Source organism: Metopolophium dirhodum, chromosome 1, assembly GCF_019925205.1.
Source record: "Metopolophium dirhodum isolate CAU chromosome 1, ASM1992520v1, whole genome shotgun sequence".
NCBI classification, from domain to species: Eukaryota; Metazoa; Arthropoda; class Insecta; order Hemiptera; family Aphididae; genus Metopolophium; species Metopolophium dirhodum.
Window position 1 is genome coordinate 37,019,900 of NC_083560.1, and position 72,089 is coordinate 37,091,988.

The following is a 72,089-nucleotide window of genomic DNA, read 5'->3' on the forward strand; positions in this document are numbered from 1 at the left end:
TTTAATTATACTAATTATAAAAATTAAACTAAACAAATTACTTTTTTTTTCTATTGATCCTTAAGCCAGGGGTAACATGCGATTTTTACCCCCGGATATTTACCCCCCCCCCCTCTGTAAAAAAAACCTAAGATATTTATACCTCCGGTAAAATTTTAAGGGGGTAAAATATCCTACCATATAAATCTCGATCTGTTTAAAATATACTAGGATATATTATTCACCTTCCCACTGAATTTTTATAGTAGATTATTTTTATTTTTTTTTTTTTTGGGGGGGGGGGGGGGGGTGCATTATTGTATTTTGCCAGTACGAAATTGTATAAAAAAAATGAAATACAAAGTTTACCCATTTGTCGACCTTTTTTAGGCTAGGTTAGGTTATGTTAGTGTTATTTAAGAAGAAAGTTAAGCCTAAAAATTCATTATAGCTTTTAATAAAAGTCGGAAGTTCAAAATTTGACAAATTTCAAAACCACAACATTTTGTAAATTATTTTGAGTTGGAAATTGATGAAATTGCATATTTTATATTTTAGATTTAAAAAAAGCAAGTAAGTGGATTTCGCTGTGCTGTACAGTAGGTTCCAAGTAGGTCACTGTAATGGATGATGTTAAATTTGAATTCAATGATATAATATCATTGTATAAGGAAAACGATTCTGAGCGAAAACGGTCAGTCAGCCTATGATATTACCAAGTATATTTGATGATATTATTGTGAATAAAGTACATTATTGTATTTTGCCAGTACGAAATTGTACAAAAAAAATGAAATACAAAGTTTACCCATTTGTCGACCTTTTTTGCAATCAATGACGGTCGATCGGACTTTAGCCAGCGATCGCGGACACGCACACGATAATCGGCGGCGACAACCGCGATGTCCCCCAACAAGGTAGGTAAACGCACTTGTCGACCTAGACGACGAGGTATGAACGCGTAACGGCTCGACCACGAGGTTTCGACGGCTGAACGTAAAAAAGCACAGAGGCTTCAGACTCCGTCACGTCAGGAGTTCGCAAAAGGACGCCACGCAAACACAACGACCGGCGGACAGGTACGTGCGAACAACTCAAGTCTCTACAGAAAAAATAACAAAAATGATTGTATGTGTTCAGAAAACTGATTTTTTTACAAGGTATTATTAAATAAAATAAATTGTTTTACCTGTTATATAACCATTTGTAAACTGTAAATATTTAACAAATATACTATATTTTGTTTATTAATTGTTTTTTTTTGTTTTATCATACATTTTAATATTTTTAAATAATAAATATACATTACAATAATATTATTAATTATATTGTAAATTTTAATAGATTCCTTTATGTCCAGCGTCCGCAGCACCTAAATATTCCTCACTTTTTTAAAAAAATTTTCACCATTTTAAAACCAAAATAGTTTAAACGATTTTATAATGAATATTTAACTGCTTTTGGTTTTAATAAATTCATGTATTTCTTAAGGGACACCACGACACAACACGGCCATTTGTTGTCTCTGTCTTACAAGTGCGTAACAGAACAAATTTACTCTCAGTAGATTACGTTTAGCACAGCAAGTTTAAAAATTAAAATTCACCGAACTATTATGAAACTTAACGGTAAGAACTAATAACATTATCCGTGTTTGTATGTTGGTTTTTATATGATTGATCAATTGTTTAGCAAGTTATGCATTTTCATTCAATTAACCTAAATTAACCTAACACACTTAAGAATTAAACTATCATAAAAATCCTCATACAAACACAGATAATGTTCTTACCATCAAGAATTATAAACCGATTCGTCTCTACCGGCATAATGCATATTACGTCCACTCGGGACTTATTGTACGAAAAAAATTACTAAAATATTATAACCACCTCCATTTTACAGAAGAATATAATGAAATATTATGATGGTACATTTTTACATTCCTTGTTTTTCATTAGTTTATGTATTTTACTCATGGTGCATGTTTATAATATAAAACATCATAGTTGGTATAAACTAATATTGGCAAAAATGCATTTTCTGAGCTTTTCATCAAAGGCAACCCATCAATTCCAATCACTAATTTAATGGTTTCAATTGAAAATTGTTTATCAATGTACTTTACAGTATTACTATACTGTATCGTAAACCAAAATAGGTTTTTGGTATATTCTTTCTGATATTAAAACAACGTTTTCCTCTGCGCGTTTCAAAAACATTTGAATGTCCATTGTACTACACGAAATAAAATGACTCGTATCTCGATAGCATCACACGTTCTACTAAATAATAAGCATATAGTAACATCCAGCGGTCGTCAATAACGCACACATTTATCTAAAATCACATTATCGTTTAAATCTAATTTAATAGCTGTACGCAAACGAGTTGTCATTTTTCAGGTCAAAATTAGTATTAACCGGGTTTTCACGTTTTTTGATGTACGCAAACGAGTTGTCAGTTGTCAGTCCCACCTACAATTATTGTAAACCAAACGATAAATTCAAAACCCAGGACGTTCTAAAAAAAAATCATAAAAAAAAGAATATATAAATTTAAACAAACAAAAGGTTCAGACGGAACGAAATTGTATTAACATTAATAGAATAGAAAACTATAAAAATTGAAAATTGATATTGTCTATATATAAATAACTTAAAACAAATGAGAATATTTTTAAAATTATATCGTGTATACTTAGATAAACTTATGGATAATCTTGTATTACATTTTCAAATCTTAGATTGAAAAAGAAAAATTTTTATGAATTCTCAACTCAAAATAATTTTTTTCATCTACCTTTGAAACAATCACCTAGGTATTAAATTTTCAACCTTTTTTACCAAACACATAAAATTTTATTGATGTTTGTAGAAAAAAAAACTAAAAAAAATGGAAACTGAATATGTTCGTAAACAGCTCAAAATAAGTCAAAATGTTATGGTGTATATAAAATGCTTGTATAAACATTCAGTCAAAATTTCATGTACCTACGGTCATTTGTTTTAGAGTTACACCGAAAACCAAAATCGATTTTCTCAAAAATAGATTTTGCGTAAAAATCTTTGTTTTTTCTTAATTTTTCTTTATTTTTATGTCGCTTTTGAAAACTACTGGGAAATGTTTACTTTTTACCCCCCAAAGTACCAACTAAATTCACTTTCCTATCAGAAAAGTTACTGTTGAAGAAAATCCAAGCACTTTTACTGTCCTAAAAGGTGATGACAGACACAAAAAAAAATTTTAAAAAAACACTCATCATTGTAAAATCAATACATTATACATTCATCGCTTCGCTCAGAATCTAATAAATTGAACATACCATACATTAACAGTCAATTAGAAACTCAAAAATAAATACTGTACTCACTTCAAAAAATTATGGCAATCATTTATTTATTATTTTAAATTTAATTATTCATATAAATATCGCAACTAAGTTTTCACATACGTTATCAAAATGGATAGCTTATTATTGACTGACTACAAAATACCGACCGCAGAAGACTCACATTTTGAACTTGTATTATAAAAGCGAGCCCGGTCTCGTTTTTCTCGCACAACAAAAATAGGCACCAATAATTGAAACGCCTAGACACGCTCACACTAAACCGGTCAAAATGCGCGTTCCTTCGCATGACGCATTTGAATCAATTACAACCAAACTATTTTTAATTGCGGTTATAAAGGCCGCAAAGAAACGTTGATGTATGATAATGTTGTGAACAAAACGAAACCGATCTATTGCTCAATCTTAATTAATAATTATTATTATAACAAAAAGGTTTTATTTTTTTCTTTCTATATATTTTTAAATTTTTATCATTGGGCCTCCCTTATAGGTTGGGGCCTTGGGCCCGTGTGTTCAACACACGCAACACACCCGGTTATTGCGGCACTGACCAACGGCCAGATGATAGAACCCGAACTGGTAAGAAAGCTGTGGGAACTCCGCGACGCGTAATAGATTCTATGAATTAGATCTTGGCACTGTGAATTTGCATCGAACTACAATTTGTTGATCATTTGACGCTTCTACCACCAACCTATCAACCTTCTCCTATAAGACGGGTGCACGCAACACTAGTTAATTTTTACAGACCTTATATAAGTTCAAATTAGAACAAAATTAGGTATATATTAAAACCAAGAATACCTAACTATACCTAACTATCAATTGTAAATACTTGACATTTTCATCAAATGTTTATTTAACATTTTCTATACATGATAAAATTGTTAGTTAAAATCATCCATATTTCTTAAGTTTAAATTTATATTTTCAACAGGAACTAATAGTATGAAGTTTAAGTAGTTACTTCATAGAAACAAATTGATAATTGATACAAAACAACAAATATGAGCTAGTTAACGGACTAGGTACGTGACACATAAATATCACTGTGAAACAGACAATTAAAAAAGAAAACTATGCGTTACATAATTATGTCTAATACGACTTTAATACCTATATTTCTTAATGTGATATCAAAGTAACCCCATTTTATGAAAAAAATTATATCGTCATGGTACTCTTGTGAATTAAAATATAAGTGTATCAAAGTAACCCCATGAAATCAAAGTAACCCAGGTTATGCCCATTCTACGGTAGTTAAAAGTTTATATAATTTTCAACTTTTATTACTAGTGCTACGTACGGTACCCCTCTACTCCACTCCTTCACATGTTAGAATATACGAATATCTAATGCATGGGTAACCAGGGCTTGCAAACGTTATAATAACGTTATGATTATAACGTTATATTTGATAAAAAACGATTGAAATTTGTAAACGTAATTATAACGAAAAACGATAAACATAAATAAATAAATAACACAAAACAAAACGTAACGTTTAACAAAATATATGATATATCATTAAACAAAACATAACGCAAAACGGTATATATTGTATTCCATTAAACAAAATAATTAATTTCCAATTATTTAATAATACTTAGTATTATTCAATTATTTATTCGATCCAAGAATTAATTTTATCCCGTATCCGACCTATCCGGGAGATCCCGTATTAGATTTATTTTAAAATTTAATAAGAAGGTATTAATAGAATAATTTAATTACCAATAGCTAATGTAGTGATCCCTCACTGCTCGCTTATATTTTGAGTTCGTCGACGTTGATGGTTAATGTAGGAGAGAAGGTTGGAGAGAGACAAGTTGTATAAGTTATTTATAGTACTTTATTGTTAAGACAAAATAATAATAATTAAACATTTATAAAGAAATTAGATAAATTTGAGGACAGAGCGAAAAGCATCTGCCCGAGAAGTTAGTGACTGCGTGGTGCAGACTCTGTACTAAATCCTAATTTGCTATAGACTCTATCTTATATTTATATAAAATCTATATGTATAAAAAAATGTACACGGTAGAGCCCAGGAGGTGGATATCTGAAAGGGAACCGGAGCTGGACGTTGTTATTGCAAAACAACCCGAATGTACGATTGGCACTCTTCTTTATTGGCACTTAAATTATTATAGGTTTATTTTGCAGATATTTGATGTCGCAGTTTTAATTACGTCGTAAAACTCTAGGTACGTACATGTACGCGATTCTTGGAATCGAATAGTTGAAAGTTAATCTCCTTGTTGTTGTTGTCCTACCGCGGAAAGGTACTTAATATATTCGTAGAAACGCAGGTTTACTACATTCCTCCCCTCGAAGATGGAAGTCCCCGACTTCCACTAATTCAAGAATGTTCGCAGTGTTGGGTAGCCGGTAGGGCTGTTTCTTGGCGCGAGTGGAAACTCGACCATGTCGACTCCTCTTAATGACATCACTGGGTTTGCATTAAGTTCCTCTGTTTCTTCCTGTGACTGTGCTACTTCCGTGTGGTTTGTTACTGTTTTTGTTTTAACCATATTTATTATTAATATGATTACTGCCATAAAAATACTACTTGTTATTACATATAGTATATAATCGTTACGTTCTTGTGTGTTTTGTAGCTCGTCGATTTTATTGTCGACTTTTTGTTGTTTTTCTAATTGCTTGTTCGAACCTGACACTTTATGTAGGTCCTCCATGTTATTTGTTTTTACATGGTAGTTTTCCATTAAGTTGTCGTTGTCGGTGAACGGCATATCCCTTATGGGTTCTAAAGCTGATTTTGGGTTGAAATCCATATATTCTGATTTGTAATCGACTTTTCCTGGTAAGAGTACGTCTCTAGCGGCGTACCCTTTACAAGTTTCGTTTAGTTTTAAGATACCTACACCTTTTAGTGTATGGCTGGTGGATTATTTATCTTCGTCGCAGGTGATGAATACTAAATCGTAGTTAGTGACGTAGATCCACTCGTTTTTGAATCGTTTTTTGTGAAAGATGGATGTACCCATTTGTACGTGCATGATTTCGCAGTTTGTTGGAACTTTTATAGGATCTTGGAGTAATTGTACTTCGCATGCTGGTCTACTAGCACGTGGATGTAAAGGATTACCCTCAGGACACAAAAGGAAGTCTCTAGCGTGTTTACAATGTGTGTAATACAATTCGTCATAAAGAGCATAGTGTTCTTTCGTTTTACTTATAGCTAGATACTTATTACTAGGTTTTATATAAAAACAATCGTTTCCGGTGCACACTGGCACAGGTATTAAATTATACAAACTAAAATCATTTGGATAAATTAAAGGTAAAGAAATTATAAACACTAAGTTGTCATTTGCATAGTATATATTAATGTCTGAGAGCTTTATCAATTCGTAAATATTTTGTATGTCTAAATCAGTTGGTAAATCGGTGCCCCCAGGTAATGATACTTTAACGTCTTTAACGTGTTCTAATAACTCTTTTGGAGATATTAAACTTGGATGAATAATTCCCATTTTAGCTTGTTGTATTACCTCTAATAGTGTGTTTGTTTTATTCTAAAACCATGAAATAGAGAAATAGAAATAGAATATAGAAATTAGAGGCAAAGAAATTATAAAGATTTATGATTTATTTATTCATTATTGTCATCGTCGATATAACGTTTAACGTTTTTTTTTTTTTTTTTAATATTACGCCAGTCGTGATTACGTTTTAATCGTTTGAGAGTACGCGATACACCGGAGTGTCCGCCTAGAGGTGAGTTGTGATGCTGATAAACAATTTGTTGTTTTTCCTCGTCGGTAAAACGTTCACCTGTATATATTTTTATTACGATGTCGGTTTGTCGAAATACGTACCGAAACATCGTACGAATTCTCAAGAAATTTGTTAATGAGGTAGGTCCATTTAATTTGACCGTGGAAAAAGATTTAATTCGATTTGTCATACAATAGTCGCGTATATTTTGTAACGCTAGATAAATGGATTCCGCTTCAAGCGGTGTTGTATGTGTTTTGGTGATACCATAGAATATAATTAATTTTGATCCATTGGTGTGCGTATAGAACCGGTTTTCGTCGGTAAAATGTATTTCGTTAAAATCAACTTTTTTTATGATCTCGCGCACGACTGGATGTGTAATTATTTTATCTTCGGGAATCGTTACTATAATAGTTTCGCTTTCCGTGACCTTGTTAACGTCGCCTTCGATTTCGAGAATTTTAGAATTGAATATTGGCTTACTCTCAGCGGCACGGAATTCGTTGAACTCTGTATCGGCGCTAGTCGTATTCGTTTGTACTACTCGGATACGTGATAAACAATCGGCGTTCGAGTGTTCGGGCCCCGCCCTATACGTAATAGTGTAATCGTAATCCGCGAGCTGTAAACGCCAGCGCATAAGTTGCGACGACGCGTCCTTAATACCAAACAGGTATGTAAGAGGTCGATGATCGGTAATAATATTGAAATGACGTCCATATAGATATGGTCTAAAATATTTCACGGCCCATACGATGGCCAATAACTCTTTTTGAACTACGCTATAGTTACATTCGGCTTTATTTAATGTCCTACTTGCGTATGCGATAGGTTGGTCTTTGGGGACTGCCCCCTGTGATAAAACGGCCCCTATTGCATATTGACTCGCGTCGGTCATCAAGTTAAACTCCCCTTTTTCCCAATCCGGATAGACTAGTAATGGAGGGTTCATTAAAGCTTTCTTTAGTTCCTCAAAGCTATGTTCACAGTTATCGGTCCAGTTGAATGGTACGTCTTTTTTAAGTAAGTAAGTTAGCGGTTTCGCCGTTTTTGCAAAGTTATCGACAAAACGTCTGTAATAATTAAGAAGTCCTAGAAATGATTTAATGTCCTTTGCGTTTTTCGGTTTTGGGTATTCCCGAATGCATTTTAATTTACTAGGATCCGGCGATACCCCGTTTTCGTTAATAACATGTCCCAAATATGTGATCTCTTTCAGTAAGAAAGAGCACTTTTGGGGTTGTAATTTTAGTTTATGTACGCGTAACCTATTGAATACCTGTTCTAGTTTTTTCTGATGGTCATTTAAACTGGAACCGTGTACCACTATATCATCTAAATATGCGGTGCACATTTCCTCAAGACCCATAAGAACAGATTTCATAGCGCGTGTAAATGTTGCTGGGGCTGAACTCAGCCCAAATGGCATACGTAAATATTCGTAATGACCGGATTTTGTAGAAAAGGCGGTTTTGTGGGTATCGGCTGGATTCACATGTAACTGATGATATCCATTTGCTAAATCTAGGGTAGTAAAGTATTTGGATGACCCTAGGGATTCTAGTATTTCAAGTATATTTGGAAGTCCATAGGCTTCATTTTCCGTTACTTCATTAAGTTTACGGAAATCTACGCAAACTCGTAATTTCGGTTTCCCTGTCGCGTCTAAATTTTTCTTTTTGACTACTACGAGTGGAAAGTTAAAAGGTGATTTGGAATCGCGTATAATTTTATTTCGTTTCATTTCTTTAATTTGTTTTTCAATTTCTTCCTGGTAAGCCCAAGGTAAACGATATGGTCGTATATTAATTGGTTTAGTGCAACGCGGTGTATTAATTTCGTGTGTCACGACGTCGGTGGCACTCAAATAGTCCCCCGGTAAATAAAATAAGTCCGCGTAACTACAACATAATTCTAGAATGCGTTCGCGCTCTTCGTGATTTAAATTGTCCGTGTTAATTTCGTTTTTTAATATGGTTATGCGATTGTTAATTTTCGTGTCTACAAAAGAAGCTGTTAAAGCTGTTTCAAGGTATGGTTCCCACTCGATATGTTGAGTGGTTAACTCGTCAATGACAAAAGGTTCCTCTGAAATATTTATTATGTTACTTATAATTGTGTCACTATTGACTGGGCTAATGCTGTTAGCTATAATAACGTTTTCGTTCACGTCTTGTTTTTTAATAGTTATATTTTTATGCGTGATGTGCTCATCGTTTTTAATTAATAGTACGCAGTTGCTACGAGGCGGTAATATAATTTCCCTCGAACTGGTTTGTTCGGGTATGGTCAATAAATTTCGACTATAGTCCATAATGACCTTGTTTTGTTTCAAGAAGTTACGTCCTATAATACCTGATTCTGTTATTGGAAAGTCGCCAAAAACGACGTCGAATTTTATGAGAACGTCTACTGCGTTAATTTGCATCGTCGTCACTATAGTTCCTATTGTAAATATAGGTATTTCGTTTATACCTTTAATTGTGCGTTTTTCGTGTTCATTTACGACTACCTGCCCGTTGAGTGCAGAAATCTTAATAAGATTCATTTCTGCCCCGGAGTCAATTAATAATTTAATGTTATGCGGTTCGAAATTGTGAGACCCACATATTATGTGTTCCTCTTGAAAGTCCGCTACCACTCGTACGTGATTCTGATTAATTTCGGCTACGGTACGGCTGGTGCTAGGACCTTCACCGTCCTTACTACTTGTTTTTTTACTTTCGTTATACATGCGCTTCCTACAATCTTTAATGTTGTGGTTAGTTTTTTTACAGTACGCGCAAAATCGAACTTGACCCTGATATTCGCGTTTGACTATACTAGTTTTGTCATCGCGGTTATTTATGGGATTTCTAAAAAATGTGTTGGACGAAGTACCGGTGTTACTGCGGCATTCATTTGCGTAATGTCCTAATTTACTACATTTATTGCATTTAATGTTTTTTTTATGGTTTGCATTGTTTTTTACATAATTTTTATCTGCGTTAAAACGACGGTTAATGTGTTGGAGGTCTTGTTCCTCCTCAATCGCGATAGTAATTGCTTTTTCGAGAGAATCTACGTCACGCGCCCTTAAAAATGACCTGATTGCTGGTTTTGCTCCGTTAACGAACGCAGTAAGTGCTCCTGTTTTATGGGATGTGGCTACCGCGGCGGCTGAGGCTGGCTCTAGTCCTAATGTTAACGCTCCTACCAATTCGTGATAGCATTTTTCGGTTCGTCCGGCGAAGCTACGTACGTCTTCGTCGGTACGTTGCCTAATGTTACTAAGTTGGGACTGTAAATAATTAATTGAATGTGGTGCCCCAAAAACGTTACGAAGGTGGTTTTTAAGCTCTGTCCAGTCTGTGAAGTTGCGGTAACGTGTAGCCTGATATGCGTCTCCCTTTAATTTAGCTAAAATATTTTGGAATACTACCGGTTTAATATTGTCATGGATATTGTCCATTACATAGTTACATTCTGTTATATATGAGGACAAATCTGCCTCAGTTCCCCCGTTAAAATTAGGTATGCCGCGCAAGGCGGTGTCTATTCCTAATGTTACACTCATTATGGTAGTATGTAAAGTTCGCGGGTTATATTTAACTACTTCCCAACACCTATTTGGACTCTCAGACATATACTAAATAATCTGCTTAAATAACAACTTACAATGTAGAATTCATTGCGATTTGTGTCTGGTCCTGTCTGCTCTGCGTGCTGGCGGCTCTGCTGGCTCGTCGTTGATGCTCCGCTTGGCTATGTTGAGTGTAGTTGGTGGCTTGGCTCGGTCGTTCCTTCCTTCCTAGGTTTCAGCAACGTAGTTGAACTCGAGGTCCGCTGATGTACTCGATTGTGGGTTGGATACTGATGTGTCGTGTATTGTAATAATTAGGTACTCGCCTACAGATATAGGTTATTAATAATAATAAATAATTAACAACTTCGGAGAGTTTTCAATCTAAAAAAATGGACTGTATTAAAATGATATACACCACACAACATAAAATAAATATAAATGATAATTAGCATCCGTATAATACATATGTGAGGGATGTAGGCGCCCACCTACTATATAATATAATATTGAACCGATTGCTCGATATTCGAGACAATATATTATAATAATAATACAAAACGCCGCGAAGGCAATATAAGAAAAATAAACAAAACAAATTACAAAACAATGATATGGTATCATAAACAATAATTTGTTGATATACAATCAATGATAATAAAAGCGCGTATCACTGTCGTGATACCGCGTTACCGGTTGTTGCCGCCGACCACTCGACTGTCCTTATGACCCTCCATGACGCCTGCTTGCCCGTTCTGATCCCGCGATCCACGTTGCTGGTCGATGGCTGAACCACACTAATTATGCATGTGATACGACGTCTCCTCGCCCAGATGACACATCGTACACACAGGCCCGAATGTCCGACGCACGTTCGGCGTCCGGTTAGATTGCACCCGCGCGCGATCACTAACTACCGATTATTAATCGGCCATCTTGCCCGTTACTGCTTTACGTACCCGCGTACTTCAAACAGTTATATTGACAATTTAATAATAACCGAGTCGCCCGTTCGCACTCACGACGTTACACAAAATTATATGCCACCGATGGCAAATGCACTGCACCGTATTGATTCCGTAATCAAATATGTCGAAAGGCGACGCGACGTGTAAATATGTTACGGACCGCGACTACGACAACGGCGGTGGGCACGGAACGACGACTGACTTAATTGCTACAAAGTCCGTGCACCGCGGCGGTAGGCCTCTGTTGGCGGCGGCCGGACGGGAAGCCGGTTTGCACTATACGGCGGCGGGGGGGGGTGGGGTCTTCTAGAAGATTCTACGCCTTATCGTCGTAGACCCACGACAAAAATAAATATTGTCGCCGCCGGAGTCGGCACCGAACATCCTCCCGCCTTTGAAAGCAGTGGGCTTTCAAACTTACTTTGTCCTGGTTTTCATATATTTGGCGCAGTCAACGGCATTACAATTATAAACAATACTAAGATAATTACTAATTATGTAAAATTTTAAACTATAACATTTTATACACGAACATTAAAGAAATCAGAATACAAAATAACATACATGGTGGTGGATAATAGACAAGGATATGGGACGTCCATACGCACCAGTACAAAGTGAACATCGTATTATACAGGCAGCTTGGTAACCTTGACAACCGGTCGCTTGAAAATACCGTCAGTTGTTCGAATGGTTACGACGCGGATGACATTGTCTGGACCTGGATGAACTTCCATGATGCGTCCGAGTTGCCACGACATCGGTGGATGATTGGGTGTATGAATTGCTACTAAATCCCCTACAGCCAGGTTCTCCATTTGTTGGAACCACTTTTTTCGTCCCTGCAGAGTTTGTAAATACTCATGGCTCCAACGACGCCAAAATGACTGAAGCGCCTGACGAATCAGTTCCCATCGTCTTAGCCGGTTGGTGACGACATCTATGACATTTTCCTCGGGAATAGCTAAGAGTGGTTGACCAATTAGAAAATGTCCCGGAGTGAGGGCTTCTAAATCATTTGGGTCACTCGACAGAGGTTGTAGTGGCCGAGAATTTAGAACACCCTCAATTCTTACCACTAGTGTTGTCAATTCTTCCAATGTGTATACCTGTGCTCCAATGACCTTCTTCAAGTGGATCTTAGTGCTCTTGATTGCGGCCTCCCATAGGCCACCAAAGTGGGGCGCGGCCGGTGGGTTAAAGTGCCATTCGCACCGAATCCGAGAAGAGATGGCTTGTCGAGCGTTGTTCGTTTCAAGCAAGTAATCTGCTTTGCGGCACCTACATAATTTGTGCCACAATCCGAGTAAATATTAGCTGGAATTCCACGACGCGAGGTAAATCGGTCCAAAGCCGCGAGGAATGATTCCGTTGATAGGTCAGTTACGATCTCTAAGTGTACCGCCTTCACTGCCATGCATATGAACAATGCCAAGTACGCCTTTTGGGTCCGCGCTCCACGCCGGCGGCTCTCCTTCACGATGAATGGACCTCCATAGTCCATACCCACGTTATAAAATGTCCGATTTGCGGTGACTCGGGAGGCAGGTAAGTCTGCCATAAAAGGTTTAGGAGTGCTGGCCCGATATTTTGAACATGGAACACATGAGTAAACTGTTCGACGTACAGCAGCCCGACCAGACATTATCCAATATCGTCGGGTTATCATTGAAAGTACTACTCTCGCTCCACCGTGTAACAATAGCTGATGATAATGCCGAATTATCAACTCTGTGAGATGGCACCGTTGTGGTAGCAGTATAGGGTGTTTCGCGCCGTCGTCCAGTGTCGAATGTTTCAAACGTCCTCCGACTCGAATTAATCCTGCTTGATCTACATAGGGAGCCAACTGAGCTAGAGTGACTGGTGCAATGTTTCTATGGGCTGCGATTTGCTTGTATAAATCGAAGTAATAGATTTGTTGAGTGTATTTTATGGCTCTATATAGAGCCTGGTATTGTTCTGCAAGTGATATAGGTCCCGTCAACGCAGGGCGCCTTCGAGTCCTATTGGCAAATCGAAGGCAATATCCTACCACACGTTGCATCCGAGATAAGAAAGAAAAGCGCTCCATCCAGTGGCCCTCTTCTTGGTGAATGTGCATTATACATTTTTCCGAATTTTTGAGTTCCGGTAAGTTTTCCAATGAAGCCGTGACCTCTGTAGCTGATACCACTGGCCATCGGGTGGCATCCTGACGCAGAAAGTCCGGTCCTGATAGGTGTTTGAAACACGACAACAATTCCCTAGGAAGCATACCTCTGGAGGCCGGGTCGGCCGGATTTTCAACCGTGCTCACGTGAGCCCACTCACAATTGGGCACCAGCGCGTGTATCTTGGCCACGCGGTTGGTCACGAATATTTTAAATTGCTTCTGCTCTCGCGTAAGCCATGCTAAAACAACTGTGGAGTCTGTCCACGCTCTAATTTTGTCAATGGGAATTATGTTTTTTAATGATCCATAATGGTGAGACAAAAGTTTGGCCAAAAGTAGAGCCGCACACAGCTCGAGCCTTGGAATTGTCAGAGTGATATCCGTTTGTGATGTCTTCAATGGCGCTATCTTGGTTTTGCAAGTAATAAAATAAACATGGGAGTGACCCAAGTTGTCAGTTATCCGCAAGAAAACTATTGCTGCGTAGCCGCGTTGTGATGCATCGGCAAACCCTACCATCTGAACTTCCTTGACTTGGCGGGTATCAATGTGACGAGGTAAAGATACGCGTGACAGCAACGGTAGCTCGTCTAGGAACTGACGCCACTTCACCATTAACGATGTAGGTAACGGAGAGTCCCATCCGATTTTCTCGAGCCATAGCTCTTGCATTAAACCTTTGGCCCACAGCAAGACCGGACCTAGAGCGCCAATTGGGTCGTACAGCCGTGCAATGGTAGATAACACAGTTCTTTTGGTTATCGACCCTTCGTCAGTGTTTAAGTGATATCCAAAAGCATCGGTTGTGGGATCCCAATGCACTCCTAAACACTTTCAACGCAATGTCTTTAGTTGGTGTGAAAGTCGGTTCTATTGCATGATCCTCGGCCGGTACGCACCTCAGCACGGCATCGCAATTACTTGCCCATTTTTTAAGCTCGAATTCGCCCCGCTGTAACAAATTAACGAGGTCCTTCTGTACGGCCAACAGTTCCTCTACGCTGTTGGCACCGGCGACTATGTCGTCAACATAGGTATTACTAATTAACAGACCCTTTGCCTGGGGAAATCCTGCACCATCCTCCAGGTCGAGTTGACGCAGACACCGCAACGCAAGATATGGAGCTGAATTTACACCATAAGTGACGGTTAGCAGTTGATACTCCTGTACTTCTACCTCCGGCGACCTACGCCACAGAATATGTTGATAGGCACAATCCTCTTCACGTACCCTGATTTGCCGATACATCTTCGCAATATCGGCGACGAACATGTACCTGTAAAATCTGCTGCGAAGTAGTACATCACTAATTTCAGTCTGTAACTTTGGACCAATGCATAGACAATCATTCAAGGATCTTCCTGATGTGGACTTCGCCGAGGCGTCGAAGACAACCCGAATCTTCAGTCCCTTTTCTTCATGCTTAACCACAGCATGGTGTGGTATAAAATATTTCCCCGGCACCGATGCCGGTTTCATATGACCTAAAGTTAGGTAATCATCCATGAACTTACGATAGGCGGTGTATAACTCCGAATCTTTAGCTAGTCGTCGTTCGAGATTGTATAGACGGTTCAACGCTAAACGGCGTGATGAGCCTAAATCTTCCGGGCTCCCCCCCTGAGCTCCCGCCGTTGGAATAGTCAATGGTTCCGCTAGAGCACGCACAGTCGATCGGAACGGCAGTGACACCACAAACCGTCCAGACGCGTCTCTGGTTGTTGACTTCTGGAACCATACCTCACATTGTTCATCCTCTGTTGTTAGGATATCTGGCATATTTGGTTCTTCCACAGTCCAAAATTTCTGTATTAAACGTTCGATTTCTGGAGTCGATGTAGCTGATAGTGCAACCATAGGTGGCGTTGGTAATTCATCCAATGCTCCCACCACAATCCATCCGAGCTGAGTGTTCATAGCGGACGGCAGACCCGTACTGCGAATAATATCTGCCCTGGATTGTAACATGTGTGGGTATAAGTCACTTCCTATCAACATGTCGATCGGCCCAGGTATGTCAAATTCCGGATCCGCTAACACCAAGTGGTGATATCGCTCACGTACCGCAGCAGGTAGTCTATCACTAGGTAGTTGCATTGTTATACGCGTAAGAATAATGACGCTCGAAGCACAGAATTGCGGACCTTCTGCATGAAGTGGAATGAACTGACATTGAGTGACCCCTTTGACTTTAGTCACTGGTTGTTGCGACAGTCCTGACACTTCTATTCTGCTTTTAATACACTTTAATCCTAATCGAGTGGCACATTCTGACGTGATCGCAGAAACTTGAGAACCACTGTCTAACAGAACTCGTGCGGTCTGTAATTTTCCCAAGCTATCGCGAACGCGCACAATAGCTGTGCCTAAAATCACCGTGGTTTCTGCACGCGCAGTACCCGAGAACTTAACTATGCTGTCGGTAGCATTAGCCTTGGTTTCTCCTGACTCCGTACTCTCCGTCGAGCCTTCAGCGTCACCGGACGCTGCCGGCTTCACCATGTCCAGATGTAATAGCGTACTATGCTTGCCGCTACAGCTTCGACATTTGAACGTAGATGTGCACGACTTAGCTGGGTGTCCTGACTTCAAACAAATAAAACACACACTGTTATTGCTTACAAACTTTCTTCTTGCCGCAACTGATTTTTGTTTAAATGCAAAACAACGATATAGTGGGTGATCTTGTTCACAAAAAATACACTTTATGCCATTCGAAGTCGCGGCGAATGAATGCTTCACCGGTGCACCACCCTTGCCTTTCTTAGCCGTACTCTTGACATTTTGCTCTACCCTTTCCGCAATAGTCCCGATGTTTTCCAATATCTTACATCGTTGTGAAACAAAATCCAACAGGTTGTCCAATGATGGTATTTCTGACTGCGGTATACTGGCTTCGTATAGTCTTCTGGTTTCGGTATCGAGCACCCGCGCACCGATATAAAATAGTAGAAATCCAGAAATATCGTCTATGCCTAACGCCTTGATAGCGGCGACGTTTTCGCGGAACGTATTGACAAAAGTAGCGAGCGCCGCCGTAGACTCCTTTTTGAGAGGGGAGAACGCAAATAATCGATCAATATGCGCCGTCGCTAATAATCGATTATTTTCAAACGATTTATGAAGAGCATTCCACGCGATGTTGTAATTGGTAGCCGTTAATGGAATAGATTTGATAACTGCCAAAGCCGGACCCACTAATAATGATTTCAACACATGAAATCGCTCAATGTCCGAATAGTGCTGGTTGTTGTGCACAAGTGAACAAAATATATCACGAAAAGAGCACCATTGGACTACGTCACCATCAAATTTTGGCAACTCAATTTTGGGCAAACCTATGTTGGTACCTGAAAAGGCTCCGCTCTCTTGACGCGGAATTCGATTTGTTATATCCGACGTTGGTCGAATTATTTCAGAAATCATTCGAATACGTCCAACTACTTCCTCCACCTCGTCCGTAATTAACAAGTCTGTATCATTAAAGTCGTCCTGTAATCCCGAATCCAACATAATATTCAAAACTTCTTGTTGCTGTACCTCGAACTGATTGACGTATTTGTCGAGTGATAAGTAACGTGCCATAAACGAAGAATGTTTTTCAACCTCCGTTCGCGCCTCTTGTGCTAACGTATCCAAAATCCGAATTTTTCGTATCGTCATATCACGAGCAGCACGCGAACGTAATAACATGCTCGGCTCCGAAGTTACCGAAACTGATTTGCGTTTTGGACGACCCATAATAAAGGTACCTATTAGGAGGATGTCGGGAATAATCTAAATAATAATAATAATCAAACAACAATACCTGCCTACGTGTTATCTAATTACAATAAGTACGTAATAATATTAAATATAAGTATTTAGATATATAAGTTTTACTAATTCTATCCGGTTCGAAGGACCAAATGATGTGTCGTGTATTGTAATAATTAGGTACTCGCCTACAGATATAGGTTATTAATAATAATAAATAATTAACAACTTCGGAGAGTTTTCAATCTAAAAAAATGGACTGTATTAAAATGATATACACCACACAACATAAAATAAATATAAATGATAATTAGCATCCGTATAATACATATGTGAGGGATGTAGGCGCCCACCTACTATATAATATAATATTGAACCGATTGCTCGATATTCGAGACAATATATTATAATAATAATACAAAACGCCGCGAAGGCAATATAAGAAAAATAAACAAAACAAATTACAAAACAATGATATGGTATCATAAACAATAATTTGTTGATATACAATCAATGATAATAAAAGCGCGTATCACTGTCGTGATACCGCGTTACCGGTTGTTGCCGCCGACCACTCGACTGTCCTTATGACCCTCCATGACGCCTGCTTGCCCGTTCTGATCCCGCGATCCACGTTGCTGGTCGATGGCTGAACCACACTAATTATGCATGTGATACGACGTCTCCTCGCCCAGATGACACATCGTACACACAGGCCCGAATGTCCGACGCACGTTCGGCGTCCGGTTAGATTGCACCCGCGCGCGATCACTAACTACCGATTATTAATCGGCCATCTTGCCCGTTACTGCTTTACGTACCCGCGTACTTCAAACAGTTATATTGACAATTTAATAATAACCGAGTCGCCCGTTCGCACTCACGACGTTACACAAAATTATATGCCACCGATGGCAAATGCACTGCACCGTATTGATTCCGTAATCAAATATGTCGAAAGGCGACGCGACGTGTAAATATGTTACGGACCGCGACTACGACAACGGCGGTGGGCACGGAACGACGACTGACTTAATTGCTACAAAGTCCGTGCACCGCGGCGGTAGGCCTCTGTTGGCGGCGGCCGGACGGGAAGCCGGTTTACACTATACGGCGGCGGGGGGGTGGGGTCTTCTAGAAGATTCTACGCCTTATCGTCGTAGACCCACGACAAAAATAAATATTGTCGCCGCCGGAGTCGGCACCGAACAGATACCAAAATTCTTCCTTCAGGTGACCCCACACCTGACACCAAAAGACGTGTAGTGATCCCTCACTGCTCGCTTATATTTTGAGTTCGTCGACGTTGATGGTTAATGTAGGAGAGAAGGTTGGAGAGAGACAAGTTGTATAAGTTATTTATAGTACTTTATTGTTAAGACAAAATAATAATAATTAAACATTTATAAAGAAATTAGATAAATTTGAGGACAGAGCGAAAAGCATCTGCCCGAGAAGTTAGTGACTGCGTGGTGCAGACTCTGTACTAAATCCTAATTTGCTATAGACTCTATCTTATATTTATATAAAATCTATATGTATAAAAAAATGTACACGGTAGAGCCCAGGAGGTGGATATCTGAAAGGGAACCGGAGCTGGACGTTGTTATTGCAAAACAACCCGAATTTACGATTGGCACTCTTCTTTATTGGCACTTAAATTATTATAGGTTTATTTTGCAGATATTTGATGTCGCAGTTTTAATTACGTCGTAAAACTCTAGGTACGTACATGTACGCGATTCTTGGAATCGAATAGTTGAAAGTTAATCTCCTTGTTGTTGTTGTCCTACCGCGGAAAGGTACTTAATATATTCGTAGAAACGCAGGTTTACTACACTAATAATAGTGATACTCTGATAATATTGTACTGTACTATCTGTACTACGGTCGGAATTTATACCATTCAAGTTATTCAACTATTGTGTTCGGTGATCAGTTTGCTCAGATTTGTTCAGTCGTCAGTGTTTGTGTAATTGTATATTTTATATTTATTATTTTATAATAAAGTCCTTAGAGCCTAGGCAATTTATTAAATTCAATAATACATTATCACTTATAACTTAAGATGAATTATCATCATACTGTTTTATCATTTATTTTGTTTCCATTTCTTTACGAACTATGTATATTGTAATTTAATCTGTATCACTGTACTCTATATTTTGTAAATAATATGTAATTGGGTTATCTAACCCATTAATTTAATTAAATAAAATTACACAATACCTACTTAAAACTCAGAATAGGGAAATTATGTCCCCAAAAAAGGTCATAGTCATATACTTTTTAATTGCGGCCTGTGTACTTTTAAAACGGGTATCTAAATGCTTTTAAATATTAAATAACGATAGACGCAAAAATTGTATAACGTTTTAATCATGAATAACGTTAAACGCAAAAATTGTATAACGTTTTAATTCTGAATAACGATAATGTAATGTTCTCGACAGCTTGGTACCTACTATCGTAGTTCTAATAGCAGATAAGTGGCTGCCGAGATATTATAGTTGCGGGTCGCAGACAATTTGTTTGATATTGTAGTCGTGGTTGATAATAAATAAAAGACAGTTGTTGTTTTATTGTGAATTTTATTATATTGTTGATAATTTTTCTAAGTCCAAAATATGCTCGTACAGAGTGGCGTGAAGGTGCTTGCACTAATGGGTGGTAGTACACGTCTGAAAACAGGCCGATTCGGGCTCCCTTTTATATGCAGTTCCCCGTACCCCTTGCCTATAGATACTGTATCTCGGCTCACGGATGTGGTTTGTGTGAACATCGTTCCAGCCCACGCCTTTCATGACTTCCAGTATAATTCTGTGTATTCGGTTTGAGATAATCACTAATATTTTTTATATTGGATATCGTCACGTACAGCGTATAGCGTTGTAATCAAAATAATCATATAGTATATATTTTTATATTTGAACATCTTCCGTACCCTTACCATAATTATGGTTCAGTGAGTTCCTAATATCTACCGTCTCTTCCCCAAGACATTAAAATGTAATATACAGAAAGAACCCTTACCTCCGTTTCTATTATCCGATGTATGCCGAATTACAGTATCTAAATTATAGTATAGTATAGTTATGTACCTGTGGGATTTGTTTTATTGTTAAGTAGTAACTTGCTTACTACATCTCCCCCTTTAAAAGTTGATTTTTATCGTCTAAATGAGAAAAATTAACTCAAACTTCCTCCATTAGTTCAAGCACTTTCCTATGATTACAAATTTTACATATATCAATTATTACATTACATTCAATTATTACATGTTTACATTTTATGTTTTACATCAATTACATCATTATATTTATATGGTACATTTCACCATATTAATTATTATCGACAGAATACAGGTTATGATTCACAATATTACAGTATATATTTTGCTTATTATCTAGGTTAGTATCTTATGTGATTAACAATATATTCTTTTTTTTTTTTTTTGTGTTTTTGTTTACATCAATAATCTTATCTTAGTGTTAATATAATATGTGTAATAATATTTTAATATAACATGAATTCTTAAAATCTATTACAATATATATTTTTTTTTCCGTGCAATATATATATATGATAAAATAGTGGTGTTTACTATATTTTATTTTTCCATTACCATGTTAATTATATTTTAAATAAGTTAGATTAATATATTTCTTATTCCATCACCATGTTAACTACGCCAATATATGCTAATATGTTCCTAACTTTCTTTTTTTTTTTCTTTTTTTTTTTTCTACGTTTACGTTTGCTTCTATATATATATTTTCCATTAATCACTATATCATTATATTTTATGCCTAGTTAATATTACTATCCCTATACTGTAATTAGATTGTATCTTTTTACTACAGGTCCAGACCAACAATAAACTATTGTATTCAAGTTTTATTACATGATCAAGACTAGTATTAAATCGATTCTATTCTATTCTATTTTCGTAATGATCTCATCTTGCTAATTGAACCCGTGTCGCCAGAGTGTGCTGCAAATCAAAGCATCCTCCCGCGACACTGGCTAAACTAATAAGATTTTGTAATTTCTTATTGTGAGTTATTATGGCCATTTGGTCCCTTGGTGATCCCGTTAAAAAAATCTGCTATTCACACGATTTTCCCAACCAATCACCAAACGATCAAATTCCAACATTTTTCTTAAGTGGTCAAACCGTTCGGTGCATAATAGTGCACCATTTGTCAGTCTCCAATAAAATAGACAAAATATGCCCCTATTATTTACCGCCCGATTCCTAATGTTATTTCTTTCTCTTTTGTTTTTCTGAAATTAATGAAATTAAAATTACTATTTGTGGTATTCTGTTAGTTAATTATTAATATCTAGCGTTACTTTTTTTTTTTTTTTTCTATATATATTTACTTTAGTGTGTTAATTAAGCTACTTTGTTATTTGCTATAATAAAATTTATAAATTCGTAAAAAATTATATTTTTACAACGTGGTGCTAGGTGCGTGGTATTGTCTATATAGGTTGGAATTGTTTCACCAAATTTTGGTACCCATATTCCTTAACCATTCTGTTAAATATGCATTTTGTAAATCTCACATCAGTCTTTGGGTCGTGAGCGTATGTTATTTTATGTTTTTGTGTACATACGCCGCTATGCGCTTCCGTTAAGTTCAATAGCCTACCCCTTTTCTGGATTCTACCTACATTGAATTCGAAAATTCTTTCAGTTATTTTTCCCCTCAATTTTTCTAGTATCATGTAGAAGTCCCCATCGAAATTCAAATCATAGCATCTGATATTTAGAACTTCTATGTGTCCTAACCCTAGCCTACTTAAAATATTCCTATCGTATGATCCCCCGAACAATACCACTACATTTATTTTATCTCCACGCAAAATATAATTTTTTATGAATTCTGGTGTTAGGTTATTTAATTTCGAATTCAGACTTTTGTTAAGTTGCGCTAAACAGGTCGTCTCCACTTCCTTTTTGTTGTGAAAAATCCGCCTTATCGATTTCTCTGCCAACTGTGTTTCACGAACAGTCATAATTCTCATCTGTTCGTGGAGTGGCAGGAGAAGCGGTTTCCCCTCGAGCTTACGAATTTTACATTTGTTTAGGCTGTTTGAGATTGCTCCTGATATTAGTACAATGTCTGTTCTCCTCATATTGGTAAATTCGAAATCCATGACAACGAACTTGACTTCCCTTCTAATTCAAAGTCGATAATATATTTAATGTCATTATTAACTTATAATTAGTGTATTTTATTCTAATTTACTATTTCTAACTACTTGTGTAATTATTTTCTATAAAGTTTCTAATACTTTCTACATATATATTCTAATCATATAATAACCTAACCTAACCTAATCATATATATTCTATCAAAATATTACTTCTTAGGTTATTTTATTTGAGGTGGTACATCCTCCCCTCCGAGTGTATTTTGCTCGTCTACCTTATTAAACTTTTGTTCAACCTTGACATCATCCGTACAGAGTTTACTTCTACCTAATCGTACCATTTCATATTGCGGACGTCGCAACGAAGTAAGCCTACATTTATACGTTATGTATATAAAAATGATTAACATGACCGAGAATACTATCAAGCCCAATGTTAAATAAAATAAATAGTTACGCGTATCGCTTACTTCTAACTGTCCTGATTGTGTTAATATTTCATTGTCGATTTGTTGTTGCACCTTATCTAACGATTGTGCTGTTTCGTGTATTTTTTCGAGTTTATGTGAATCTTGGTTAACCATTATCTTAGGTAGGTTCATACTCTTTATTCTATCGGATACCTTAAATGATATTTTTCCCTGTCCTACTTCGGGTATAAAGTTAACATAGTGTTTTGATTTTATTTCTTGTGTCGGATTTAAAATGATATCGTTTCCGTACGCTCTGCATTTTGAGCTTAACCAAATTAATCCTTGCTTCCGTATTTTTGTAATATATGGTTCCGAGTTTTCCCTACACGCAATAGTCAATGTTTCACCCTTTGTTGTGTATATCCAGGTGTTTGCATGTTTTAATTTATAAAATATGTCTTTCGATAATACTAGGACTCCCGTCTCGCATGTTTCTGGCAAGACATCCGGATTTTTGAATAAAGCTATCTAACATGGATTTTTGTTGTTCGAGTGTACGACTGGTGAAAACTCTGGACATATTGTAAATATTTCTGTTTCCGTACAATGTAAAAGCTGAGTTTCTGTGAACGTGGTATATTGTTCCCTATTCTTTGTAATCGCTACATATTGGAATTCTGGTTTTAAAACAATACTATGATTTTTATTTTTCATTCCGTTTATCATTGTTTCGACCGGCTGTGGTATTGGAAGTATTCTGAACAACGTGAGCTCCAATTCGGTAACCAGCGGAAGTTTTATTACGAATACTATTTGACTATCCTTATAGAACACTGCCATTTTTGTAATTTTACTTAACTCGTAAATTTCATTCGGATTTGTGCCCATAGGCAAATTTAAATTAATAGGTAAAGTTAACTTAATTTGCGTTAAATGATCTGCCATTTCTCGCGGTGTCATTAAACTTGGGTGTATTACCCCTGTCCTAGCCGCAGTTATAATAGCACCTATCGATTGCGTTTCCATTGAATATTGCGATAATAGTGCTGTGAATATACCATGTATTTTATTTGATAAAACTAATGCTTCTAACGTGTTTGTTTTGTTAATTACTTCGTTTATTATATCTTTTTTATTAACTAACTCATTGTATAATTTATTTATTTCATCCGATGTGGTACTAATCCCCTTTACAGTAGATTTAACTACCGTAGTTTGGTCTTTAAGTATGTGTAACATGCGTTCGTTAGTTCGTTCTATTTTACCTATTTCCTCCACCGATTCTTTTGCACATTCTTCATCACATACCCCGAATAATGTTTTCATGGCCGATCCTACGAAATTTATTAGACCCCGCCTTTTCCTACTTGTATACGTGGTTGTTTCCGATTGTTCGGTGTACCTACCTATCGATTCGTACATTTTTTCTCGTTGTAAGGAAATTTCTTGAAACATTACTTTAAAGATATTGTCTAGCCTAGAACACATTTCAAGTGTTGTTGCGCTGTTTTTACAAAGATTAGTTATTATACCTATTTCCAATTGTAATTTGTCATGCCTAAGGTCATAATTTTTTAATGGTAAATACGTGATCAGTTGCCAGGTCGCTCCTGTCAACCGAACTGTACCGTAATTTTCATAATACATCAGTGTTTGATTTCTAAATTCTTCCACCTTATATGGAATTTGACCATGTCCTGCCGTAATCAGAGATAACCTAAAACAATATATATATACACATTAGTTTCAAACTTGTTTTATCTTGTTGAAATAATCTCTAATATATATATTATTTCCGTTTCATCTCATCGGCCTGGACAAAATACGCGTACTTATTGTGTCTGAAATTGAACTAATTAATTTATAACCTGTTGTTAGTGAGTTCCGGTGGTTGCTTGTTCGTTCAGAATATGGTGGCAACTCCCACCGTTCCTATACCGCCAACCGTCAAAATTAATTAGCTCCATCCCATTTTTTTCTATCTTTTTTTTTTTTTTTATTAATTTTTTTTTCATTACTGACTATCATTATTATTCCTAACTATGTACCTATCTTCTACTTCATTAAAAATACTTTCTATAGCTATATTACTAACATTAAGTAAATTCGTAACATTGTTTTCATAATCACTACTATTTATGTTCCTATAATTGTCAATATTACTGTCGCTATCGCTAAATCCGTCTAACTCGTCCATATTACTAATTGTATTATTCGGTGTTATATTTTCTAAACTATCGTTATCACTATCACTATCCGACCACCACAGTCCAGCTGCTTCAGTCATATTAATATTTCTAATGACAGGCTCCCGTATCCTATTGTTAGCCATTTCCCTACTAATACTACTATTAATGCTTATATTGTTATTACTAACATTATTTTCAATATTGTCGCTATTTTTTAGTATATACAACCTATGATTGTTAATATTCAAATACTGTGCCCATGTTACCCTGTTTATTCCCTTATTCAATTCCCAAAATTCATTGATGACCCTTCTTGCCAGTGCTATATTGTCATTTAATTGTTGTTCATCTTCATTGCCCGTGGTTACAGGTGGTTCCGTGCGGTTATATATTATGCTCGCTACGCCTATTGGTTTAGCTCCACCTCGGTCAGTCATTCGATTGATGTTCAGGTGGTAACAAAATGGTATTGTTGATACGTTACACGCGTATGGGTTCCGGAACCAATCCCATAACGTTTGACATAATTCTACGATCTCCGCTTCCGGAAACCTGCCAGGAGGGATGTTATTCCTATTTCCGTAGTAATTGTCAATTAACGTCCTAAGATTATGTGTAGTTTGTCTCATAGGCTCCTCCCCCGCATATCGGTATATCTCCATTTCACCCACGTACATATCATTTTTTTTTTAATACTATTACCACCAGGCGACCTCCCGCCTGAACGCTCAAAATCATTTCGAATTCCGGTTCTTCATTTGTACTGTTACTGAGTTGCACTAGTAGCTTAGTCCCATCTGAATCAATGATCACCAGTGCTGTTATCTCCTCTTCCCTACAAGTTTCCTTTTATTATTTTTTTTTTCTATTTAATGTTAATCTAACTACTATTGTGTTTACTATTTCTACTTCCATATTAAAAATAATTTCTATCTACGTAATTTTCTTAAAATGAAGCTTGTGTCATGCTTGCATGTACTAATTTACTAGGAATCCGTTACCATGTATACTTATCCTATAATAATTCTATTTTTTTTCATACATTAATTATACATGTTCCAATAATAATTCTGGTTCCGGTATACACTCCAGGTGTTCGATTAATTCCCGACAATATCTATTTCTGATTCTGCTTCTTGACATGTCGTAAAGATATGTTGCGATGCTTTGTTCCATTCTTCTTATTTTGTCCTCTGAGAAAGGGTTAGTCAATTGGCTGTTTGCTTTCTGTATATGTTTCGTAAAACATGGTGGCATATTACTTCCGTCACCTATCGTATTTTTGTCATGTTCCCCGTTCATAATGGCGAGTTCCAGTTTGGTACAGAATAATTTGTATGTTTCCCTATAATTAGATTTTCTATTAGTTAATTATATACTACCTAACTTTGTTTGAATTTGATTAATCCTAATTTAATTTAATCTCTATATTATATATATATATTTTTTTTTTTAAAGTTGCGAATTTACTATATCGTCGCGGGCTCGTATTGTATCCATTCCCGTACATTCTAACGTTCGTACTAGGTATCGATATCTCTCCTTCCTGACTAATCTATAGTGCCTCACTATAGTTGTCATTATCAACAGCATTATTATTACTATTATTCCTAGTATTCCGCATAATATGTATAGGTAATTAATTACACGTTCCTCTGGAATGCACACAACTGCTTTCTCATTATTTTCCATATAATAACTGTCCTTCGTTGTTTCGTAATTTATATTTTCACTTTCTGTGGTCCTCCAGTGTTGCATTGATGTTTCGTCCGTAATATTATTTAATTCGTCATTCGATATTGTACGTCCGGCTCTTGCTGCCCGTGTAGTGTGACCTACTGTGCTAGTTACGCTCTTATAATCATTGTTTACTTCCGTGGCGTTGAACTCGATTGACCCAGTTGTCATTGCTGTTATGTTTATTTGCATTGCACTGTTTTTGTCTACTTCTTCCATATCTCTTATCTTAATAAAATTTAAAAAATAGTCTGATTCCATTTTGAATTGTTCATAATATGTTCCATTTTTATTTTTTATTTGTACTACACATGATTTTTCCATGAGGTACTCATTTTCAAAGGGATATGGTTGAGGTACACTTCCGTGATATGGCGTGCTACATATAATTTGTAACGATTCCATATTACATTCATTGTATTGAAATTGTGGCATGATTATTGTGTCAGATTGATAGTAGTCTATTCCTACCAGATTTCTTCTATAATTATCTTCGTTTTTATAATAGATCTTGATTTCTGACCCCTTGCCGGAATTTGCATTTTCCTGGCTTTTTACTGTTCCAATTGCTATCGTTATTAATGAAATCCACCTATAATATCCATATATTTTATTCTTCATATTAAAATGCTATCGTGAGCACATCCCACGCCGACTTATCGTTTAATGTATACCTAATTTGTGTACTATAAATATTCCGTATCCTACGCTATATCTATACTATATATATGTATATATTTTACTGTGTTGTATGACTACATTTTATCTTATCCTATTATTACTTAATTATTTATAATTAAAATTTTGTTATGTGTTTATTCGATTTCTTCGTTATTCACATTATTGTCTTCGTAATATAGTTTCACATCGTTTTTGTGTACTGTCACTTTTTTGCGATTTCGCGATATAACTACATTTTCTGAATCTAATACGTCCAGTACTTCGTATGGTCCCTTCCAAAGTGGACTTAACTTATTTCTTTGAGTATGATCTTTAAGTAAAACCATATCATTGATTTTTAATTCTTCCGTATTTGTTTTCCTATCATAATATCGTTTATTTACTTCTTTATTCTTTATTAACCTGTTCCGTGCAATTTGATGAGCTTCCTGGAACTTTTGTTTAAGATCGTATACGTAATCGTCATAATTGTACCTAGGTTCCGGGTTTGCTTTTAGTTTAACTGGTATGTTAATATTCTTGCCATATAATAACGCGTATGGCTGGTACCTTGTGGACGTATGTTCCGTAGAATTGTATACAAACATTGCGTAAGGTAAAAGCTCATCCCAATTGTCTAAACTTTTACTTACATAGTGTCTTAGATACTCTGCCATCGTTTTATGAGAACGTTCCAACGCGCCGTTGCTAGCCGGGTGATAGCCGGAAGTCTTAATCTTATTTATTTTTAACAATCTACATACGTCTTTGAAACAATTTGACATAAATTCGGTGCCCTGGTCGCTTAAAATTTCATCCGGTATTCCATGTATACAGACAAAATTTATTACGAACGCTTTTGCCACCACGTTAGCGGTGTGACAAGGTATTGCTACCCCTAGGCTGAACTTTGTTAAGTCGCATTGCATCGTGAGTATATAATTGTTACCTAAACCGGTTGTAACCAACGGTCCCACAATGTCTAAAAATACTTTTTCAAATGGTTTCGTACTAGTGGTAGTAATTACCATTGGATATTGAATATGTTTGTTAGTATTTTTATTCATCTGACATGCTGTACAATTCTTTATATATTCTTTTACGTCCTGCTTCAAATTCGGCCAGTTAAATTGTTTCTTTATTTTCTTCACGGTTTTGTTGATCCCTAGGTGTCCACCCAATACTGAATTATGTAATTGTTTGAAAATTACTAATTTTTCTTCCCCGCTAAACTCTAATTTGGTACAAATTATTATCTCTATGTTTGTATTACGAAAAATGTATCTTATCATTGATCTAACTTTTGCCCAATCTAGTCCGTCTTGTCGTCCTAATTGGTTCATTGCTAATTTGGTTAATTTATGTTTTTCGCAAAAGTACTTAAGATTTAGTAAAGCAACGTGTAAATTTTGGTACGTGGCTAATTGTTTCTTTTTCGTTTTTGTTATTAAAAATATTATGTACCTATCTCCGCTTTTGAATTTTACGACGTCGCCTAAATCTTTATGAGATTTTAATTGCTTGTCTCTACCAAATCTCATTTTTAATTCGTAATTAATACCTGATCGAAAATTATAATATTTTTCAATTTCAGATACTATGTGGTACTCCGACGGACTATTTATTAGTTCGCCGTGTACTTCTTTAACGTCTTTATTAGATATTACTGTTGTTTCGAATTTTTGCATAAAATTATCATAACTTTCGTCCTTAATTTCTGTAATATTATACATACGCGATAACGCGTCGACATTGGTGTTTAACTTGCCCATTTTGTATACTATCTCATATTCGTACTCCTCCAATTGTAGTCTCCACCTTGCCAATCGGGATAATGGGTCTTTCAAATTAAATAGCCATGACAAAGGCCTATGGTCCGTAAGAATTGTAAATTTTCTACCATATAAATACGGTCGAAATGTTTTTACGCCGAATATAATCGCCAAACATTCTAGTTCCGTTGCCGAATAATTACATTCCGCCCTGTTTAAAGTTCTAGAACTGTAAGCTATTGGTAAATCCGATCCTATTTTACCTTGAGATAATATTGCACCTAGCGCCCTACCGCTAGCGTCTGTCGTTAGTATAAATTGTTTTGTAAAATCCGGATATTGTAGAATTGGTTCTGAACATAATATTTCTTTTAATTTATCGAAAGCTTTTTGACAGTCTTCGTCCCAATTGAACTTTACGTCTTTTCTTAATAATTTCACTATTGGATTAGCAATAGCACTATAGTTTTCTATGAATTTTCTATAATACCCACTAAGTCCTAAAAAACTTTTTATTTGTTTAACGTTTTTAGGAACCGGAAAATCTTTTACAGATTTAACTTTTGCTTGGTCCGGTTTGATCCCTTCGTCACTAATTACATGACCTAAAAATAAACATTCCCGTTGTAAAAAACTACATTTGTCCGGTTCTATTTTTAGATTGTGTATACGTAATCTCTCGAATACATTTATTAATTTTTCATTGTGGTCTTGTAAATTTTTAGCATACACTATTATGTCATCCAGGTATACTAAACACTTCATTCCTATCAACCCTGATAACACGTTTGTCATCATTTTTTGAAATGTCGCCGGAGCTGAACTTAGACCCATAACTAATCGTTTAAATTGATAATGCCCTTGTCCCGTCGAAAATGCCGTAAGTTCTTTTGATTCTTTAGCCAAAGGTACCTGAAAATACCCCGATTTTAAGTCTATCAAACTGAACAGTTGACATTGTCCTAATTGGTCTAATATTTCCGTTATATTTGGTAATGGGTGAAATTCATTTAAAGTTACTTCATTAAGTGCCCTAAAATCGATAACTATTCTGAATTTTTGTTTCCCCGAGGCGTCCTCCTTCTTTTTGACTAATATTAATGGTGCGTTAAACGGACTCATTGATCTTTCTATGATTTCATCTTTCATCATTTGACCTATTTGTTTTTCTATCTCCGGTTGTTGTGAAAACGGTAAACGATATGGTTTTTTATAAATCGGTTTCAAATCCTTAGGAACCTTTATTACGTGTTCTGCTGCCGTAGTACACGTAAGATTATCCCCTTCTAAATAGAAAATGTCCGCGTAATGTTCACATATTTTTATTATCGAATTATATTCGTGAACTTGAAGATGATCAGTACGTATCAACGCCCTGACCCGACGCGAGCGTTCAGTGTCAATTGTGTTTATACACCGTACGCTATCTGTCAAAACATCCGTGTCGTATGAAATATTACGCACTTGACCTACATTTATTTCCTGTGTCATTTCAGATATATTTAATATGCTTATTGTAGTTTTGTTGTTTTTGACTGTATTGTAAATATTCGCGCAATATACGCCCGGTATTAATTCTTGTTTATTAATTAAAATATTTTTATTATTCATTTCTGTATCGGGTATATCGATTTGTACTATTGTCTCTGAGCGCGGGTTTAATGTAAAACAGATGTCACTATCGCTTCCGGTTTTATTATTATTTATTGTTAGCGTGTTATTAGCAACGTCTATTACTGCATGATTATCTATTAGAAATTTATTACCAATAATTCCGTCTGCCAGAATCGGAAAAATATTGTTTACAACATAAAATTGTGTTTCGAATGCTTCATTATTAATTATTAATTCTATTTCTGTTTTTCCTATTGTAGAAACTATTTTTTCATTGATGCCTTTCAAATAAATTTTTTCGTTTTCGTTAATTTCAGTGTTTCCTTTTAATGCATTAATTTTAATTATATTTAGATCCGCCCCAGTATCGACTAATAATTTAATTTGATTCTTATTAAAACTGGGTGATTCTAAAGTAATGTGGTTGTCTATTAATTTTGCTGTGATGTGGAAAATCCTGTGTGTGGGTCTTGAACTATTTCTTGGACCAATCTGACTCCCACTGGTGATGGTCCGTTGGCGTTTCCCGACGTGCTTCTTTCGTTTTTCTGTTTTGTATAACAGGTTGAAATTTCATGACCTATCTTATTGCAGTAACTGCAAAGTACGCCCTGAGTATTGTTATTATCCCTACGAACATTATTGTTGTTGTTCGCATGGCGCGTGCCGTTTACACGATTATTGTTGTACGTATTTTGTTGCGCATTAGGTCGATTGCTCCAGCAATCTCGTGCTATGTGATTAGATCTACCACAAGTGTAGCATCCGGTGCTTCGGTTAATATTATTTTGTTGTACATTATTGCCATTGAAATTCCGTCCATAGCCGTTTCCGCCTCGTTGACCGCCGCGATTAACCATGTGTGAGCCATATCCGCTCTGATTATTATTCCCATAGTTATTGCGGTTGTTGTGATTAACATATCGGTTGTTATACCCGTTGAAATTATTATTTCTATTGCTTTGATTTGAATTACCGTTTCCTCCGCGATTAACTGCGTTATTTGTATTACCACTATTTTGTCGTTTTTCCTCGTTATTGACGTCCGCCTGTTTTCCATTACCGATTTGTCTCTGCAATTTATCCATTTCTACTTTTGACTCATATTCGAGCATCTCATCGATCGCCGTTTTGAAACATTGTTCCAATGTACTGGGATTTCGACTTTTCAATACTGTATATAAGTGATGAGGTAACCCTGTCATAAATATGATCATTGCCTGTTTCTTTGTTTGTTTTTTCACTATATCTGCCTCGGCCTGAGCTAGACCTATCGTACTTGCCGCGCAGAGTTTATAATATAACTCTTCGATTCTACTAGCGAATTTTGCCACACTTTCTCCCTCGGCCATACGTGCCGTGTTTAAAGCTATTGATAAGGCCCTCTCCGATACTTTTTGTTCGAATGCCCCTTCTAATATTGTTTTTATTGCTCCCCATGTTTCTAAATTTCGATATTTTGTTACTTCTAACGCATTTCCCGTTAACTTAGAAGTAATTATTTTTAATAATATCGGTGTATCTGCTTCCGTTGTTTCTTTAATTGCGATTTCACAAATATTTATAAATTCGGCTACGTCCTTTTTGCCCGTGCAAATAGGTATCATAGAAATTGCTTTATCTAAATCCATTTTACTCATTTTTTTCTTAACCACTGACTCTAACTGCACGTGAATTACGCTTGAGTCTGACCTAGTACCTAAACGACCTACGGTTTGTTTTCGTGGCGCGGTACCTATCTGTTCTGTTAAACTATGTGTTCTTACTAAATTTTTCCTAACAGTTTTAACTATGTTTTTCCTAGTTTGTTCTAAAAATTCTTTCTTTACAGCGTCTTTTAAAACTGCCTCTTTTAATTCTTTCCTAGATTTATAATTTTCGACTTTTATTGAACTGTCCGCAGAACTAGTATCAATATCTGAACTATCGGATTCTGACATATATTTACCTAAACATTACATATATATAATTTTTAATAAATTATATCTACTAGGTACTTATAATTTATATCTACTAAATTTATTAATATCCTATCCGCGTGAGTAATTACCAAAAGTATTTACTCTACATGTATATACTATTATTGATTTATAAACTAATAATTCGTAACTACCGTCACCAAAATTAATAATACGTAAAAATTATTACTTATAAAATAAATATCATGCACAAATAATAAAAACAAATTACGTAAACGCACGTCGTACGTTGGATATGGATGAGTACCTATCTAATAACACGTAAAACGTTCGACCGCCTATGTTACGCGTGTTAAATTTCGATACGGTATTCCCTCACCCGTTTCCCTCGCCTTGTTCCGCGATGTTTTTTTTATGCGTACGCGCTCGTACTACGCTCGAATATTATAACGAAAAATTCCCCGGTTAGCTACTCCGTAAATCCCTCTAATAATATTCGACTTCCTATCCCCTATTTCTATAGACTATAGACTATAAAAGTATTATTACTAATTTTTCCTAAATGATTTAATTTCCTAATTTACGCGCTTTACCATTTAATCTTCTAAACACTAACAATTTTTTTTTTTGATTTCTAATAATTATTCTATCAACTTATTCTTAGTAATGTTATACTATTTCTTATCCTAGGGCCCCTATAATTAATCTCTCTCTTTTTTTTTCAAAACTTTTCAAAATTTGACGTCAATTACTTTAATAAGGTCATCTACTGCCTTTTAATTCAAAATCTCTTTTTTTTTTTTTTCAATATATATCACTTAAATTCTCTCAACAATTATATTTCAATTCAATATTCAATATTTCACTTTAATCAATTATTCTCATATATAATTCAAAAATGCTACGCGCGTGCATCAATTTCCTAGATCAGCCTATCGCTGTCTACTTTAATTTATTAGATCAGTCTCCGCTGTCTATCACAAAATATCATAAAACACTTAGGTCAGTCCCTGCTGCCTATCACAAAATACCATAAAATTCTTAGGTCAGTCCCTGCTGCCTACCATAAAATACCATAAATACTTAGGTCAGTCACTGCTGCCTACCATAAAATACCATAAAATTCTTAGGTCAGTCCCTGCTGCCTACCACAAAAATCTCAGATCGGTCCTTGCCGTCTATAAAAATCCTAGATCAGTCTACAGCTGTCTATCATAAAATACGTATATAGTTCTTCCCAAGCTTGTTTCCTATTTTTTTTTTCTTTATTTAATTTTATTCGAATATTTTTCCCTAATATTTTACACCACCACCAAGTATAAAATAAACGCTGATATATATGTATCAACGTGAGACGTGCACTTCAAGCTATACAATTTTAATTTTAATTATCTATCTTCACTTAATTAATATACTCACAACAACGTTGTTGCCACTGCTGTGTTCATTTTCTTGATTGACTGCTGGCCCGTCTTGAATTTGTTCGTTGATCCCGGAGTCGCCTTGGTTGATCAGACCTCAACTGTTACCTCCGTGGAGCTGCTTGACGTGGTGTAGCCGCTGCGCCGGTACTGGATCTCCGAAGTTGAATTTAGCCGCCTTGACTGCTAGACTCGCCTTTGGAAATTTAAATCCGCCGCTTTGACTGCTCGCCTCGTCTTGAAACTCCTTGAACCTCCTTTTTCGACTGCGCCAGTGTAATGTTCTCGACAGCTTGGTACCTACTATCGTAGTTCTAATAGCAGATAAGTGGCTGCCGAGATATTATAGTTGCGGGTCGCAGACAATTTGTTTGATATTGTAGTCGTGGTTGATAATAAATAAAAGACAGTTGTTGTTTTATTGTGAATTTTATTATATTGTTGATAATTTTTCTAAGTCCAAAATATGCTCGTACAGAGTGGCGTGAAGGTGCTTGCACTAATGGGTGGTAGTACACGTCTGAAAACAGGCCGATTCGGGCTCCCTTTTATATGCAGTTCCCCGTACCCCTTGCCTATAGATACTGTATCTCGGCTCACGGATGTGGTTTGTGTGAACATCGTTCCAGCCCACGCCTTTCATGACTTCCAGTATAATTCTGTGTATTCGGTTTGAGATAATCACTAATATTTTTTATATTGGATATCGTCACGTACAGCGTATAGCGTTGTAATCAAAATAATCATATAGTATATATTTTTATATTTGAACATCTTCCGTACCCTTACCATAATTATGGTTCAGTGAGTTCCTAATATCTACCGTCTCTTCCCCAAGACATTAAAATGTAATATACAGAAAGAACCCTTACCTCCGTTTCTATTATCCGATGTATGCCGAATTACAGTATCTAAATTATAGTATAGTATAGTTATGTACCTGTGGGATTTGTTTTATTGTTAAGTAGTAACTTGCTTACTACAATAAACACAAAAGTTGTATAACGTTTTGATTGCAAATAACGTAAAACAATATTTTTTTTTCAAATGCAAGCCCTGTGGGTAACACATAGATGGTTGGGATGATGTTAGCGTAGTGCACAAAACCCTGGGAGAGCATCATTATAATTTATTGTTAGCAACAGATTCAGCATCCGCCCACGATCAGATGATAGAACCCGAGCTGGTAAGAAAGCTGTGGGAACTCCGCGACGCGCAATAGATTCTATGAATTAGATCTTGGCACTGTGAATTTACATCGAACTACAATTTGTTGATCATTTGACGCTTCTACCACCAACCTATCAACCTTCTCCTATAAGACGGGTGCACACAACACTAGTTAATTTTTACAGACCTTATATAAGTTCAAATTAGAACAAAATTAGGTATATATTAAAACCAAGAATACCTATAACTGTTATAGTAAAGTTATTTTGTTTTCAGTGAAAAATATTATTCGTGGGTATATGAAAATGTTAGAGTATATTATTATATTTTATACATACAATTACAATTTCAAATGTAATTGTTATACTACCTACTTTTGTACTTATGCTTAAAAGTAAAATAAATTACATTAACCACAAAAATTTCATCAAATAAGGACTCGTATACAATTTATTATTTTAGATAATTTTATTTAAATTTAACGCCATCCATTTCAATGACACACTGTACAGCAGAATGACTTTCACTTTACACAGTTTTCGATTTTGAAATTTTAAGATTTTTTTTTCCATTATAAGTCAGTTTTACATTCTTTAAATCACTTTTTTCGATAATTTTTAAAAACTTAAAATTTTTTAGGATATATGTAGGTTGCATTATAAAGTAAAATTGTTTAGGTTCAAAATGCATTAAACAAGATTTTTTACTTCATTATATTCACAGCCATAATTATAATAATTTAAAAATCAAATTGAAACATCCATATTATAAAGTCTCGTGGACTCATATGAGCAACAAAAAAAAATTTTATCATGAAGAATTTCGTAAAATAGAAGTAAATATCTACATTTGGATCTCTAAAATATTAAGTTAAACAGAACATTTTGTTATTTGGAAGTTCATTGTAGGGAAGTTTCCCTGTAGTTATACTATAAATATATAATTACAGTGGATACTTTTTTTTTAACATATTTGTTTTAAATAGTTTCACTTTGAGGACTCCCTAGTGTCTACGAATATATCTTTCTATGTGGACAATAATTGAAATGTCCGATAGTCTATATTTTTACCTATGATAGTGGTAGGTACGTGTCCAATATTTTAAATTATTATTTAAGATAATCACGAGATTCGGGGTATTGGCATTTAAATTCAGAGCACTAAGCACCCTTAGAACGCCTGTGATTTACGCCGATGCGCATAGGTCAACATTTTCAAATTACCACTGGAGTCCTGGTGCTGTTATAGGGAACATAACGATATATTTTGGTATAAGCTCACATTTGTGTAAAAATAAAAGAACGGTCATAACAGGTATCGGTGATAAATTTAAATTTTTTCGATGGCTGAAAATTAAACAACATTCAAACATGAAACATGTAAAATGAAAAAACATAAAATTTCTTATAATATTCAGATTACGTTTTTTGAAATTCCAAAAACTTTGTTGAACTATACGTCTATACCTTCGTCAATTTATTATTAAATACAATTATAGTAAACTTTGAAATACTACTTTTCCTACTGAAATTATGGGTTGTAAGCGTAAATTCAAAATCAATGATGATGGTGACTAATTATAATGACCACGTAAGAATATCGAAAAAAAATGCCGTAATTCATTGACCGCGATCAATTGGCTGACTGGATAAGCTTATCGCGTTATCTGTTGTCCTAGAAATATAAAAATAAATATCAAAAACATTTATTTTTTTATTTTTTGATAAATTTAGCCAAACTTATGAGAGTTATTAAATTACAATTTAGATTCTGAGCGGAGCGAGGAGCATAGTGGTTTTACTATGGTGTTTATTTTTTTTTTATATTCTGTATACATAATTTAAACCAGAAGGAGTGCTTTGATTTCAACATATAGTACCTTATCTTTTAGCAAATTGGATTTGAAGATGGTACACAGGGATGGCACGAGAAAAATCTGTTAGAGGGGGAGGGGGGGGCTGTCATACAAAAATTAAAAAATAAACTACAAAAATAACTAGTTACTTATTATTTTTAACGTGTCAGATTAGATTATTTTACACATTATTTCAACCATAATTTAGGGTTGACGGTATTTTAAAATTATTTTGGTAAATGATATACCGTAAAAAACTGAATGAACGGTTTTAGTGCTGTTTTCTAGTATCAATGGTAATATTATGAATCATATTATGAATATTATTATCTGTATATATAAAAAGACTTGTCCTGGGTGATTCATCATCGCCTAGCCGGAACTGCTGAAGCTATGGATATGAAATTTTCAGTAAATGTACTTATTACTATGTATAGGCGCACTAAGAAAGGATTTTTCGAAATTCGCATTTTAAAGGGTAAAAAGAGCATAAAATAGTTAATTTTTAACGGTGGGTGAGAGGTTCGCGGTGCGGCAGCCGTCGACGCGCGGTGGCTAGACGTGGCCGCCCAAATTTCCCCTTCCATGTCACCGCCGCCGACACCGCCAACCACCGCGCCGCCAACGAGCAGACGATAGAGCAATAGACCGACGAGCAGATATATAGATATGTCTCGGATATTCAAAACTTTATCGATAACACATTATAATATTATTAATTTTGATTTTAAATTAACATGGTGGCATGACGTGTCATTTATGATTCTATTATAACGCTTGCCGCAATAATCGACGACGCACACAGGCTTTCCCAACAGGAGTAGAAGTGGGGGTAGGCATGCTGTACTCTATGGCATGTTGTCCTACGCTCGCACCACTGACCAACATACGCGTAGCGTTTATATTTCATTTGTATAACGACACTCACGGCTTGCGAACTGTTTTACTTATTATTGTAGTATTCGGCACATGCTGTGAAGCTGTGATACGTCTTTAGCGTTTTTTTATTTTCAGGTGTTTTACTTATTATTTTTGAATAATAACGCGTCTTCGTATACGCACACTTACCTACATACTTCATTAACTGTGTATAGGCGCACTAAGAAAGGATTTTTCAAAATTCGCATTTTAAAGAGTAAAAAGAGCATAAAATAGTTAATTTTTAATTAACGGTGAGTGAGATTCGCGGTACGGCAGCCGTTGACGCGCGGTGGCTAGACGTGGCCGCCCAAATTTCCCCTTCCGTGTCACCGCCACCGACACCGACCGGCTTAATACCGAACCGAAAATAAACCGAACGACGAGCAGATATATAGATATGTCTCGGATACTCAACACTTTATCGATAACACATTATATTATTAATTTCGATTTTAAAATAATACGGTGGCATGTGGCGTTTATGATTCTATTATAACGCTTGCCATAATCGACGACGCGCGAAGCACACAGGCTTTTCCAACAGGAGTAGTAGTGTGGGTAGGCATGCTGAGAGTTGTTAGTATAGATAAAAATGAATGGTCGTGTGTAGATTAGACCTCTGTGAAGAAGATAGGCTAATTTAAAAAGTGTTAAATTTGTTTTTTTTTTTATTCATCGGATTTGTATTAATTGATTATATTAATCCTCCGTGGGTGGAATTAAGTAAAAATGACAAACTTGGTACAATTTTTATACTTTAGAGTTAAATCTTACACTTACGTACAAACAGCACGGGGTCCGCGATCTACCGCAGGTAGATTGCCTACCTGATAAAATACTGCTGCGAATCAGAATTTTTATTCCTGGCAACAGAAAAGTTAGGATAAATTGTGAACACCATACACCATACACCGAATATTAAATAACGAATTGAACAAAGTTTGAGTCTTATACAATTGGTACATTTAACGGGCAACGAAGTGCCAGCGGGATCAGCTAGTATATCATATTATAAATCAATTTATGATACATACACAAAAATCCCGTGTCATGTCTTTTTCCGGAATAAACTCCTACAACAAAGTTTGAGTCATATAGAGTTGATACATTTAACAGGCAACGAAGTGCATGGGATCAGCTAGTATATTATAGATTCTAATATTATATATTATAGTATATAATAAAGTATATAATGTGAAACAATAAAAGTAAAAAATATCGATACTAGTTAGATTTTATTTATTATTTCGGTATACCGTACCATATCGGTATTTAGGTATACCGAAACATTTCGGTTTTTCGGTATACCGTTTCAAACCGGTACCTATTGAAATCAATACCGTAATACCGAAGATTATTTTCAGTACCGTCAGCCCTACCGTAATTATAATTATATGCCACTGGACAAAATATTATTAGTTTTAAATAATTACAAAAGTGGGTGTTAATTGGAGATGTCCATTTAGTACCTACCTACAATAGCTACAACCTACTTCAAAACAGTATATAGGTATCAGTAAAGATGTAAAAGTTCTTTTAAAATCGGTTATCAAACATGAACATTCACTGCGTAAAAATTTAACGAAAAACCGACATCTAATATTATGAACGCTCGTTAAAATTAATGTGCAAAGTAGTTCAATGAAATGTCGCAGATGTAACATTGAATGATGTAAATTTCATTCGTTTGAGAAAAAAACGCATTCGCAACTATCAAAATCTATTGATTTTTATAAAATGATATAAAATTACAAACATTTATAAATTATAAGGATAGAGGTACCTATTATAATATGTATATCAACTATTATTTTTATAAAATGCCACTGATCGTTACGTATTGGTAAGTCCACATTATACATTTTTGAGGACAGAGTATAAATCTTAGTTAGTGGAAAATATATTACGCCGTGAAAATGCACCATACCTACCATACCTACCTAGATTTTTTTCAAATATATTTTGCAATAGTATATAGGTTAGGTATATCTACCCCTAATTTGATTTTTCACTGTTAAAAAATATATATATTTTATTATTCTTAAAAAATTTAAACAGTAGACTTTTATAAAAATTAAATATATTTAATTATAAAAATTTTAACCATCTCATCATAAGTTCACTTAAGTTTTTATTAAATTTTAACGGATCTCCCCCACATCTTTGCTTTTAGTCTTACAATCTAAATGATCTATGATTCACCAATTGGCACAGTGCACAATGCAATTTATTGTATTTAGTACAATATGCCTCAATGTATTTCTGTAAAGTAAATAATTAAAAAACTGAATTATGTGACAATATTACAATAAAGTTCGATTCATTATAGGATTTATTTTTAAAATATTTAAAAATAAACATAAATTATTGTACAAAAAAGATAAAAAAAGATATTTAACGAGAATTATTTTCAATATTTACCTATAATTGGTATTTTTTCCATAATAATTTTGGGAATTTAATTAATTCTTAAAACAATTAATTCATTTTTATAAAAAGAAAAATATACCGTAATGAATATTTATTAATTAGAATTGATAATTTTTTTATGTTTGAATACCTAAATATAAAATACGATTATTGGTTTTCAGTAAATTGAAGACATTCCGATAATTGAATTTTTCTATAATTGATGACAATCTAGTGGAAAAGGTGGAATATAATTGCCTCAATCTAGAGAAAAAAAAATAAATTGCGTACAAATAATTTTAGGGAATCGTGTTCTAGCCAAGTAAGTAAGGGGTTAGGTGTAAAATGTTAGGTTTGGTGGAGATAAATTATTATCAAATTAATTTAGTTAATAATGCAAGATAATATTATTTGTACGATCATACAGGATGCTCGAATAACTCAATATACACACACATGTATGGCTCGTCGTTTTTAGTTATCCATTGTTTTTATTTTAAGTATAGAAGTATTAAATATTACAATAGTATTATTTTATTACAACACGGGCTTGAAAACGAAAATATTTTTTCTGATTTCAATTTCGGTGTCGGATATCAGTGTTTATTTTTTCTAATTTCGGTTTCGGTTTCAGATGTCAGTATTGATTTTTTCCGATTTCGCTTTCGGTTTCAGATATCGGTATTTATTTTTTCCGATTTCGGACACCGGTATTGATTTTTAATAAAGGTCGTCGGAACTTTTCAATAGTGCACGTCGATTCTTCCTTTTGAATATAATATGTAAAGTATAACTTACTTACAGGATTGGTCGATTGTCTTCCCATTTTAATAAGTAACAAAGACACAAAGTACAAACAATGTATTCATAATGTTAAGAAGAGTAAAGACCACGAGAAACTACGATAAAATATGTCTGAATGCCTACAAAATAGGTAATAACTTAAATGATCACAGTTAGATCTTAGATGGTATTATCCAAATGTCAATCACAATATGATCACAATTGTTGACTGACAATGACAGAGACCACTGACCAGTGTGATTGGTGGTGGGTTGGGAAGTTAAACATTTTTCAGTCGATGGCTTTTAGGGAAACCCAGACAATTATGTTATAACTTTATAAGTATTTATAAGTTTATAACATAAATATTAATACCTAATTTATAAGTATACTATACAGTACTATATAATATACTCAGCATCACATTATTTATTGTTTGCGTCGCGGCAATTGTGTTAATTTAAGGGTCAGAACCCTAGAACCCTACCCCTGCGTACGCCACTGTTTACTGATGAAAATCGTGAATGTTCAATTTGTAAAAGAAAAGGCCAATCCAGACTAATTTTCCTGTAACTCCAAAAATCTCTCAAAGTGGTTAATTTGACCATACCTACTTATTTCGGTGAGTATTGATATGAAGTGAACGATATGTTCCAGTGTTTATATTGAGGTATGCGGAAAGAAACATGTTATACAAAATATGGTACCAATGACCGCGTTTGTACACGCAGTAATCGATAAACCTAGCGCGGATAGGTCGATTTGTGTAGAGGTGGGCGTGCTTTTAGAACAACTATATACTATCGATATTATCGACGGATCATTTCTTCGAAGAATAAAACAAAATAACAACAATACAGGAAAATGATATATAGTAGTAATATGTAATTATAGTAATAATAATATGTATAAATATTATATTTTATATTCTAGCTTTCAAATCCGTTTTTTCATAGTGGATTTCGAATTCGCTATGATCAATAAGACCGAGATATTATTGGTATCCGGCGCCATCTCTAACAGTTTAGAAAAATATAAACCGATGAAACTGGAGGACAATCGAAGGGGTCCGTGCAAGAACGAGATAACTCCATTTTTTAAAACTTTTCAGGAAACGATAATGTTATTTTAAAAATATTTAAATATTTAATTTCCAAATAATATAATAAAATTTGGAAATGAATTTAGATACATTATGACCACGATGAAAAATATGCCGTAGTAATTGATTTGATTTTCTTAATTTCTTTGAGATGATAGTTAATATTAACCTACATTTTTGGAGTTATCTTGTTTTTTGACCAGATCCATGTATTTATTATTTATTCATAATTTGTTTTAATACAAAAAAAATATTATTATTCAGACTATGTTTTATAAATTTGTAAAAAATATAAAAAAAATAATAAATAAAATATAATAATAATAATAAAAAAAAATATATATATATATATAATTATGTACCACTCCGGAGTTATCTGGTTTTTCAACGGAAAAAAAACCAGACAACTCCATTTACTTTATATCTCCTATACGAATGATCGGAATTGTCTCGTTCTTGCACAGATATACTCGTAATTTTTTTCTTGATAATACACAGCCAAAATCCCATTTTTCGAAAAAAAATTAAGTTATCTCGTTCTTGCACGGACCCCTTTTATTATCTTCTTGTACTTATGCAAGACGATAAGTTAAGGAGGTTCCGGCGCTGTGACTTGGGAAAAGTTGTGCAAACAATCAAAAGGGTATTTCGGAATAAACCAAACTTGACCACATCATTGTTGGAACAATTATACACAAGTGTAAGCCATCAGGGGGAGTCGACTTTGTCAACGGTATACCTACAGAAATATTTGCGCATCGATAACAGGGAGCCAATAATAGTTTTTTGGAATGGGACGATATATTGTTTTTTGTAAGGCGCTAATCGCCAGAACTTTATATATTATTTTATGTAAGGCGCTAATCGCCAGTATTTTATATATTGTTTATTTACTTATTGTAGCGACGCATAGTGTGTGCCGTTTATTATTATTATTATTATTATTATTGTTATAAACATTATAGGAAGGGTTTGCTCGGCGAACCTGTCCACTTCCTGTTGAGTACTAAACCATATACACACATACCACATAGGTCGGTCGGGGAGTAGTGGTGTAACGGCGCACGAAGTATTTTGGTGACCGGGCGGCACGGTCTATTATTGTTCGTACCCGGCCCGTAAAAGGGGTATTTTAGTATTTTTAAATATAACAGCATATAGCGATAGGAATAATGATGAATTCAATTTAAAACTAACTAATATAGAAACAAAGGAAACCTTATATTCAGGGTACATAGGAAAAATTAATAAAAACGTCAAAATGTTAAACTTATTGGAAGCACATGGATTGGTGTGCAATACGAATCATCATATCACGCATTGTCACGATCCAATTGCTGCCGTAGTTTTAACAAAATGCGATTTGACTATGTAGTCGCGAAAATAAGGCAGATATATTGATATAGACTAGGTAAGAAATATAGGAAAAAAAACGGTCATCCAGCCTATGATATTACCAAGTATATTTGATGATATTATTGTGAAAAAAGTAATTTATATATAATAACCTATTTACGTGGAGCCTAAGTGCCTTGTTTTCAATTTTCAATCCTTAGCTATAAAAGTTGAACATTTTATAAATATTTAACTACAAAATAATTATTAAATTATAAATTTGATAAATTTTGTCAAAATTTGAACTTTGAATACTTATTAAAAAAAATTGTGCATATGTATTTTTAATATTTTTCAACTGCTATTAGAACGATATATCAGGAGCTTTATATTAAATTTTCACGCTTTTTTTTTTACCCAACAAATAAAATTTTATTGATATTTATAGAAAAAAAAACTAAAAAAATTGAATACTGACAATGTCCGTAAACAGCTCAAAAAGAGTCAAATTATTTTCAAAATTTGATCGTGTATAGAAAATGCTAATACAAACATTCAGTGAATTTTTCAAGTACCTACAGTAATTTGTTTTTTAATTACAATAAAATAGGAAAATTGTTACATGAGAAATTTTCAAGTATCTACAGTCATGTATCAATGTTATAAACATATGAATTTCAAACGCTCATAGAAATTTAATTTGAATTCTTGTAAACATTTTTTTTTTTTGATTAAGGTAGACAAATTTATGTATAATCTTGTATTACATTTTCAAATCTTAGATTTAAAAAGAAAAATTTTTATGAATTCTCAACTCAAAATAGTTTGCTAATTTTCGTGATTTTTCCGTATTTTGTCAAGATTTGAACTTTAAATGCTTATAAATAAAAACTGTGACTAAGGATTTTTAATTTTTTTTATCTGCTTTGAAACAATACCCTAGGAGCCTTCTTTTAAATTTTCAAGCTTTTTTACCCAATCAATTTTATTGATATTTATAGAAAAAAAAAACTAAAAAAAATGGAAACTGAAAATGTCCGTAAACCGCTCAAAATATTTGGAAAATGTTATGGTGTATAAAAAATGCTAATATAAACGTTCAGTCAAATTTCATGTAACTACGGTCATTTGTTTTAGAGTTACACCAAAAACCAAAATCGATTTTTTCGTAAACAGATTTTGCATATACAAATTCCCGTTTTTCCTTAATTTTTCTTTTGTTTTTCACGGAGCTTTTGAAAACTACTGAGAATTTTTTGCTTTTGACCAACTAGATTCACTTTTCTATCAGAAAAGTTACTGTTGAAGAAAATCCAAGCACTTTTACTGTCCTAAAAGGTGATGACAGACACAAAAAAAAAACACACATTGTAAAATCAATACATTTAACTCAATAATATTGTATTCAAAAGGGGAAATATAAACTTATATTATATAATTAACTAACATTTTCACACTTCTAATATTATAATGTCAGGTAATCAAAATAATCTCTTATTATATTAATTAAAAAAAAACAACAGAATGTAATTGAATAAGTACTGTAAATTACATTATAATTGTAAAACGTCATAAAATATGTATAACAAAATAGTTACCTGTTATAACAAGATTGTAAATGTAAAACATATATATCAATTGTAACTTGTAATAACAAGATTGTAATGAAATGTAAAATATATATTACAAAATTGTAATCAATGTAAATGTATATCAAAATTGTAAAATCAACTACTGTTGACTATTGAACTTAACTATCATTGTTAAAGATTCTTAGCCTTTATAGGCTAATAACCTTTTTTTTTTGGCAGGAAGGTGTAAAGGAATAGCTTTACGTACTAATATATAATATATGTGGGTAATTGATTCACGTATTAGTGTATAAGTATTGCTCTACTCGCAGAGGCAGTTCTCCTTGAGTTGTTATGGTCTCCTGGACGTAATCTCATAGTTAGAAGCCATATTCTATTTAGGCAAACTAATCAAGAAGAGCGTACAACATCAAATTAACATTACGAGGCGGCAGTTTCACTAAATTGCGAGTATAACAACTTTGTGCACAGCTACATCCACCTCAAGGACACCCTGTGCACGCGCCAATACTATCAAAGGAACCGACATTGTATATATGAGGGCTTGGAGCACAGCATAAGCAGATGTACCTGGACCAGTAACACAGAAGCGCCTTCACGCCACTAGCCATATACAGGACGACTACTACTACCACGACGATATTATACATTTTATTCTGTTATAATAAAAACATTGCATTTACTATTCTAATTTGACTATACTATTATTTTCAAAATCATCTACATAATGAATCCCTGAAGGGGCAGCACGTAACAGTATAATGGATGGTATTAAATTTGAATTCAATGATATATAATATCATTATATACGAAAAACGATTCTGAGCGGTGACGGTTTGCCTGTGTGGATATTTTATATTATATTTATATAGTTTTACTTATTAATAATACGGCAGCCGGTAAGTTGAATTAATATTATAAAATTACAACAAAATAACTAAAATCGTTATTCTTGGTTATTTAATTTCGTCCAAATTTGAACATAAAATAACTATAAAAGAAACTGCATGTATTTTTGGTGATAGTATATGAAAGAAGTATGTTATTTAACTTACAATTTTAGCTTTATAGTTACAATATTGTAATAACGTAGAAATAAGATAAATAGAATAAATACGACTCCTGTCGATAGTTATATTAAAATAGTAAAAGTTAGAGTAGTAAAATTACGCTATTACCTTCCTCCAGGTGTTCGGAGGGCTCTCGAGATCGTGTATTCGAGAATTAGATCAAATACACCGTACAATATAATTTTATGAAAAAAAGCACATGGAATTTATTAACTGCTATCAACATAAAATATTATATTATATGCCTTACCTAATTCGCAGTTGTTTGTAGATAATATTGTAGGAGTTTTAGGTTTTAGATAAAACAAAGTAATACTTCAAATACACAAATTGAATTAACGAACGCACTGATTATTGCTCGCATAAGGAGTCCAGTTGTCGCTCGTTGAAATCGGTTTCTTTTGGACTTGAGAGGTTGTTACTCTGGTGGTTGGTGCTCATGCACTGATTTAAGGGACGGACGCGAGGATGCTGACCAGAGAGTGGTGGGTGGCTTTGTCACTAAATTATCGTGGGCCTGGAAACTAGATTATTCTTTGGCGTCAGCATAAAATAAGGTCACACACATCCTACGTAATTTTGTTATGATTGCGTGTCGATATCTTAGTTGTCGTTGTCAATGGTTTTATTTGATACGACCGATTTCTACAAGCGACAGTCTGGCCGTTGTTTATTATTCTGTAAAATTTTAGTTTATTATAAGGGTGTGTGAGCATATCATTACATCCACCCTGCACTTTTTTGTGTTGTGCCCTCACAACGCCACTCGTGGGCGAGAGTGAGAGCAATACAAATATTTAAGTAGAGGAGAGATAAAGTGAGAATAAGTTGAAAGATGAAAGTTGAAAGTTGAAAGTTGAAAAAGTTATACAATTTAAACTAGACATTTATATATTATATATATAAAGAAAACAAATTTTACTATACAATCTAATAGGGGCAATGTAAATAATATTAAAGTTTACATAAAAAAATTAGGAAGATAGAACTGAAGCTGACAGTTCGTACTCCCCGCATCCCATTGATATGTTTCTATTCTTATATATTTTATATTTTAGTTCCCTATATGGTGTTGTAATGATAGCTATACAATTTTTATTTTTTTTTTAATTTAATATTTGTGTACAATATATTGTCATGTTCACATTTTATGAATTTTTACATATTTTGGTTTTTATTCTATATATTCTACATAGTTTTAACTTTTAACTAATCTAACTATACATTTGTCATATAAACTTTGCTTACAATGTATTTAGTTCATAGACACATTTTTTTTTTTTGTGTTTATGTTAACCTAAAAGTTAAACAAAGTTAATTTTTTTTATATATTTTTTTTTTTTTTTGGTATTTCTTATGCTTAACATTTATTTTCTTATTAGTACTAGCTGAAAATTAGGTTTATTTTTTGTATTCACTGCTTTAAATTTATCTTATACCTTATACTAGCTTCAATTAGGTTAATCATTTTACATTTTTTTTTTCTTACATTTTTTTACATTTGTTTTCAAGCTTATGCTGACTTAAATAAGTTAGAAAAAATTGTACACATTGTTTGTACTTGACTTGCTTCAACATTTTTTTTTATATCTTATACTAACTTAAATTAGGTTAATCATTTTACATTTTTTTTTTTAAATTTCGTTTTTTTTTACATTTGTTTTCAAGCTTATGTTATATAAGCTTATGCTATATTTTTTTTTCATACAATATATAATGTCGTTTTCTGCTGTTTTTTTTATATTTTTACCCGAATGTATCGAAAATTACTAGAAATTATACATTTTATACATTTCAAAATCATGCTTAAAATCTAAGCAGTTTTACTGTCCTAAAAGATGATGACAGACACAAAAATAAAAAAATCGTCCACTCAGAATCTAAAATAAACAAATTACAAAGGTTAATTTTAAATTTAAAGTCTCACAGTTAAATCTGGCTGTTGGCCATGCCACGTACACTGCAGCACCGATTGTTCGATGATGACTTAATAATATGTAAATGGTTTCAAAATAATCATATCGTACAAAGCGAGAATACACAATTGCAAACCACTAAGTACAAAACAATAGCCAATAGGTACATTGGAACCATCGACGACAGCTCCGCTGTACGCGGATCGAATGTATTGTGTGAGCCGCTGACGATCCGACCGTTTCAGCTGTCCGTGGTCCGTGCATTTGATTAAACACTTAATGTTTTACATTTTATGTTCGAGGAAATACGACATTGGGCTTACGGAAAGACTTCTAATCGAAACAAAAAACACATATTATGGACATGGTGCACAGTCACGTGCTCTCCGACGGTTACGGTCTTGTTTTGTTTAAAAGCGTACCACATTTATCGGGAAAACATACGTCGGCACCTTCGATCGACACAGCTATGGCTGAATTAAAAGGACCGTATCGTACGGATTCAAAATCGACAACGACCGCCGTTATCGGTTTATCGGAGAGATAATAAAATACAGTAGGTAGAATCTCAATAATCCGGATTAATTGGGGCTCTAGATTGTCCGAATAAATGAAAGTCCGGATTAAACAAAATACCCTACGTGATTGTATTATTGATTTAAGAATATGTATTATATAATATTAACAATTGGATAAAGTAAATGACAATTTGTTATTGGTATTTTGTAAAAATAATCGGGATCACATGTATATTATTATATGGAAAATGAATTGAATTTCTTTTCATGTTTATTTTAATCTGCGGCTCAAACTACACTGCTCTCTATTTCCCAGAAAAGATCTAAAATGTGCGTGTGGCGTCCTCTTAAGTTGAACAAGCAAACCTAAGACATTTTTAAAACTGAGCCTTAGTGATATAAACTCCAGATGGTTTTTATGGATTAGTGGCTGTTTTTGAGAAATAACAGTAAAAACATGGATAAAGTTTGAGTACATGCATAAAATAAACTTAATTGAAAGTATTATTTTATATAACCCAAAGAGAAGGGCTGACACGTGTTGTGCCATAATTATTAGGTACAGCTGTAGTGGACTGTTAAATGAATATAATTATTGTGTACCTACCTATTCCTATGTGTTTAAATATTTAATTCATGTAAGTTATATTATCACCAACGTCATGTATTCATCTTTACATATATCTATATATTATATTAATATTATAAAGAAGAACAATTTTTCGTTTGTCTGGTGTAATCTCTGCATAGGTTTTAAAGAAGTTCAATATCAGTTTGGAGGCAATACTTACCCCCAGTGGCCCAGTGCCAAACCAATATCCATTGTAACTATAAAAAGTATATAATATACAAGCAGTATTTTTGGATTACTCGTTGCTATATAACTATATTACCTATCTATTCTGTGATATTACTCGTACCAATACATCAGCGATGGGTAACTGGTGGTACCATTTTTACCATTCGCGTACCATTTTTAACTGGCCCGTGATCAGGGACGATCCCAAAAAAACCATAGGGGGGTGTATTCTTAAAAATTGTTATTATTTTTAACTTATTATTTTTAATTTATATCAGAATGAAATAACATCAACAAACATAATATGAAATAGGTAATAATTATAATTCATCACTTATTATTATTGTTGTATCTATATTATAAGAATCGTCTTCTCCTATCATAACCTATATAAATATAAAATAATCTCAATATTTGTATTTTCATAAAATGTCCTACCTAATTATTTACCAATGGTTTTAATTTAATTATTAAAAAAATTCATTAAATTTAATAAAAAATATTAGATTCTGAGTGAAACGAGATATGTATAATATTTTTAAAATCTATATTTTTTATATCTATATTAATTAAGGACCCTGCAAACCCTATTAATTTTTCATCAAAACGACCTTAGCGACTGACAAAAATTAAAGTACTTATAGTGGTTCAATTTAATAAATGTAAAGATGTTTTAAATAGTTTTAATTGGTCAACAAGTCTACTTTGCATCGGTCGGAGCATATTTTTTATATTTTAGATATTTTTGAATGTATTCAATACTAAAAATTTATAAATTTATAAAATGTAAAATATTTATCCTCGTCAAGAATTTGATAAAATTGAAAAAGTGCTCAGACCGATGCAAAGTAAACTTGTTTACCAACAAAAACATCTTTACATTTTTTAAATCAAACCACTAGAAGTAACTTAATTTTTGTCAGTGCGACGGCTATTTCACGTCCACAAATTGGTTTTGAATATTTTGATCTAGACATTTAATGACTTGAGCATGTGCGTGCGTGTGACCATAAACCAGATAAAAAATAACAATGTATTGTAAATTGATTTGGGTCGCGGGTGATAGTAGGAGACTAGTAGAGTAGACACACACTAATGATCAACACACACGAAGACTATCAGTAATCGCAGGAACAAAATAATTGCCTAAACACAACTCCTTAAAAATGACACATTTTCAGGGGCCTCAAAACAATATTAACATTTAAACAATTTATTTAATTTTCCTTTCCTTGTCTTAAAAAAATTGGTTTAATTCAAGTGAAAATAAATTCTATTTTGCTGACTGAAAATCAAATATTGCTGAGTGTGGGGGGGGGGGGGGTGGGTGTAACACACCCCCCCCACACCATGACCCACCTTCGGTTCGTCCCTGCCCGTGATACATTTCAATTTACTTTATAAAAATATAAAATGTTAGGATTTTTCTCTATTTTATTTTTTAATATTTATAAAATTATTAAAATCGATGTAATGTTTATCGTAAAACGAAGATATGAATTCTTATCTAATACTGAACTATTAAATGTCTTATTATTATATTATTTATAGGAGCATAGTTAACATAGCTTCTTTTTTTGTATTTTTCTTTCGATGTTCTCTGGCTCACTAGATTTTTTAACTCAAAAAATTGACTCTCTAGTAACATTGAGTTGCCCATTCCTGCTATACATAAATACTAAATATGGTCAAATAGATATATGCTTATGGCTTAGGGATAATTTTGATTTATCTCGTAGTTAGTACAATATACATTTATTATAATTAGCTTAACCTGACAAGGACTGTAGCTACCTACCTACCCATTATAAGAACATATTAGTTTATTATTTATTAGTTCTAAGTTTCTACTTTCTTAACATAATAAGTTTAGAACACCTTAAATCGTTGGATCGTCCGTCCGTTAGTTACCAGTACTTAGTTACGATTGTTATTGATATACATTGTTGGTTTTTATTCATTCATTGTCCATAGTTACCGTAAATACATTTTATAATATGGAATTAAAATGTATTGCGTATTTGCGTTGTATTAAAATAAGTTTAGAAACCGAGAATTTAGCACACTCGCAGAGTGAGCTTTCCCAACTTGTTTATATTAAATACTAGCTGACCCCGTGCCCTTCGTTTCCCGTTAAAAATGCCAACTCTATATGCTATTCAAACTTTGTTCAATTCGTTATTTAATATTCGGTGTAACAGTGTTCAAAAATAAATTTTCATCGGCCATCTTAAATCTCAAAATACTTGTGCAAGCACTACCTACTTTAAAATGCGAATTTTGAAAAATGCTAACTTAATCCTTAAATTCTTAAATTTGCATTAAAAAAAAGGTGGGCAAGTGAGTGTCTCTCTGTTGTAAAGTATGTCTCAAGTGGCCAGTGGATCACTATAATGGATGGTGTTAAGTTTGAATAATGAATTCAATGATATATTATACAAAAAACGATTTTGAGTGTAAGTTGAATATTCAGGTTTTTGCATGGAAATAATGAGACACATTAAATCAGACTCATTAATTATAGGTATATAATACTATATACCTGTTAAGATTAAAAATGATAGGTAATGGTTGATCGAAGATTTTATATCGAATACAAAAGTAAAGAAGGAAGTTATCTCCAACGTTAAACAACAATAAGTACCGTTCTACATTAATTTTTGATTAGAATTGTATGTTTATGTTGGTCACAAAGTAGAAAATAAATAATTCTGGAGTTAAATAATGAGTTGCTGTAATTTTATTTTTTATTCTAAACTTTGTAAATATTAATCTATGAGGTTTTATTCGTGTATCTTAGACTAATGTGTTTATTTTATATATCTTTCTTTATCATGTACAATTTCTTAATAATATTTCTAAACTATATTTGTTTATTTAGCTTTATATGTACTTAGAACCTATACTCTGTATTTTGTAAATTTTATAATTATAATAATTGTATCATATATAATATAATAACTCTCTTTCTCCTACACAAGCTTTGCTTAAAGGAGAAAGATAATCGAAAATATTACTTTCAATAATAATGTAAAAAAATTAAAAAAAAAAAATTAATATAAATAAAAACAGAAATGTATAATAACATTGAAAGGACGTCACACCCGCCACTTCGACGTTCGTATGTTGGTTTTTTACGATTGTTCACTTTTTAAGTGAGTTATGAACATTTTTAATTCACGCTATATTACATAGGAATAACTTGCTAAAAAACTGATCCATCGTCCAAAAACATTATAAGAACACAGATTATGTTCCTACCATCAAATTTCATAGTAGGTCGATTCACTCTCATTTTTAAACTAACTAAACTAAACATGATCTTCTGAGCGTAAATTTACTATGTTACGCACTTGTAAGACGGAGACAACACTTCGAGCGTGGAGTATTCATAATACCTAAAACCTTTTTTAATAAAAACAAAAAATAGCTATCTTTATTTTGGAACAATTTTTTTTAACGAAAATAATAAAATACATTTTTAATGAAGACAGGTTATGAGTTGTAGTTCTGACTGATGACCAGATCAACATAATATTTATGCGTATGATTTACCTGATTAAATTAACTCTAGAGAAAATTAATTTAACTATATTATTAGTTATAAAATACTTATATAATTTTGTATTTTAATGAATTTTACCACGTTTAAATAATTGATGTGACGTATTTTCATTTATACAACATTTGATCTTAAGAGAGTTGAAACGACTGTATTTATTGCTAATAATACTAAGTTGGAAAATAAATTAAAAATTAAAGTGTTATACATTCGATAAAAAATAGACCTGACGTTAGCGTTATATTTCGCATAATTAAGGGATACAATTATTTAGACAACAATATTTTCGTAACCTACTGAATTTCACTCGTTTTTTAAATATTTTTGTAATAAATATAATATTGATGTTTCAATAATAAGTTTGTCAAAACTATGAAAATTGTATTCTTTGTTTTACCAGAAAAAATAAAAATAATATCTTAGTACGTTCATAACCTGTATGTGCGCATGGTTGAACCTAAATTTCGTCTAAACTAAACTACACCCAGTAAAATTAATATATTAAACTTTTCAATAGGTTGTATTAAAAGTAGATACCAGTATATAAGAATCGCTCATCTAATGTCAGAAATGTCAAAGTTTTATCGAAGTAAAGAAAAATTCACATTCACAATACACATCTTTTATAGAGAAAACGATCATTCTTATCAGAACTGTCGGGACGCAAAGAATCATAATTTAATATTCTCGATTCTTTTGAAAATTAAAAGTATTCTTATATTGAACGCATCACGGTCCAATTAAAAGGTAATCTAGGAAATAAATGGTACAAACATAATATTATCTTATGTAGAAGTTTTGAAACTTTTAAATAATTAAATGTGGCTGCCACACTCTTTTACGTTGCCTTATACTACTACTAACTATATGTTGACCTGCCCACCCTCGTCTTACGCCTCCATTATATACCTTGATTTCCTACATCTCGTACACTATTACAGTCACACCAGCTATTTTCATGTCACTCCCTATTCCATCTCTTTTAAGGCCTTCAATACATTAGTTCCATTCATAAGTCTCACTGACCCCGTTCTTCTGATATGTATAATCATACCTCATGTATATTAATAGGATTAACCTAATTTATTTAACTAATTAACTTAGTATAATATATCTTAATATTATTAAAAAAAAACCATGATTTAATTCACAGGTACCTAGTTGTTACAAATACTTTGTGATATATCGAGAAGAGCTGTATTGTAATTTCTAATCATATTATATAATTACTACCTATTATATTTTGTACTCTATAGCAGGAATCTCTAAACGACAGCCCACGTAAAAATGACATGAGTTTATGCACTTTTGGCTCGCTAAAAGCTTTTGATATTTTATGTGGCCCTCGAATAAAACAGTTTGGAGACCCCTGCTCTATAGTATCCGCTATCCGTTAAATATATCTATATATAATAACGATCGAGAATTATGTCATGCTATATACATATTTATGCTTTCAGCTTTGCGAAATTGTAATCGAACATCGACTGCACATCGTTAGTGGATAATTGCTTAATCGCTTCCCAGGATCTTAGGTAAATCAGAAATTAATAATACGTAATAAATAATAACTTATAATAAGGTAATTATTTTAATTGATGCATTTTTTACAGTAGGTACTTAACCTATAGTAATTTAGTATTTTATCACTATTATGATACCTATAACTGATACAAGACAAATTTGAAATTTCTATACATATTATATAATTGAATTTTCAGCTGTATACATTTTTTAAAAATATACATGTGTATATTATATAGGTATTGATTGACATTTTATTCGTCATTCTGATTTTAGATTTCATATTATTTCCCAAATAGAAGTTTTAATTTTAAACTTTTTTTATAAGTTACTTGTTGTACCAGTTTACAGCAAATCTCACGGTTTATTCAGTATCTATTATTTTAAAGTTTCATATTCCCCGTATTTCCTACAGTTAATGCCTGTAGGTATTTAAAAACTGCAATCAGAAGAAATATCATCATCATCATCATCATCATCATTATTCATTCATCACCAAACTACTGCAGAAAATCTACAATGCAATAAAAACCTAGTTTTACCTATTCTATTCTTTTGGTTGTTCAAATGTGTGCGGCAATGAAGAGTGACTGTTGAAACAAAAAAGACACGAATATATTAGTAATTACTAGTTCATACATATATACTTGTAATAAATATGCATTATTCACTCATTTACAACTATATAATTTAAAATTAATGCTGCGGTTATGTTAACGTATGTAGTTATCTTTATGTAGCCACCGTGAACTCTATAGTCTCTAACATATTATACAGGGCGCAGTTTGTTGCACAGTTCAAATCATATCTTTTGTATGGGTTTACACGAATGTTGGTTTATAATATATTATTGGCATATAAATATATAATTTAGTCGTTTCTACCTATACTGAAATAAAAAAATTAAGGAAATCAAACACGTCGTAATTTGCTTAGACGCGCGTGTATTATTTTATTGTCAATGTGTAATGTGTATTCATATCATTCACAAAACAATATACACTCACGATGGAGTGTCCGTTCATATACCTATTCCCGCGGATTTAGAACTAAAGATAATCTAATAGCCAAACGGAGTGACATAGCGTGGAACGATTTGATTTTGTTTGTTAATACTATAGTTGTGCTTTGTGATGTTATTGATATTATTACATTATTACAACTATGTATATACATATAACTCATGTAGGCAGTGGTGTACATACGTATTATAGGTATAATATACAAATTATTAAAATTAAAAAAATATGTTGATATGTATAATTTTGTAATATAACCCCTCTCATTAAAAATATCAGTGTACGCCACTGCATGCTGTAGACGTATAATAACTCGAATTTGACCAAGCAAATACATGTGACGACAAAGTTAAGTATCAATAACCTATAAGAAAAAAGTTGTTCATTATAAATGCAATAACGCATCCTAACTTTCCGGCTTCCGGTATGTTTACATTTGTACATACTAGTGAGGGCAATTCGAGATCTAGGATTTTAACTTTTGGAGCGGCTTTGTTATATCAAATATAATACTAATATAATTGTTACTAACTCTACTCAGAGACGTTTTCAGGGGGAAAGACTTCGGATTTCTACTCCAAAAAGATCGATGCATAAAACCACATTCTTTATCGGCCCAATATATGGAAAAATACTGCACACTATTTTTAATCTACAGACCAGATGCATTCCGAACGTCAAAACTTTTACCAAATTTACCAAAAGGTTTGATAGAAGCACTAAAATTTGCTTTAAATACCTACCCACATTCATACCACTGAAAATGAAAAATTGACTTATGTTTATACGTTTACGCAAATGAGATGAAATTGATATTGTATGATGCATGAACAAAATATAGAATTCTTAGGTTTTACATTTAAAAGTATATACATTTTTAAGGAAGCACCTTCCTATACAATTTTTTTTTTTGGATACAACAACCTTAAAAAAGTGTGCGGGTTTTAGTCTTGGGGAAACACTATACATATTATTTAATAATATATACGGACGTGTCGGCTAAAAGTTTACTGACGGTTAATTATTATAAAAAAGAATCGTTTTACCGACAGGCAAAAATTGGGATGTAGGTAATTTAACCGCACAATAGTTATACATATAATGATTGGTGGTATGGGATGAGGTATATCTACCTCGCCTACCACTACAATAAGTCCGACTACGGATGTGCCGCAGTTTAAGTCTACGCGTCATGCTGAGTATATAGAAGTATTACGCCGCAACTCCGCAAATCAATTAATTCTCGCAGTTGTAACCGCGAATTATTATACAATACATATATAGGTACATTATTTACTTCCTCTTCCTGAGCTCCGGTCATATAATATATATATATATTGTCGTCCCTGTTTATTGCTGCAGCAGTCGTCGCACAGTCATTTGTTCGCGCGCGGCTGATATTCGCGGCTGATATTTGTCGTACATTATTGATCGGTCCAGGCCGACCATTGCGGCGGCGGAAGAGCGCGGTAATCCGCGGGACCGTATAGCGCGCGCGATCCGGGTGGGTTCTCCGCCGGTGAGTGTGGTTGGTGTTCGGAGGGGTGGTGGTGGCGGCGGCGGCGTCGTCGGTTACCGAGCGCGGAGCGCACGCCGCGGCGGAGCTCGCGGGCGAAAGTTCCCCGCCGTGCCGATTTCAGTGTTGACGGAGCGTCCGACGCACCATCACCAACACGACGTCGGCTGCGGTGGCAGTGACGGTGACGGGCCATCTCTGTAGCGATAGTGTGCACACGGTCGTGAACTCGTGACCGGGGCGACATCACCACCATCATGACCAGCCAAGGCGTACATTACATTAGGTATTCGAGCTGTAACAAAAAAATCTAAAATAACGTACTCCTGGATTTTTTTATGTATTTTAAGTTTAGACGAAATTGCACATTTACACGAAGAATAACGATTTTGTTGTAAGTGAATAATATTTTTTATTTGTATTTGAAACTCTCGAGGTTCCTACTAAAATTATTATTTATTTTTTATACAAATTTATATTTAAAAACCCAACATTTTGTCAAAAATTAATTCAACTTACTTTCTTCCTAATATTAAATTGTATATTAAATAATCCATATAAGTGACCCACACACCATTACAGCAGAGCGGTACCCACAAGAAAATATTTTTTTTAGATCCTGAGTGGAACGATGAATTTATTGATTTTACAATGTGTATTTTATTATTATTTTTGTGTCTGTCATCACTTTTTAGTACAGTAAAAACGCTTAGACTTTTATAGCTAAGAATTGAAAATTTAAAACAAGGTTCTACGTAAATAGGTTATAATAATATATAAATTACTTTATTCACAATAATATTATCAATTATACTTAGTAATATCATAGGCTGACTGACCGTTTTCGCTCAGAATCGTTTTTCTTATACAATGATATTATATTATCATTGAATTCAAATTTAACACCATCCACCCACTTGTAACTTTCTGCAGAGTGACATCCACTTACCTACTTTTTTTTCAATGAATGTCAATAAAACTTTTTATAAGCATTTAAAGTTCAAATCTTGACAAAATACCGAACAATCACGAAAATTAACAAATTATCTCAATCATTTATATAAGTTTTTCTAGGAAAAATGCAGGCATTCCCTTTCTTTCAATGACAATAAATTACTAAATAACTTCAATTCTATTTTCAGAACGTATCCCTTTCCGCATACCTCAATAAAACTGCGGAACATGTCTTTCATTTCATATCAATACTCACCGAATTAAGTATGGTCAAATTAACCTCTTTGAAAGATTCTTGAAGTTACAGGGAAAATAGTCTGTTTTGGACTTTTTCCATTACATATTAAACATTCACGGTTTTCATCAGTTAACAAATTATTCTTTATTTAAAAATGTAATGTAATTTTGGTATTTTTTTTTTAGTATTCATAAGCATATACACATTAAAAATCTAAATTTTAACTTAAGTAACGTCATAATAAATTTACTTACCTACGCCACATATAAATAATATTGTAACGAGACAAAACGGAGTGCCCATTTATGTGGCGCACTCTCGTAGTGCATTGCACCAACCAGTCAAAAAATAACACGCTGCCGCCGCGCGCTCACGCATCAGAGACCCGTCAACGACCGACCGTCAGGAACCCAGTCTAGATAGCACCCGTGCGCCACCCGTCGGGATATCGAGTTTTCTCAACGAATTTGTGGAAATAAAACCTCGAAGTTAAGTTATTCTGAATCAGCACCCTTCAAACTATATGATTACAATCATCAAACATTTCAAATCAATAATTAGAAAACCAAACACGAAGAAATAACAACTATCAATTCAATCGTGATCCAACAGCTGCGAACCAAATAAATACAAGCCGCCAGCCGCTGTTCTAAGGGCGGATGACTGGTGAACCGGACGATATTTACTATCGTTATACACGGACACGAATCTCCAATCAACCAACAGCTTTTCCGCCCCAGACTGAGCAAGCCGGATGACACGGATGCTCTACAGTCTGACCCGGCAAATTTCATTTTCTCCACTAACATAGTGCGTTGCGAAAGAGTTCACTGTTATTGAGAGCCAACTACCGGGAAGACAACGAGCGTTCCGCCGTCCGCTACCGATTCAGTTCCGCCATTCATTGAACACGCTGACATCCAGGACTATATAGCCAGTATATCCTTCGGAAAAACAACCGTGAATTAAAAGTTCACAAATTCTCACTCCTTTTATGTGATCCCAATATACACTATTTTTATTGTACACTCGTTAGAGTATAAACCATTATTTTAAAAGAAATATTGTAAAACAATATCATTCATTTCTTGTATTATAATGAGAATAAACGTCGAATAAAATTACCACGTTCAATATTCATTACAATATTCAACACTATATTTGAGCTTATTTGGCGTTTATCTTAATAAATAAATTAATAATAGCATTAACTATATAGTATTATGTTCAAGTACAGAATTATACATTTATATTTGTCTTCAGTTTACATTTGTAAAGTTGCTATAGGCAACTAATTATACAATAATTAATTAATTATTCAATACAACCTATGTTCATGCACATAAATATATAAATATAAATATTTTTAGTCATCATACTTTTTTTCAACAGTGCAACATTGCAACGTGTGCTTTAACAGAAGTTTTACATTGTTTGTGATTATATGAGTCCATAAAATAAAAATTGAATATTACGAAAAAAGTTAATTTGTTTGATAGATATATTCATATTGTTTAATATTTATTTTTCCATCCCAAATAAATATTTTGGTTTATTTGAACATCGCCACCGTTTAACATTCTGAGAAGAAGAATATATTAAGCCAAAATAATATCAAAGTTCTATCATGGCCATTGTCTACAACAATTTGTTTCCCTCGTGCTTGTTATTAACTCCATTTTTTTAATTATACTAATTAAAAAAATTAAACTAAACAAAATACAGACAAGAATATTAGGTAGGTATGTAATGTAGTGTACGTGATGTCCGATAAAATCACGATCATTCTTATTCGATGATTTGATGAATGACGAATAACGATACCCGATAACAAATGACTACATCGTGTACTGTACAACATGATAAAAATGATATAAACTGATATTCAGATATTCTTTTCAGTCTGTCAATGCAATAATTAAATCCATAGGCAATAAAAATTACTTTTTTTTTCTATTGATCCTTAAGCCCGGGGTAACATGCGATTTTTACCCCCGGATATTTACCCCCCCCCCCCCTCTGTAAAAAAAACCTAAGATATTTATACCTCCGGTAAAATTTTAAGGGGGTAAAATATCCTAGCATATAAATCTCGATCTGTTTAAAATATACTATAGGATATATTATTCACCTTCCCACTGAATTTTTATAGTAGATTATTTTTATTTTTTTTTTTTTTGGGGAGGGGGGGTACATTATTGTATTTTGCCAGTACGAAATTGTACAAAAAAAATGAAATACACAGTTTACCCATTTGTCGACCTTTTTTGCAATCAATGACGGTCGATCGGACTTTAGCCAGCGATCGCGGACACGCACACGATAATCGGCGGCGACAACCGCGATGTCGCCCAACAAGGTAGGTAAACGCACTTGTCGACCTAGACGACGAGGTATGAACGCGTAAAGGCTTCAGACTCCGTCACGTTAGGAGTTCGCGAAAGGACGCCACGCAAACACAACGACCGGCGGACAGGTACGTGCGAACAACTCAAGTCTCCACAGAAAAAATAACAAAAATAATTGTATGTGGTCAGAAAACTGATTTTTTTTTACAAACTATTATTAAATAAAATAAATTGTTTTACCTGTTAGATAACCATTTGAAAACTATAAATATTTAACAAATGTATGTAACATGTAAGATGTTGTAAAATGGGGTATCAATGATAATATAAAATTAATAATTTATTATTGATAATAATATGTAACATGCAAATTGAATGTACACTATCTGTTATAATTATGTATAGTAAAAACTGTAATCCCTATTAATATAAATTAATATAAAATAATAATTCATTGTTGATAATAATATGTAACATGAAATTGTAATGTACTATCTATTATATTATGAATAATAACAACTGTAAAATCAAATTATAATTGAATTTCTCATGTTACCGTAAATAAAATAAATTGTTTTACCTGTTATATAACCATTTGTAAACTGTAAATATTTAACAAATATACTATATTTTGTTTATTAATTGTTTTTTTTGTTTTATCATACATTTTAATATTTTTAAATAATAAATATACATTACAATAATATTATTAATTATATTGTAAATTTTAATAGATTCATTTATGTCCAGCGTCAGCAGCACCTAAATATTCCTCACTTTTTTAAAAAAATTTTCACCATTTTAAAACCAAAATAGTTTAAACGTTTTTATAATGAATATTTAACTGCTTTTGGTTTTAATAAATTCATGTATTTCTTAAGGGACACCACGACACAACACGGCCATTTGTTGTCTCTGTCTTACAAGTACGTAACAGAACAAATTTACTCTTAGTAGATTACGTTTAGCACAGTTAGTTTAAAAATTAAAATTCACCGAACTATTATGAAATTTAACGGTAAGAACTAATAACATTATCTGGTTTGTATGTTTGTTTTTTATATGATTGATCAATTGTTTAGCAAGTTATGCATTTTCATTCAATTAACCTAAATTAACCTAACACACTTAAAAATTAAACTATCATAAAAATCCTCATACAAACACAGATAATGTTCTTACCATCAATAATTATAAACCGATTCGTCTCCACCGGCATAAGTGCATATTACGTCCACTCCGGACTTGTTGTACGAAAAAAATTACTAAAATATTATAACCACCTCCATTGTACAGAAGAATATAATGAAATATTATGATGGTACATTTTTACATTCATTGTTTTTCATTAGTTTATGTATTTTACTCATGGTGCATGTTTATAATATAAAACATCATAGTTGGTATGTACTAATATTGGCCAAAATGCATTTTCTGAGCTTTTCATCAAAGGCAACCATCAATTCCAATCACTAATTTAATGGTTTCAATTGAAAATTGTTTATCAATGTACTTTATTGCACTGTATCGTACATCAAAATAGGTTTTTGATATAATCTTTCTGATATTAAAACAACGTTTTCCTCTGCGCGTTTCAAAAACATTTGAATGTCCATGGTACTACACGAAATAAAATGACTCGTATCTCGATAGCATCACACGTTCGACTAAATAATAAGCATATAGTAACATCCAGCGGTCGTCAATAACGCACACATTTATCTAAAATCACATTATCGTTTAAATCTAATTTAATAGCTGTACGCAAACGAGTTGTCATTTTTCAGGTCAAAATTAGTATTAACCGGGTTTTCACGTTTTTCGATGTACGCAAACGAGTTGTCAGTTGTCAGTCCCACCTACAATTATTGTAAACCAAACGATAAATTCAAAACCCAGGACGTTCTAAAAAGAAATCATAAAAAAAAGAATATATAAATTTAAACAAACAAAAGGTTCAGACGGAACGAAATTGTATTAACATTAATAGAATAGAAAACTATAAAAATTGAAAATTGATATTGTCTATGTATAAATAACTTAAAACAAATGAGAATATTTTTAAAATTATATCGTGTATAGAAAATGATAAAATAAACATTTGACGAAAATTTAGCTCATGGTTATTATAGCTTGTGAATAACGACCAAATAAGAAAATTATTGCATGAGATTTTTTTTAATTTACGGGTGAATATCCAATGTCTAGCTTCAAAATATTTATGATTTTATAACTGAAACACGTAGCCGACTATACGCTCTTGTCGTCCCGATGATTAATACTGCTCTTTGCGACGGTTAATGTAATGATCATAATAAATATTGTAGCTGGGAGTCTGGGACACGCGTAGCCGACCATACGCACTTGTCATCCCGATAAAACGCCTCGTTGCGAATATTGACACACACAATAATAATAATTTTATTTATATTCGATCATTTTGGAAAATAATAATAATAATTACTAAGTTATTACAACTGTTTAATCGAGACCATCCGTGTGGGATGAATGGTAATTTTAGCCGGCGAAACGTACTATTTTAAAACAAAAAAAATTATCGTTTTTTTTATCAGTAGGTAATTTATCTTTACAATATTCCGACACTAAAAATAGAATTTCAAAAAAATGTATTAACATACGACCGACTTATAGAGCCGTTTGTATAAAAAATATATATTATTTGATTGATATTTTCAAACTTATATACATTTTTACATTATTTAGTTTTCTCTATTAAAACGATAAAATATATAATTTTTTTTTATTTAGCTATTATATTATTCTACATGAAATAATGACATATTATTTTATTTTAATAATTTTTTTTTTAGTATTTGCTATATTAAGTTGAAATTTTAAGTGTCTTAATCGTTTTTGAACTTTGAAGGAATGATACTTAAATTTACGCAGTCTTAACAATTATTCAATATAAACATATTTTAAAGGAAACTGATATATTAAAATTTTTTAATTCAGATTCAACTGTAGTTATTTACAAAAGTAATATGTGCTCAAACAACTTTTAACGTTAAATCTAAAGAAAATCATTTTCGGCGGGGGGAAGGAGTGAAATACATTACGCGACTATTAAAAGTTTTATTTCTAGTACAAAAATCACTGTTATCACCACCGATATTGGCAATATTTTATCCGTATTGTTTCAAATTTTTCATGATAATTCGTGAGCCGTGAAAATATTGTGAACACATAAAGGAGCTGCAGTATGAAAAATGTTGAATACCTCGACGTTGAGAAATTTAAACGACAGCGAAAGGGGACGACCCATACTTATAAGTTATAACTATATGGAATGTACCCTTACGCTGCCATTTTATTTTGTTTGATGACAATATAGGCAATTTGAAATAACTCTGTATATTGAAGCAATGAGTTTATGCGTTTTGTTTTGTTTAATGATATAGGTTATTATTATGTAATGTACGTCAACATCAGGTAAGTACTACTGGGCCCATCTCAACCAGGCCGAGGAACCACTCGTTCCTGAGTCCTGACACCGGAAGGGAAATCTGACGCCGTAAAGTTAGCCGATCTCCTGGGGAGGGTCATCGCGTCGTCAAACGAATTTCGCAACTGTAGTTACAGCTCGATACAACATCAGTTACTGGCCGTTCTGCGGTCTCTGGGATATGTCCCTATCCATCCCGATGGCACAGATGCATCGCCGCCATAGACCGATAGAAGTATAATATTTCTACCAATGGTCGTTGACCAACTTAATAAAATGGCAAATATGGATATTGATTCATCGATTGTTAATTTACATCTCCCATAAAAAAATGTAAAAAATCAAACCTTAAGTAGGTACAATAAAAGACAAATAATCAAACCAAAACAATTTAAAATAATATTTTGTAAAAATAAAATTTAAAAATAATAAAAATATAATTTTACGAAACAAGGAATGAAGTCATTACAATAACAGAAGAGGAACATTTCGAGATACCTAACTGTATTTTTCATTATATTGGATAATACATATGTGCAATATTTTATTTTTCACAAATGTAATGAAGATACTATTTTTGAAGTTTTATATTAAAATTATTTTTACTGCACTAAATTGTTTTTTTTCATTGCATTTCTCTTGGACTTCCTTGTCATAATACATTAGATGTAAAATATAATTTCTAATTTAATTGTCTTATATATCATAATATCTATATAATTTGTATAACTTTATATTTTATATTCCAACTCAAGTTGAATATCTAAAACGTGTGTTTTTCCTGTTTCTTATAATTAATTTAATTTGTTAAAAACTTCAAGTGTGTAATGAAAACTTACATTTTGTATGAAGGGGGCGTTATATTTAAATGTTAAATATATGTATATACTAGCTGATTCCGTGCACTTCGTTGCCCGTTAAATGTACCAACTCTATATTATGACTCGAACTTTGTTCAGTTTATAAGACGGATACAACAAATGCCCAGGTGGGTGTCCTCTTAAGTGCCGTTAATATAAATATACATATTTCATTTAAATATTATCTTACACTCTGTACTTTTGAGGCTGTATCTTAGTAAATAAATAATATATTATTATAATACTATAGTATTACCTATAGTACCTACTACCTACTACCTATTCAAGTTCAAGTACATAATTATACAACTATTTTTCGTCATTTTACCCTATTTCTTTTGCTACGAGAAGCTATAATTATACAACAAAATGGTAATAATACATTTTTTAGACTACCTATGTTCACTTACATAAAAAATATTTAATATTTTTAGACTTGATATATTTTTTTTATATTTCTCATGTACCTATTTTTTTTCGTGATACAACACTAAATGCGATTCATATAATTTTGTTACATTATATTATTATTAAGTTATTTGTATATATTAAACATTTAAATATATAAAACTAGCTGATCCCGCTGGCACTTTGTTGCCTGTTAAATGTACCAATTCTTCAAACTTTGTTCAATTCGTTATTTAATATTTGGTGTATTGTGTATGTTGTATGGTGTATGGTGTTCAAAATGTATCTTAACTTTTCTGTTGCTCGGAATAAACATTCTGATTCGCAGCAGTATATTATCAGTTAGGTAATCTACCTGCAGTAGATCGCGGACCCCGTGCTGTTTGTACGTAAGTGTACAAAATTTTACCAAGTTTGTCATTTTTACTTAATTCCACCTACGGAGGATTAATATAATCAATTAATACAAAAGCCTCACGCTTTTATCGAAATCGGTTTGCTGGATCTTGAGTTATAAAATGTATTCATTATTTACACTTATTTATATATATAGAGAGAGATATCAGATGAATTTTAGATTCTAAGCAAATGTATTGCTTTTCAATGATGCGTGTTTTTTTCCTAAAAAATTAAATGATACCTAATAATTTGCTAATTTTTTTGTTAATAATTGAAAGTGTATTATACCGAATCTTCAATAACATAGTACCTATAACAATATAATATCTATTACTTATCGATTTTAAATAATATGTTATTATATGCTAAAGTTATCTACAGCAACAATAGTGAAATCGAGGTCAATGAATAGTAATGATATACATTATTAAAATAAAAATATCTACCATATTGTTGGACCAAAACCATACGATTGCTCTGAATAACAGTAGGACGACGAACTTCGTTGTTGTTTATATATTGTTATAATATTAGAGTAGACCAAAGATGAAGTCTTGTAGTGAATCCTTTTGTTTTTATAATTATTAACGTATGTTTTCTCCACAATTACCGTTTGTAAATACCTACTTAGTTATATGTGTCAATATAGTAACCATTGCGTATTGTAACAAATATGTGTACAATAATATATAATACTGGTCAACACGATTTTATATTTTTTTTTCAGGGAGAATATCGATTAAATTTCCTTGGAGCTATGCATTGTGTTTCTATGAAGTAAAACAACAAAATTAACTTTAACTATTTCGTTAGCAAAATGTCTGCCCACACCTCGAAATCAAAGTAAACTTTAACCAATAGCACTCCAATAGACAATTAATGCAAGTGTATAATTATTGTTGTTATATTAAACCAATTATTTTATATTGATAAAGTCTAGTTTTTGTTATTATTTAATGTATACACTATATAATATAATATACTAAATTTAAAATTGTATACAAATATAGGTAGCAAATACATCAATTAATTAAATTGTTGAATTTGAAAAAAATAATTCCGAAGTAACAAGAGAAAACTAGTTGAATAGACTAAGTGTGTGCAATAATTTAAACATATTACATTTAAATTGTATCCCATTAGTATTTTATCAAGATTTGAACTTTAAATGCTTATAAAAAAAAACTGTGACTAAGGATTTTAAATATTTTTCAATTGTCATTGTCATTGTAACAATATAGTAGGAGGCTTGTATTATATTTTAAATTCTGAGCGGAGCGCTTAAGTATTGATTTTGCGATGATGTCTCAATTTTTACTTTTATTTTTTTTAACAAAAGGCTCCTTATAGGTTAGGTTAGGTTATGTTAGTGTTATTTAAGAAGAAAGTTAAGCCTAAAAATTCACAATAGTTTTTAATAAAAGTCGGAAGTTCAAAATTTGACAAATTTCAAAACCACAACATTTTGTAAATTATTTTGAGTTGGAAATTGATGAAATTGCATATTTTATATTTTAGATTTAAAAAAAGCAAGTAAGTGGATATCGCTCTGCTGTACAGTAGGTTCCAAGTAGGTCACTGTAATGGATGATGTTAAATTTGAATTCAATGATATAATATCATTGTATAAGGAAAACGATTCTGAGCGAAAACGGTCAGTCAGCCTATGATATTACCAAGTATATTTGATGATATTATTGTGAATAAAGTAATTTGTAAATAACCTATTTACGTAAAGCCTTGTTTTAAATTTTCAATCCTTAGCCATAAGAGTTAAACATTTTATACATTTTTAACTACAAAATAATTAATAAATTATGTCAAAATTCTAACTTTAAATGCTTACAAAAAAAATTGTGCCTATGTATTTTTAATATTTTTCAATTGCTATTAGAACGATATATCAGTGGCCTTATATTAAATATTCACGCTTTTTTACCCAACAAGTAAAATTTTATTGATATTTATAGAAAAAAAAAACTAAAAAAATTGAAAAATGATAATGTCCGTAAACAGCTCAAAAAGAGTCTAAATATTTTCAAAATTTTATGTTGTATAGAAAATGCTAATATAAACATTCAATGAAATTTTCAAGTACCTACAATCATTCGTTTTTTCATTACAATAAAATAAGAAAATTGTTACATGAGAAATCGAGTGAATATCAAATGTTGTAAAAATATAAATTTCAGACGCTCATAAAAATTGAATTTAAGTTTCTTGTACACATTTTTTTTTTTGATAAAGGTAGACAAACTTATGAGTAATCTTATATTACATTTTCAAATCTTAGATTTAAAAAGAAAAATTTTTATGAATTCTCAACTCAAAATAAAACCTATTTACCTGGCACCTTGTTTTCAATTTCCAATCCTTACCTATAAAAGTTGAACATTTTATACATTTTTAACAACAAAATAGTTATTAAATTATAAATTTGATAATTTTTGTCAAAATTTGAACTTTAAATACTTATTAAAAAAAATTGTGCCTATGTATTTTTAATATTTTTCAACTGCTATTAGAACGATATATCAGGATCCTTATATTAAATGTTCACACTTTTTTAACAAATAATATTTTATTGATATTTAAAGAAAATAAATTTGAAACTGACATTGTCCGTAAACAGCTCAAAAAGAGTCAAATTATTATCAAATAATTCAAACGCTCATTAGAAATTTAATTTGAATTCTTGTAGACATTTTTTTTTTGATAGAGGTAGACAAACTTTGGGTAATCTTGTATTACATTTTCAAATCTTAGATTTAAAGAATTTTATGAATTTTATGAATTTTCAACTCAAAATAATTTGCTAATGATCGTGATTTTTCCGTATTTTGTCAAGATTTGAACTTTAAACGCTTATAAATAAAAACTGTGATTTAGGATTTTTAATTTTTTTCATCTGCCTTTGAAACAATAACCTAGGAAGCCTTCTATTAAATTTTCACGCTTTTTTACTCAACAAATAAAATTTTATTGATATTTATATAAAAAAAAACTATAAAAAATTGAAAATTGAAAATGTCCGTAAACGGCTCAAAATAATAAATACATATTTGGAAAATGTTATGGTGTATAGAAAATGCTTATATAAACATTCAGTCAACATTTCATGTACCTTTTAGAGCTTCACCAAAAAACCAAAATAGATTTTCTCAAAAAAAAAATTTGCGTAAAAATTCCCGTTTTTCTTAATTTTTCTTTTGTTTTTTTTACGGAACTTTTGAAAACTACTGGGAAATTTTTACTTTTGACCCCTAAAAGTACCAACTAGATTCACTTTTCTATCAGAAAAGTTACTGTTGAGGAAAATCCAAGTACTTTTACGTTTTACTGTCCTAAAAGGTGATGACAGATAAAATAAAAAATAAAACAAATCTACACATCATTGTAAAAGTAATACACTCATCAATTCGCTCAGAATCTAAAAATAATAGAGAATTACAATAATATTAATATACAGTGAAACCTCTAAATACTGGCACTCTTGGCCGTCAAAATGTTATCCGTTATGTTCCCAAGAAAACCTCCGTTAGGGAAGGTTTCATTGTATAATACACATATAGACACAATAAACAATACACATTTGGTAACTTCAAGTTATCAGCAGCAGTATCTGAGATTAAATCTATTTTTTTTAATTCACCAAGAATACCATTTAGCGAATGAACTTTTTTATTTAATCTTTGATTCTTCTGAGCTAACAATTTGTTTTTATATCGAATGTTCAAAACAGTGGATTTTAGTATTTTGAAATTTCTGGCTGCCCTTCTTGGTTTTAAAAAACTACAGACAGATATATCACCAAATCGAGTGTTATTCCAAATTTTTGTTTTTTTTTTTGTGTTTCAATTATTGAACAATCTGACAGACTGAAATTAAAATAAGGCATAAATATAGTAAAACTATTTTACTCTAACCCAAATTATACATATAAAATAACATAATTTTTATTATAAATTTGTTTACCTTCTACCTAATGGACTTCGAATTGGGCTTCAAGTAGGTAACTCATATGTAATTGCGCTACAACTAGGCAAAATTCCTTTAGTTGAATCACTTATTGAACTATAGGTACATAAAACAATCAAAGGTTTAAGATTGTATATTGAATAATTTATTGTAATGTTACTTTTTAAGGAAATAGTAATTTTCTAGTTTTTCTTCGTCATGAAGATTTACAATGACAGTTGGTCGCTAGAGTTCACTACAATGTAGCTCTACGGTGAGCCTTATTACATTGTTCTGTGTCTTATCGCAAAACATATTGAACGGTCCATGTGTTATAAGCAATTTAATATAGGAGTTGTGTAACCAGTATATCTTAAACCGTGGATAGAAGATATCTGCTCTCAAGGAACAGGACACCTAATATTATAAGCATAGGCGTGGCCTATCCATTCTTTATTATCTATGATTCTGACGCTAAATTAGATATAATATAACAGTCTTTTTTATACCTAACATACGTCGTGTCATATATTTATCACGTCAGTCAGGTAACACGTACGCAGTAAGTATAAATAAAATCGTATACTATAGTAATGTCAGTATTATAATATCACTCACATTTATTTTTTTTTATTTTTTTTTTAACTGTCTTATATTAATCCTGTGCGCGTTCGTGAACAAAGACCACAAAAATCTTATGCCTAATAATTTGTGTGACATATTACCAAAGGTTAATTTTTTTAAACTTTTTAACTCTAGAGGACGTTGCCCTGTATGTGTTGTCTTCGTCTTACACACAGACGACATAGCAAATATCGTTCGCCAGTTTCAATAGTTTTGATATTAGGGTGAATCGATCTATTATCTAACTTTTAGGTAAAAACATTATCTGTGTTCTCTCATTGGTTTTTTACAATATTTAAATTTTTAAGTGAATTATGAGCATTTTAAAATATGAATGTTTTACCTATTCATAACAAACTAAACTGATAAATTAAAATATCGTAAAACATCAACAAAAGAACACATAGATAATGTTGTTACTTAAAAATATGATAAAAGGTCAATTCACTCTAATATTAAAACTGACCTCAAAACTTGAAAGAAGAACAAGAATGAGTGAAATCAGCACACTTTTGGATCATTTATTTAACACTGGGTATAATTTTGAAATGCCTGTTATCCACCTTGCGATACTTGTAAATCAGTTACAATGCAATTAAAATGTAATGTATTCATCTTATGCATTTATTGTTTGCTTACATTTATGTATATAAGGTTTTTTGATTGTTTAAATAAAATATAATCAGCTTATTGTTATATCAAAAAAACCGTTTGAAATACAATTGAATGTGTAACTATACATAATAAAAAAAAATATATATATTCATAAATACGATTTTAAAAAGGTTATTATTTCTTCTTAAAGCATATTATAATGTATTGAAACTAGTATAGTTTTCTTATACATTACAATTTCTGGCTCCAGAATATGTGACCATACATTTACAGCACTTTTTTCAAAATTATTTTATTTAACATGATTATGATTACCATTAGTATAACAATATACAAATATATAAAATCGGTTACATATAATCAATAATGAGTACACTAATATTCTAGTAAAAAATTATTATAACTAGAAAGTGATACAATACTATGATTATATGACATCCCTCATCTTGTAAAAATTATATTGATTAAAATATAGTATATATTATTGAAATATACAATTAATATTAGAAGTCAACCTTGTCACGTGTGTACAACTTAGTACTTATATAAATTAACTAATACGACTAAAGTATACGAAAGTATACGACTCACTCTCTTTACGGATATAACATGACCACAGACTTGTGGATATATATAGAACCTATATATTATATATATTATATATACATATATATATATACCTTTGATGTATGTAATACTCACTTTCACAGGTGCCGTT

General features: G+C 32.8%; 4 protein-coding genes across 4 annotated transcripts; all 4 read right to left on the bottom strand.

Moving 5' to 3' along the window:
- Window positions 1-11,019: 11,019 nt before the first annotated feature.
- LOC132937571 (uncharacterized) lies at window positions 11,020-13,868 on the bottom strand. The gene is made up of 2 exons (XM_061004390.1): window positions 12,999-13,868; window positions 11,020-12,924 (listed from the first exon to the last, which is right to left on the bottom strand). Exons 1-2 carry the CDS (start codon window positions 13,866-13,868, stop codon window positions 12,241-12,243), a joined length of 1,554 nt encoding a protein of 517 aa, XP_060860373.1. The 3' UTR covers window positions 11,020-12,240.
- A 670-nt stretch (window positions 13,869-14,538) lies between these two features.
- LOC132937587 (uncharacterized) lies at window positions 14,539-17,430 on the bottom strand. Its single transcript, XM_061004391.1, has one exon. It carries the CDS (start codon window positions 17,428-17,430, stop codon window positions 14,539-14,541), a length of 2,892 nt encoding a protein of 963 aa, XP_060860374.1.
- A 3,856-nt stretch (window positions 17,431-21,286) lies between these two features.
- On the bottom strand, window positions 21,287-22,892 carry LOC132937338 (uncharacterized). The gene has a single exon (XM_061004162.1). It carries the CDS (start codon window positions 22,687-22,689, stop codon window positions 22,012-22,014), a length of 678 nt encoding a protein of 225 aa, XP_060860145.1. The 5' UTR covers window positions 22,690-22,892; the 3' UTR covers window positions 21,287-22,011.
- A 3,074-nt stretch (window positions 22,893-25,966) lies between these two features.
- On the bottom strand, window positions 25,967-32,702 carry LOC132937604 (uncharacterized). Its single transcript, XM_061004392.1, has 3 exons — window positions 32,033-32,702; window positions 26,759-26,898; window positions 25,967-26,134 (listed from the first exon to the last, which is right to left on the bottom strand). Exons 1-3 carry the CDS (start codon window positions 32,700-32,702, stop codon window positions 25,967-25,969), a joined length of 978 nt encoding a protein of 325 aa, XP_060860375.1.
- Between the last annotated feature and the right edge of the window lie 39,387 nt (window positions 32,703-72,089).

What these genes read in the sequence shown, in the direction of transcription:
- LOC132937571 (XM_061004390.1), bottom strand. Translation starts at nt 13,868, where the DNA reads ATGCTTCCTAGGGAATTGTTGTCGTGTTTCAAACACCTATCAGGACCG. An exon ending in AGGCGGTACACTTAGAGATC is followed by an intron (nt 12,925 to 12,998) that starts GTAACTGACCTA and finishes AATTCCAGCTAA; the next exon opens with TATTTACTCGGATTGTGGCA.
- LOC132937587 (XM_061004391.1), bottom strand. Translation starts at nt 17,430, where the DNA reads ATGACGATACGAAAAATTCGGATTTTGGATACGTTAGCACAAGAGGCG.
- LOC132937338 (XM_061004162.1), bottom strand. Translation starts at nt 22,689, where the DNA reads ATGGATTTCGAATTTACCAATATGAGGAGAACAGACATTGTACTAATA.
- LOC132937604 (XM_061004392.1), bottom strand. Translation starts at nt 32,702, where the DNA reads ATGGATTTAGATAAAGCAATTTCTATGATACCTATTTGCACGGGCAAA. An exon ending in AAACGGTAATTCAAATCAAA is followed by an intron (nt 26,899 to 32,032) that starts GCAATAGAAATA and finishes GCGGAATACTAG; the next exon opens with GAATAATAGTAATAATAATG. An exon ending in TACGAGCCCGCGACGATATA is followed by an intron (nt 26,135 to 26,758) that starts GTAAATTCGCAA and finishes AAATAATAAAAG; the next exon opens with GAAACTTGTAGGGAAGAGGA.